Source organism: Mobula birostris, chromosome 14 (assembly GCF_030028105.1).
Source record: "Mobula birostris isolate sMobBir1 chromosome 14, sMobBir1.hap1, whole genome shotgun sequence".
Lineage (NCBI taxonomy): Eukaryota > Metazoa > Chordata > Chondrichthyes > Myliobatiformes > Myliobatidae > Mobula > Mobula birostris.
This window is the reverse complement of record NC_092383.1, coordinates 65062808-65134896: the sequence shown is the minus strand read 5'-3', so window position 1 is coordinate 65134896 and position 72089 is coordinate 65062808. Positions and strand designations below refer to the sequence as shown.

Genomic DNA, 72089 nt, shown 5'->3' with positions numbered 1-72089 from the left:
AAGTGAGATGCTGGAAGGTGATAGGGGGAGGGAGACGGGTTGGGGAGGAGCTGAAGTGTGACACTGGAAGGTGATAGGGGGAGGGAGAGGGGTGGGGGAGGAGGTGAAGTGAGTCGCTGGAAGGTGATGGGCGAGGGAGACGGGTGGTGGAGGAGGTGAAGTGAGACGCTGGAAGGTGATGGGGGAGGGAGACGGGTGGAGGAGGAGGTGAAGTGAGACACTGGAAGGTGATGGGTGATGGAGACGGGTGAGGGAGGAGGTGAAGTGAGACGCTGGAAGGTGATAGGGGAAGGGAGACGGGTGAGGGAGGAGGTGAAGTGAGACGCTGGAAGGTGATAGGGGAAGGGAGACGGGTGAGGGAGGAGGTGAAGTGAGACGCTGGAATGTGATGTGGGAAGGGAGACGGGTGGGGGAGGATGTGAAGTGAGACGCTGGAAGGTGATAGGGGGAGGGAGACAGGTGGGGGAGGAGGTGAAGTGAGACACTGGAAGGTGATAGGGGGAGTGAAACGGGTGGGGGAGGAGGTGAAGTGAGATGCTGGAAGGTGATAGGTGGAGGGAGACGGGTGGGGGAGGAGGTGAAGTGAGACGCTGGAAGGTGATAGGGGGAGGGAGACGGGTGAGGGAGGAGGTGAAGTGAGACGCTGGAAGTTCATAGGGGGAGGGAGACAGCTGGGGGAGGAGGTGAAATGAGACGCTGGAAGGTGATAGGAGGAGGGAGACAGGTGGGGGAGGAGGTGGAGTGAGACGCTGGAAGGTGATAGGAGGAGGGAGACGGGTGGGGGAGGAGGTGAAGTGAGACGCTGGAAAGTGTTAGGGGGAGGGAGACGGGTGGGGGAGGAGGTGATGTGAGACGCTGGAAGGTGTTAGGCGGAGGGAGACGGGTGGGGGCGGAGGTGAAGTGAGAGGCTGGAAGGTGATAGGGGAAGGGTGACAGGTGGGGGAGGAGGTGAAGTGAGATGCTGGAAAGTGATAGGGGAAGGGAGACGGGTGGGGGAGGAGGTGAAGTGAGACGCCTGAAGGTGATGGGGCAGGGAGACATGTGGGGGTGAAGGTGAAGTGAGACGCTGAAAGGGTTTAGTTGGAAAAAATAAAGAGGTGAAGAAGAAGGAATCTGATAAGAGAAGAGGAGAGTGAACTATGAGAGAGAGGGATGGATGGGAGGGGGCAGCTGAGGGAGGTAACTGGCAGGTGCAGATGAATAGGTAGATAGAAGGTAATAGTAGTTGTTCAGCTTTAAAAATTGTATTTTGGACATCATAAGTTAATGGCAGCTTGTTTTTTTGTGTGTAGAAAGCAAGTCTGTCTCTGTAGAAGAAAGCTGTACTTTCCTGATATTGGGTTGAGTTACGCTGTGTTTTCTCACCTGATATCTATGGTTGCCAGTACCTTTCTTGTCCATACAACTCTCAACGTATGGCCAGCATCACTGGCCCAAATCCAGGCCCTTGTCAGCGGTTAAAATCCCCCTGATAAATTCTGTGGTGATGTGATGCTGTAAGGCGTTGATCATCCGTGTGAGGCGTTGTGGTGCAGCAGTCAGAGCTGCTGATCCATAGCTGCAGGAAACCAGATTTGATCCTGATCTTGGGTGCTGTCTATGTGGAGGTCACACATTCTCTCAGTGACCGAGTGTGATTTCTCCAGGTGCTCCAGTTCCTCCCACGTCTCAAAGATGTGCCCATAGGTTAAAAGGCCATTGTAACTAACCCCTTAATGTAGGGTATAGAGGCTTAGAGCACTACAGCACATAAATAGATCCTCCAGCCCATCTAGTCCATACCAAAATGTTATTCTGCCTATTCCCATTGGCCCGCACCTGCACCACACACTGTGTATAATGTAACCACCCTTTGTCTGGCCAGGTTAGTAGCAAAGGAAATCACTGGAGAGTTATTAGGTGGGGGAGAGTGTATACCTTGCAGTAACACAAAGAACTGGACAGGCAGTGCCTTTTTCCCCAGGGCAAAAATGCCCAATACAAAAGTGGGGGAAATTTTAAGGGAAATGTCAGAGGTAGTTCTTTTACACAGAGAGTGGCAGGAGCCAGAGTTGCTGGTAGAGGTTTCTACAATAGGCACACTTATGAGACACTTAAATAGGCACAGGGATGTAAGAAAAATGGTCTGTATGGGAGGAAAGTTTATATGGGTCAGCATATCGGTTTATATGAGTCAGCATAGCATTGTGGGCCAAGCACCTGTACTCTGCTGTGTGTTCTATACTCTATGAAATCTGGAGACAAGAATGCCATCCTGGAAACTGGCACGAATTAAATAGGCTGAGATGACCAATTTAGAACAACAATACATATTAAATGGTTCATGATGCGCTCACCATTATCTTCTCAAGGACAAGAAGAATGGTCAATAAGTGTTGTCACAGCAGTGTTGCCAATAGGACATTACTGAATAAAACAATAGTTTGGACTGACAGTGGAACTCCTGCAAGATGAGAGTGTCAGGGAACATCATGGTCTCCCTGAAGACTGCACCTGTAGGACGTGCACCCAGACACAGTTCCTGACAGACTAGGCACCCAGACTAGGTCAAGGAATTGAAGCCGGATCTGGAGGCAGTCAGGATCCTCTGGGAAACTGAGGGCTTTATAGATGAGACTTTTTCTGAGGTGGCCACATCCAAGGTACAGCCTTCAGATAGATGGGTGACCACTAGGAGGAGTGAGGGGAGCAGGCAGTCAGTGCAGGGCTCCCCCCCTGGCTATTCCTCTCACTAACAGGTATGCCTCTTTGGATACTGATGAAGGGGCTGTAAGGAACTAGTAGCAGTCAGGCCTCTGGCACTGTGACCGGTCCTGAGGCTCAGGCGGAAAAGGTGTAGTCAGATTGCACGACAGTGATAGGGGACTCTATAGTGAGGTGGACGTTGTGGGTCAAAGACACAAGAAAACCTGCAGATGCTGGAAATCCAAAGCAACACAGACAAAATGCTGGAGGAACTCAGCAGGTCAGGCAGCATCTATGGAAAAGAGTAGACAATCGATGTTTCAGATCGAGATCATTCTTCAGGACTGACTTGCTGAGTTCCTTCAGCATTTTGTGTATTATGGGTCAAAGGGTTTGTTCTTGTGTTGTACTGTTCTATGGTGTATGTTTTATGTAAAAGTGTTGCTTTCACTGGTTATTTTAGACAGAAACAGTTTATTTTACAATTCCTATGTCACTTGCTATGGGCATTTAAAGTTACCTTCTACTTTTACTCTGAGTTCCAGCATCTGTGTTCCTTTTCTTTTTCGTTATTACACTCTCTCGGCTTTAATTTATTCCTGGTGTCACTGATTGAGTTCAATTCAAGTTTAATTGTCATTCAACCATACTTTAATACTCATGAATACAGCCAAATGAAACAGTGTTACTCTGGAGTCAAGGTGCTAAACACAGTACCAACAGTCATACATGGTACAAAGCACACACAAGATAGCAAGAACACGTAGTATCGCAATCACACAATGAAAGAGACCAAGAGATGTGCCATCGGTCCACAGTTGATCACAATGGAGCCTGTGTCCTGCTCAACTGGAGGGGGTGGGGGGGCACCATCGACTCCAGGCTGGAGGCTGTGCCACACCACCTCTGGCGGAGTGCACCAGCCCAAAGGTGACACTGTGGATTGAGGTCCAGCCCGGGTGCTTCACCACGCTGCCCCCGGTAGAGCGCACCTGCTCAGATGCCTCCCCCCCACCCCCCGGTGGCTATAAAACAGGCGACCCCACGGCCTGAGGACCTCAGTCCATTGAGTGCCGCCACAATCTACAGTCTTCCACAACAGAGCTTGCCTTCTGCCGAGCGAAATACTGGGAGGGCGGCACTGACTTCGTCCTGGACACCACGGCACACCATCCCCGGTGGAGCGCACCAGCTTTGACGCCTCCCTCCCGGCGGTTGCAAGCAGGCGACACTGTGACTTGAGGCCTAGACCTCTCCTTGGCCAAGGCCATGCAACTCCCCCACCATTTGCCCCTGCTCTCAGCCAATAAATCAGCAAATCAAATGTCCGGCATACCAGATTAACGATGTCCAAAAGGGTCTTGCGATGACAAGGAAAGTAACCATGATGGGCACTGACTATTAGACTGTAAGCCCCATCATCTCAGGCAGCAAGCATGTTGCACAACTCCTTCATTTTGCCAGAAGCAAGCAACTCACTGATGGAGTACTTTAAGTTCTTAATGTATAGCAGGATCTTGCAATCACTAGAAACACATCTAAATAGGACAGTAGCAGCTTTTGTTGACGCCATAGAAGCCACTGCAACTGCACATGCCACCATTTTACCAGAAATCACATGCACTGCCTGGGTAACTTTTAATCCACGACTTGAGGAGATTTCATGGTGCTAAGAAGATGGGACACGCAAACAGGATGGGCGAGTAGGTTTTTACAAGCTGCTACGTAACTTGCATTAAGAAGGGTCTGAGGAAACATAACAAGTCACAATTAAACATTCATAACAACTTTTGGAGGTGTCATGTTTATCTCTTAAAACACTCATTAATATTTACTCTGTATCAATCAAAATGTTTTTGTATATCGTAAATGTTTCAAATCTTCTGAATGTTTGAAATGCAAAAACCATGCAAAAATAGGTTGAAACTAAATTGGATTGATCGTAACCAGTTCTCTAATAAATAATGCAAAAACTTTGATTAAAGGCAAAGGATGAGGCAATGCTTTTACAGAATTGTAGCTTGCTTCCTGTCTTCATATAATATACAATACAATAGTATCCCAGAACTGAAATTCACAGAAGTCGTTCAGAGGATACCAATTAAATGTCTGGTACAAGTTAGTTGAGTCAAAGATATCTAAGTCTCTTTCTTTACAGTGTATGCTTATGCATCATTTATCCAGAGAAGTAACTTGTCATCTTATTAGACAAGTTATTGTTCTTATATTAGCTGCCTTAGATCGAACTAGTTTTCCTCAGCTACAAAGCTTGCTTTTTTGTAAAACAGCCTTTTTTCCAGGGAGGGTTTGAAGGTCAATCGGTAAACAACAGAGGAGGGTATTCAGTAATTGCTCCTTCCAGGAATATGACTTCTTGGAAAGTGCTAGCTGCAGGAACTAAATCCAGGCTGTCTCAAAGGCCCATTCCTTGCTCTGACTGAATTCTTGCTAATGTGCTGAAAATTTCTGACTTCTTATTCTCGTGCCAATTAGGCTCCCTCACCATATTCAGTAAGGTAATTAAAATCCAAGCTTTATTGGGGTGGAGAAAAATCATATAAAGATACATGAATCATTAATAATTGTGATAAAGCAGTACAAACATAAATAAAAATCACCTCAAAGCCCTCTCATGAATGACTGCTGCTTTTGATAACGTTCTTTAGCATCAGAACCACTGCCATTTGGAAAAGTTTTAAATGTGGGCAATTGCATTGCTTGTAGATACAAGGGGTTTCTTTATTTTAATGATGGAATTTCCCTTTCTTAGTGGTCTACAAACGTTTCACAATTTCTGGTTCAACATATAGAAACATAGAAATATAGAAACATAGAAAATAGGCGCAGGAGTAGGCCATTCGGCCCTTCGAGCCTGCACCGCCATTTATTATGATCATGGCTGATCATCCAACTCAGAACCCCACCCCAGCCTTCCCTCCATACCCCCTGACCCCTGTAGCCACAAGGGCCATATCTAACTCCCTCTTAAATATAGCCAATAAACTGGCCTCAACTGTTTCCTGTGGCAGAGAATTCCACAGATTCACCACTCTCTGTGTGAAGAAGTATTTCCTAATCTCGGTCCTAAAAGGCTTCCCCTCTATCCTCAAACTGTGGCCCCTCGTTCTGGAATTATGAAATTTAAGGAAGAAAACAACTATTGTTTTCAGGCTGTCTGCAAAGCACAGCGATGGTTCTAGAGAAACCAGTCAAACATTAGGTGTTTTATATCAAACAACATTCATGTGCTCAATATTATAATGATGATACAGAATATAGGGGCACAAGAGAGAATGAAGGTGAAAGGGCAGGTCAGCAAAGTCGTGGTTCCAGGAACTTTCAGCCATTTTCAAGAGGATCATTTCATAAATCAATAATCCAAAAGCCTTTCTGATACTGCCGATTTCATGTGGTTTCTCTCCCTGCTTTAACCCTGCATTAGTAAAGGAGATTTGGGAATTAGGCTACCTTTGCTTCTGTTGCTGACAGAGTCTGTGGCACTGACTGAAACAAATCTACACTCAGTGGCCACTTTATTAGGTACACCTGTATACCTGCTTGTTAATGCAACCATCTAGTCAGCCAATCATGTGACAGTAACTCAATGCGTAAAAGCATGCAAACATGGTCAACAGGTTCAGATATTGTTCAGACCAAATACCAAAATGGGGAAGCAATGTGAGCTAAGTGATTTTGACCGTGGAATGATTGTTGGTGCCAGAGGGGGTGGTTTGAGTATCACAGAAACTACTGATCTCCTGGGATTTTCGCGTGCACCAATCACTAGAGTTTTTCAGAGAATGATGCGAGAAGTGAGAAAACAGCCAGTGGGCGGTAGTTCAGTGGGCAAAGTGCCTTGTTAATGAGCAAGGTCAAAGGAGAATGGCCAGACTGGTTCAAGCTGTCAGGAAGGCGACAGTAGCTCAGCTGACAATACACTACAACAGAGGAGTACAGAAGAGCATCTCTGAATGGACAACATGTTGAATCTTGAACTGGATGGCCTACAGTATCAAAAGACCACGAACAATCACTTAGTGGCAATTTTATTAGGTACAGGAGGGAATGAATAAAGTGGCCTCTGATCGTATTTTCATTAACTTTAAAACATTGCCGCTGAGTAAGAATCAGGACCAACTCATTTTGAACAAACAGTCCACGACTGCAGCCCAATGTATTTTGCTTTATTTTTTATTTAGAGATACAGCACGGTAAAAGGCCCTTCTGGCCCAATGAGTTCCACACTGCCCAGTTACACCCATGTGACCAATTAAACTATAAACCGACACATCTTTGGAATGTGGGAGGAAACGGGATCACCCGGAGTACACCCACATGGTCACAGGGAGTTCGTGCAAACAGTGGCGGAATTGAATCTAAGATCGCCAACACCATAGTAGTGTTATGCTAACTATTACACTACTGAGCTGCCCCATTTCAATTACGAGGAATCTGCAGTGACAGGAATATTAGCCTTAAACCTATGCAGTGTGGGGCTCCTGTCTGGCAATCTTAATGAAGGTCCTGGTGGAGGCTATGAATACAAATCCTAGGGAGGCCTCACTGAGTCCATTGCCTGATTTTCAGCTTACAATATAGCGGTATGGAAAGAGATGGGCCTCAGGCTGATTGGCTGCACTTTTCATAGGCTCTGGAACAACAATCACTTAAAACTCGTTGGAAACCATTTCTCAGAGTTGATGGAGCTGAAAAGAAGAGGCACCATGAGGGGTTTTATTTGACAAGTATTTGGGAAAGTGACATGGTGCATTCCAAAGAGAAAGAAGAGATCTTTATGCTTCATGTTCAGGCATAATATTTTATCACTGGTATTCTCCTTGATGTTTTATTTTTGGCCAACTGTTTCTGTATTCCATTAACTTTATATGTCTGACTCCAGTTGAATCCAAACAAATCTTACCGATTTACCAAACCAATTGGTGGTAAAAGAATGCTATCTTTATATTTCATTCTTTGCTTCCAACAAAATTCAATAAAAGTTATTGGTAATGGTTTTTTGATTTATTATTGTCACATGTACCAAAATATGGAGAAAAGATTGTCTTGCATACTGTTCATATAGATCAATTCATGACACAGTGCATTGATCTAGAATATGGTAATACACTAACAATGTAGAATGAAGTGTAAAAGCTATCAGAAGAGTGCAGTGGAGGTAAATGATAAAGAACAAGATCATAATGAGGTAGTTTGTGAGGCAAAGAATCTATTTTGTCATACAAGAGTTCCTTTCAGGAGTCTGATAACAATGGGATAGAAGCTGTCGTTGAGCATGGTGGTACGTGCTTTCAAGCTTTCGTATCTTTTACCCAATGGAAGTGAGGAGAAAAATGTCCAGGGTGTGTGGGGTCTTTGATTACGCTGGCTGTTTTACTGAAGCAGTGAGAAATATACACAGAGCCCATTGAGGGAAGGCTAGTTTCTGTGATGTGTTGAGCTGTGTCCACATCTCTCTGTAGTTCATTGTGGACACTTTCAAAGCAATCGCCATACCAAGCTGTTATGCATCAAGACAGAATGTTTTCTATGGTGCATTGCTAGAAATTGGTAAACGTCAATGGGGACATGTTGAATTTCTTTAGCCTTCTGAGGAAGTAGAGGATTTGGTGAGCTTCCTTAGCTATGGTATCAACATAGTTGGACCAGGACAAATATTGGTGATGTTCGCACCAAGGAACTTGAAACCCTCAACCCCATCAACCTCAACATCATTATTATGGTCAGGAGCTCCCTTTCTGAAATCCATGACAAGTTTTTTTGTTTTGTTGACATTAAGGGAAATGTTAACAAAAATGTCACTAAGCTCTCTAATTCTGTCCTTTACTCTGACTAATTTCCATTTGTGATGTGGCCCGCTACAGTGGTATCATCTACAAACTTGAAGATGGAGTTAGAGCAGAACCTGGCTACGCAGTCATGAGTGTACTGTACAGGGAGTAGAGCAGGGGACAGAGGACGTTATCTTGTGGTGCACCAGTGTTTCAAATTAGCTTACTGATGGCGGTCTGGTGGTCAGAAAGTCAAGGATCCAGTTGCAGAGGGATGAATTAACTCCCAGGGACTGGAGTTGGCTGATGAATTTTTTTGGAATAATAGTATGGAGGCAGGGTGTGGGTTTTACTAACACGACAGGCATTTATTCTCCATCCCTTGAAGTCCTTAAGAAAGTGGTGACGTGTTTTCTTCAAATGTATCCAGGAGGCTCTTGTTTGCTGAAGTTCTAGGAAGATAAACATTTTTACTTGCAGCAACCTATCTTCCTAAAGTCTGCCTTAACCTGTCCCACGTTCCCACTGTAACCCAGGTGAAACAGATTGACTTCTGTCTCCCTAAAACAGAGACCATCTGCAGCTTACGACCCACCCTCTTGTTGGCCCATTCAGATATTTGCTCATTTTACCCCTGTCAGGCTCAGAGTTTTCATCCTTCTCTAGTTCTGCCCCTCTCTCCGTTATAGCCTCTTCAATCTCACCTCGTCAATGAGCCCCACCTGCTATCTCCTTAATTCTATTTCCATTAACTACCGACCACCAACTCTCTCTCCCTGGCTTCTTGTAATCTGATATTTTCAATGGTTTTCTTTTCTCAGGGACTGTTGACAAAGCTGTTGCCATTAAACATTTCTAAAAAAAAGACCTTAACGGTCCCATTTCCAAGCTGTCTTTCACTCCATACAGTAAGTAGTGCCACCACATCCCGGGCCTTAGCTAGAATTCCTCCAAATTGCCTTCATTAGGTGCTGAAATGTCTTTCAGATTATTTCATTAGCCATGATAAATGTAATCTACTCTTTCTCATCTTTCTCATCATCTAAGGATGATTAACTATTCCATCAATGTTCCTATGAGAGATAATTAATGAGAGAAAGAAACTTTAGCTGTTTTCTCCACAGATGCTGCCTGATGGGCTGAGCATTTTTAATAGGGTGGAATAATGCTAAAGCTTGTAGGGCTGCTGCCTCTTGGCGCCAGGGATCCAGTTTCAATCCTTACCTTAAGTACAGTTTGTGCAAAGCCATGCTGAGACCTGTCTGGATTCCTCCAACACCCCAATTTCACCTAGGCTGGTTAGGCTACTGGGACAGTGGCACAGTAGTTAGCACAGTGCTTTACAGTGCAGGCGACCAGGGTTCAATTCCCACCAGTGCGTGTTAGGAGTTCGTACATTCTCCCCGTGACCATGTGGGTTTTCTCTGGGTGCTCCAGACTCCTTCCACGGTCCAAAGACATACCGGTTGGTAGGCTAATTGGCCATTATAAATTGTCCCGTGTTTAGGCTAGGATTGCACTGGCGAATTGCTGAGCAGCGAGGCTCGCAGGGCCAAATAAATAAATGAATGAATGAATGAATGAATGGCCATTATGAATTGCTCAATGTACAAGTGATTGATAAAACCTAGAGACAGTTAATGCCGAAGTGGGGAATCAAAGCAACATCTTAATGTAATTCACGTTGAAGTTCAAGTTCAAGGTAAATTGTTATTCAATCATACACATAAATACAGCCAAGCAAAACAGTGTTCCAAGGTGTAGGACACAGTACCAACAGTCACTCACAGCACATATACTTACAACAGCAGAAAAGCATACAGTCAGAAAAAATATATAGCCCAGGTCCCTGAGTGTCATGGTCTGTAGATTGATGGTGCATGGCATATCGTCCATAGAGCCACATTTCTGTAAGAACAAGTACCAGCTGCAGCAGCAGACGAAGTATTCCAGCTTTTCTTCCACCAAGCAAACACTGGAGGGGTCAAGTCATGTCTAGTCAAGTTTATTGTCATTTCGACCATAAGCTGCTGGTACAGTACACAGTAAAAACGAAACAACGTTCCTCCTGGACCCTGGTGCTACATGAAACAACACAAAACTACACTAGACTATGTGAGACAGCACAAGGCTACACTAGACTACGTAAAACAACGTAAAAACTGCACTAGACTACAGACCTGCACAGGACTACATAAGGTGCAGGGCAGTACAATAGTTAATAAACCAGCATGGACTCCAGCTCCCTCCCACTGCGGCATCTCCTCCCCTGAGAAGCTGCAACAGGGGACCCCATGGGATGAGGGACTAGACTACACAACAACCAAGGCAACACGGCTCCCCTGCCATCAGTCTTACTGATGAACCAGTGAACAGTGCTTGCAGAACCAATGTCCCACAGGCTCTTGTAATCACAAGAAAAGACAATCATTTGCTCCGGTTGTTGGACCGTGCACCGCCTCTGATGCCTTTCCTCTTGGGAGGCTGTAAGAGGCGGTAACATGATATGCAACAAGTCCAGCTCCACCACCAGTGAGCAATTCATCAGTGGGACTGACCTGCACCACTTGATTTTCAAAATGTCCATCACTGTCTTGTGATCATAAACAAGGACACAAAGAACAAACAATTACGCCTTTGTCTGGACGTAGATAGGCCACTGCAACCAAGCACACCGTCGTCTTACTGGAGGTTACTGTAACCTGATGGTTGTACGTTGAATCAGTTGGCAGAACGGCTTAATTCTGTGCTGGGTCTCTATGACTACTATTGGGTTTCAAAATTCACTGTTGTATCAGATATTACTGCGAATGGGCTCTAAAGTGGGGAGTCCTGTCCTCGAATGGACACCTGCTCATTATATTAAACACAGATATAAAGAAGGATTTCTTCATGACCTAATTGCCCTTCCTTCACTCTTGAGGTTGGAGAGGTTCACTGTTCAAAGTCAAAGTAAATTTACTCATTGTGGCTATCCCTCTGAGGTCGAGGATAATGGTCTTCATTCCGTTGATCTATTTATGGGCTCTCAAGTGGATTATGAGTCTAATCTTGGCTTTGAAAGTTCTTCCACATTCAGGACAGGTAGTTCCAGATGGCAGATCGGGCTTTGGTTGTTGCTGCCTCTCTTTCCATTTTCTTCTCTTTTCTTCTAATTCTGTACATCTGTTGGCTTTGAAAGTTGCTGTTCCTTCTCGGATGTTGGCTTGCCAGAGTTTCCTGTCCTTGGCATTGGTTTCCCAATTGTTGATGTTGATGTTACATTTCTTCATGTTGGCTCTTAAAACGTCTTTGAATCTCTTCTGTTGTCCGCCTCTTTTACTTTTACCTTCTTTAAGTTGGGAGTAGAAGATTTGTTTCGGCAGACGTTCGTCTTTCATCTGAACAACATGACCGCTCCATCTTAGTTGGTTCTTGATGACATAGGCTTCAATGCTTGTTGTTTTTGCTTCATTTAGCACGCTGACGTTGGTTCTTCTATCTTCCCAGCTGATATTTAAGATGTTTCGAAAACAGTGTTGATGGAACTTTTCAAGTGCCTTCAGATGTCGTTGTCCAGGTTTCTGATGCATAGAGGAGCATTGGGATTACCACTGCTTTGTACACTAACATTTTGGTGTCTGTTCGGCTGTCACGATCATGAAATACTCTTGTTCAGAGACATCCAAAAGCTGTTCCAGCACATTTAAGACGATGTTAGATCTCATCATCCAGGTCAACATTGGAGAAGAGGTGACTTCCAAGATACAGAAAGTGGTCCATGTTTTCCAGGGTTGTTTCTCCAAGTTGAATTGATGGTTCCATCTGATTTGTCTCAGTTGGTGACGGTTGGTAGATGATCTGAGTCTTCTTGGAATTGATGGTAAGTCCAAGTTTCGTGTGTGCATGGTTGAAGGCAGTCAGAATCTATTGTTTTTTGTCGGTTTTCTGAGAGAGCTGCAACACTGTTGTCATCTGCATATTGGAACTCGATGAGGGAACTCATGGATGTCTTGTTTTTGGACTGATCTCTGTTCTGTAGACAATTTTGATTCCTGGGGGTAGATCGTCCTTGATGATGTATCAAAGTAGATATACAACTCTGAGATTTGTTTTCTTGCAGGCATACACAGGAAATCCAAGAAGTGCTACAGAATCAATGAAAAACCACAGTCAACAGGACAGACAAACTACCAATGTGCTGGACAACCAACTGTGTAAATACAAAAGGAAAAATAATGATAATAAATAAATCACCAATAAATATTGAGCACATGAGATGAAGAGCCTTGAAAGTGAGTCCATAAGTTGTGGGAACATTTCAGTGATGGGGTGAGTGAAGTTGAGTGAAGTTATCCACTCTGGTTCAGGAGCCTGATGGTTGAGGGGTAATAACTGTTCGTAAACCTGGTGGTGTGAGTCCTGAGGCTCCTGAACCCTCTTCCTGATGGTAATGTGAGAAGGGAGCATGATCTGGGTGGTGGGTGTGCCTGATGATGGACGTTGCTCTCCTGCAACAGCACTCCATGTGGACATACTCAGTGGTGGCAAGGGCTTTACCTGTGTTGGACTGGGCCGCCTGTAACCACTACTATTTGTAGGAATTTCCATTCAAGGGCATTGGTGTTTCCATACCTGGCCATGATATACCAATCACTATATTCTCTACCACACATCTAGAGAAGTTTGCCAAAGTTTCAGAAGTCATGCTGAAGCTTCACAGACTTCTAAGGAAGTAGAGGTGCTGCCATGCCTTCTTTGTAACGGCACTTACTTGCTAGGCCCAGGACAAGTTCTCTGAAATGATGGCACTGAAGAATTTAAAGTTGCTATCCCACTAGTGGAATTCTAAATTGACTGCAATGATCCTGGTTTTGTGACAGGTTTGCTTGTCTCTGTGCTGGACGGAGGCTGTGATTGCACTTATGGACTTCTGGATCAACTGCAGTGATGCCTGGTGTTGTGAACTTCAGTTCTGAATGCTTTTTCCTGTTGCTTGCTTTCATTGTTTGCACCGTTTTTGTTCCTCCCTCTGCACACTGGATGTTTGACCGTCTGCTTTTGTTTTCAGTGGGTTCTAGTGGGTTTCTTTGTTTCGTGGCTGTCGGTAAGGAGACGAATCTCAAGGTCATACAAAGCATACCTACTTTGATGATAAATGCACTTTGAACTTTGAACTCTCCAACTCTAATCCCCCAATGAGAACTGGTTCATGTCCCTTCGGTTTCTTCCCCCTGAAGTTAATACTCAGCTCCTTGGTCTTGTCGGCATTGAGTGGGAAATTGTTGTGGCACCACTCGGCCAGATTTTCATTCTCCCTCCTGTAAGCTGATTCATCACCACCTTTGATTTGGTTGACAACAGTGGTGTCTTCAGCAAACTTAATATGACTCTGGAGCAGGACATAGCCTCACAGTTGTAAGTATAAAGGGAGAAGAGCAGGAGGCTGAGCACACTGCCTTATGGTGCACCTGTGCTGATGGAGATTGTGGAGGAGATGCTTTTGACAATCTGAACTGACTGGAGCCTGCAAGTGAGGGAACCCAGGGTCCAATTGCATAAGGAAGTATTGAGGTCAAGGTCTTGAAGCTTATTGATTAGTTCTGAGGGGATGATTGTATTGAATGCCGAGCTGTAATTGGTAAAGAGCATCCTGATGTATGCATCTTTGCAGTCCGGAGCATCTGTTGTAGACCTGTTGTGATGGTAGGCATATGTGAGTGGAACCAAGTCACTCCTCAGGCAGAAGTTGATATGTTTCACCATCAACCTCTCAAAGCACTTATTCATAGTGGATTTAAGTGTCACTGGACGATAGTCATTGAGGAAGATTAGCATGTTTTTCTTAGGCACCGGTATAATTGAAGCCTACTTGAAGCAGGTGGGTATCTCAGACTGCCAAAGTAAGAGATTAAATATATTGGTGAGCACTTCAGCCAGATATTCATCACAGACCTTTAGTGTTTGTCCAGGTACCCCATCTGTGCCAGATGGTTTCCATGGGTCCACCCTCCTGAAAGATGCTCTCACGTCGGCTTCAGAGATTAAAAATCATAGGGTCACCAGGGCCTGTGGAAGCATGTGAAGGTTCCTCTATGTTTTGACAGTTAAAGTGAGCAAAGAAAGCATTCAACTCATCTGGGAGCGAAGCCTTGTTATCACCCATGAGGCTTGGTTTCAGTTTAAGAAGTAATTGCATTCAAGAGCTGCCACAGCTGTTGAGCATCCTTCAGTGCTTCAAGATTGGTCTGGAATTGACATTTCACACACGAGATAGCTTTCTGGGGGTCATACCTGGATCCCTTGTATCTTACCTGTCCGGTTCCAGAGGCTGTCATCTGATACCCCACTCGATTATATATAATTTATATCCATTTGGTACTTCACAAACTAGTCTATTTGTTCTTGTGGGATCCACAGCCTATTAAGATGAATTATACTTATAAACCTGGGCTCTTCCTATGCCTTAAGGTTCAATTCCATACTGAATGACCAGCTTATCAGAATGAATTCCTATATAGGTTTTTTTTTTGCTATTAAGCTGTTTGTGCATCTCTTTGCACTGAGTAAGAATTTCCTTGAAGCGTTTCCAGCAGTTGTGTCAAACATACTTCTATCAAACTAATGGAAATTTTTCAGTTGTAATACAGGGATATTCTGAAGACCTCCTAAGCTACTGTATTATACTATTTAAGAGGACTTATAGGTTGAATAACATGAAGTGGGCGTAAGTAGAATATTAATGTGGAAGGGTGTGATGTTTTTCTATTGCAAGATAATCTGACAAACTAAACACAAGCAATGTTCAGACTTGGCTCAGAGATAGTTTCTCCAATGAGTCAGAAGGCTGGTGGTTATGAATATGCAAAATTGAAGGGCAAGAAAATTCAGCTGTTCTTCACAGCCAAAAAAATTCATTCCACATATCCCCACCCTACCACTTCCCACACACACACAGCGCCATTTAATCCCTTAAGAAAAGCCAATGAAGGAAATGAGATTCTGAAAAATTCTTTTTCAACAACTTCCATGGACCAATCAATCTAGGAGACCACATGGCCTTACTAAGTCCACTTAAGGTGAAGTGGTTTGTGATCACATAATCAATGTTCATATTTTTTAGCATATTAAGGAAGTGCTACTATTGGCCAGTCTAATGTACTTTAAATAGAGACACTATCTGCTCTCAGAGTCATGTACATCTCAAACCACTTTACATTAAGGAGCAAAGAAATTCTCCCATTGACATTGGGGATTATTAACCTCAACTATCTTTACTTGAACAAATTATATGGGAATTAACACTTTGCTCTTCGTAGGCCCGTGTTATCTGCATATTAGCTGGCATCTGATGCATGAGTTCAAAGTTTAAAGTAATTTATTTTCAAATTTATATATTATAGTCACCATATACTGCCCTGAGATACATTTTCTTGTGGGCATTCACAAAAAGGCACAATAGAATCAATGAAAAACTACACACAAAGATGGACAAACAGCCAAAGTGCAAAAGACAACAAGTTGTTAGAATATAAAAAGAAAAACTAAATAATAATAATGATAGATAAATAATTAATAAATAACATTGAGACCATGAGTTGTAGAGTCTTTGAAAGCAGTACTTGAAAATAGGTTGTGAAAATTGTTCGGAGTTGAGGTGGGTGAAATTATCTACTCGGGTTCAGAAGCCTGGTGGTTAAAAGGTAATACGTAACTATTCCTGAACCTGGTGGTGTAGGACCTAAGACTCCTTTACCTTTTTCTTAATGGCAAATGCTTGAAGAGAGCATGGCTCGGATGGTAGGGGTCCTCGGTGACAGATGCTGCCTTCCTGCAATAGCACTCCTTGTAGATGTGCTTGATAGTGGGGAGGGCTTTATCTCTAATGGACTGGGCTGTATCGACTACTTTTTGTAGGCTTTCTATAGAAATTCATCAAAGTTTTAGATGACATGCTGAATCTTCGCAAATTTCTAAGAAAGTAGAGGTGTTGCCGTACCTTCTTTGTAATGGCATTTACGTGCTGGTCTCAGTTCAGATCCATTGAAATGATAATGCAGAGGAATTTAAAGTTACTGACCCTCTCTACCTCTGATTGCCTGATGAGGATTGGCTCATGAACCTCTAGTTTCCTCCTCCAGTAGTCAATAAATAGCTCTTTGGCTTGGCTGTCATTGAGTGAGAGGGTGTTGTGGCACCACAGTCTGCCTCCTATTATGCTGATTCATCACCACCTTTGACTTGGTCAATGACAGTGGTACCATCAGCAAACTTAAATACAGTATTGGAGCCATACTTAGCTTTGACGTCATAAGTATAAAGGGAGTAGAGCAGGGTGCTAAGCACACAGCCTTGTGGTGCATCTGTACTGATGGAGATTGTTGAGGAGATGTTGCTGCCAATTCGAATACACTGGGGTCTGTAAGTGAGGAAATCGAGGATACTGTCGCTCAAGGAGGTATTGAGGCCAAGATCTTGGAGCATATTGATTAGCTTTGAGGGAATGATAGCATTGAATGCAGAGCTATAATAAGGGGCATTCTGATGCATGCACCTTCACTGTCCAGATGTTCTGCTGTCACACAGCTGCAGTGATCTGGCTTTGATCCTGACCTCAGATGCTATCTGTGTGAAATTTGCAAGTTTTCAATGTAATCTACTTTCTTCCCAAGTACACACATAAGTGAATTGACTACTTACCCTGCTGCAATGGTATGTGGCTGGCTGGAGGATCAAGAGGAAGGTGGAGAGAACAGGTTACAAGTGAGGGGAAATGAGACTGATAGGAATGCTCCAAGAACTATCATGGATTGAATGGGCTGAGTGGCCTCCTGTGTTATGAGATAATCTGAGTAAGAATATTATTTCTTTATATTTCACTGCTGTTAAATTTCGTTTCAAGTAGGGACATCTGAGGTTGTGAAATACCTGACGTAAATGTAAACTAATTCATTCCTTTTTATTATAGCTCCAGTGAAGCACAGCTGGGCCATCGCATTCTGTAAAAGTGTCAGTGGTATATATATCATAGCTAGAGGTGATAATTTCATATCCATCCACCTTTCTACACAGAAAACCTGCAGTGCAAGATCTTGAAATTTAACAAGCACAATGATGAACGCAGAACAAAAACACAAGAAAATTTGCAGATGCTGGAAGTCCAAAGCAATACGCACAAGATGCCGGTGGAACTCAGAAGGTCAGGCGGCATCCATGGAAAAGAGGAAACTGACAACGTGTTGGGCCAAGACCCTACTTCAGGACTGAGAGGGAAGGGGAGAGATGCCTGAATTAAAAAGGTGAGGGGTGGGTGAGGAGGAAGAGGCTGGCTGGAAGGTGATAGGTGAAGCCAGTGGGTGGGAAGTATCAAGGGTTGGAGAGGAAAGAATCTGATAAGAGAAGAGAGTGGACAATAGGAGAAAGGGAAGAAGGAGAACACCTAGGAGGAAGTGATAGGCATGTAAGAAAAAATAAAAAGTCAGGGAGGGGAGTAGAGAAAGGAGGAGAGGGAGAAATTTGTTCACCGAAAGGAAAAATTGATATTTCTATCATCAGGTTGAAGGGTACCTGGACAGAATATAGGGTGTTGCTCCCCACCTTGAGGGTGGCTTCATCTTGGCAGAGGAGGAGGCCATGGATCAACACATTGGAATTAAAATACTTGGCCAGTGAGAGGTTCTGCTTGTGGCAGATGAAGCGGAGGTGCTCGATGAAGCAGTCCCCCAATTCACAGCGGTCCCCCCAACGTAGAGGTGGCTGCATCAGGAGCACTGGACACAGTAGACAACCCCACCAATCCGCAGGTGAGGTGTTGCCCCACCTGGAAGGACTGTTGGGGGGCCCTGAATTGAGGCGAGGGAGGAGGTGTGTGGGCAGGTGTAGCACTTAGACCACTTGCAGGGATAAGGGCCTGAAGGGCAATTAGCGGGGAGGAACGAATGGACAAGGGAGTCATGGAGAGAGTGATCCTTGTGGAAAGCAGTTGGAGGGGGGTGGAGAGCTAAAGGTATGTGTGGTGGTAGGGTCCCAGTGGAGATGACGGAAGCTACAGAGGATAATGTGTTGGATGTGGGGTAGTAGGTAAGGACAAGAGGGACTCTATAACTATTACGACGGCAGAAAGATAGGGTGACCGCAAATGTATAGGAAATGGAGGAGATGTGGGTGAGGACAGCATCAATAGTGGAGGGAGGGATGCCCTGGAATGGAAAGCCATGTCCATGTCCTCAGAACAGATGCAGTGGAGGTGAAGAACCTCAGAAAAGGGAATAGCATTTTTGCAGAAGACAGGGTGGGAAGAGGTACAATTGAGATAACCGTGGGAATCAGTAGGTTTATAAAAGATGTCAATTGACATTTTGTCTCCAGAGATGGATCAAGATCAAGAAAGATCAAGAAAGGGGCGGGAGCTGTCAGAGATGGCCCAAGTGAATTTAAGGGCAAGGTGGTGGTTGCAGGCAAAATTGATAAAATTGACAAGCTCAGCGTAAGTGCATGAAGCAGCATCAATGTAGAGGATGAAGTGTTGGGGAGTATAACTGGGGAAGGCTTTGAGCATGGACTGATTTACATAGCCGATGAAGAGGCGTGCATACTTTGGGGCCTTTGGAGTGCCCATGGCTACCCCCCATGTTTAGAGAAAGTGGGAGTTCTGTCAGACGGAGGATTGGTGGGTTTTTCTGTCAAGAAAAAAGCAGAGGCCTTTGAGGCCTTCCTGATGAGGGATAAAAGTGTATAGGGTCTGAACGTCAATGGTGAAGATGAGGTGGGCAGGGCCAGAAAGTTGAAAGTTATTGAGAAGATCGCGGGCATGAGAAATGTCGCAAATGTAGGTGGGAAGGGGCTGATCCAAGGGGGATAAAATGGAATTGAGATATGAGGACATGAGTTCAGTAGGCAGGAGCAGGCAGAGACAATAGGTCAACCTGGAAAGTCTGGTTTGTGGATCTTGGATAGGTAGAAGCAAGCAGTGTGGGTTAAGGGAACTATAAGTTTGGTGGCAGTGGCTGGGTGTTCTCCAGGGTGGATGAGGTGAGTGATGGTGTCAGAGAGAGTTTTCTGAAGGTGTAGAGTGGGGTCCTCCTTGAGGAGTAGGTATGAGGAGGTGTCTGGGAGTTGTCGCCTGACTTCAGCAAGGTAGAGGTCAGTGCACCACACTACAACAGCACCCACTTTGTCTGTAGATTTGATGGTAAGGTTGGGAAGGCAGTGTGTTTGGAAGGGATCAGGTTGGAGGAGGAGACAGGAGTGATGAAATCAAGATCACTGATATAAAATGCAGAAGGTTAGGTATTGTCTTTCCCCAGAAAATAAGACCTTTCAAAATAGTTATAGTAATCTGGCACTTCTAAGGTATGAAACCTTTCCATTTCTGGCACCAATTATCAGTTTCAAGCAATATCAGGACAGGTGTAGTGCACTTAGATACTGAGTAAAACTCCTGTAATCTGGCCTAACAATGGTTCTATTTGTCATCTGATTGTCCTTAAATTATGATGGCATTTTAGAATTCCTCATTGAGGCTAATCTGTACCTTCTGGTTGAAGTGGCAGTTATCTACTGAGATATGATGTAGATAAGCTATCCTTTACAAAACACTGACAGAATTGCAGCTGATTCAAGGAATTATTTCTAGTAAAATCAATTTGTTATAAGGGCAATGGCACATAACTTGTTTCAATAATGGGTAGTCCATATAGTACAGAAACTACTCTAACTATACTGTGCACATGCTCAGCTACATCTACCTGTCATACAGTAACATACACCAAAAAAAACCTTTATCCGGCTGACACCGTAAATTACATTTAATTTAAAAATCACTACTTAGCAATGAAGGTGTAGATTAGAAGCTATTTGCATGTTTGACATTTGCAGTAAACCTGTGCATCTGATGAACTGATGACTTAAGCATTTTATATTTTGCTATGTCAGCCCTTTTGAAGAACTAACAATAACAATGCAAATATAAGTGGCTTAGATGTGCATTGGGTAAGTTAAGTAAGATAGCTGTCTGTTTTGGGTGGCGGGGTGGAGATACATCTCTACTAAAGGAAGTGTGAGGTGCTCATTCTCTTCGCTAGCCTGCTGGTCACCCTTGGGCAAGGTGTAGCACCTGCTTAGCCTCCCAGTCAGGGTCACCTGCAGTCATGGGAGCAAGTGGTCATTGAGCAGATGATGCATATCACAAGTCCTGATTATGCGACCACTGACTCCAGGCAGACAATCTCTAAAGGGTATTGATAATGGCTGGGGTCACCATCTTGTAAGGACATTGCCCAGAAGAAGGCAATGGCAAGGAGGCCCATGATTGTCCATGTCATACGACACGGCATATAATCATAATGATGACTTGTCTGGAGTGGAAAAGTAGCTTCTAGCATTTCAATATTTTCATTTAACTTCTTTATCACTTACTGTGTGGAAATTAATGCAGGCATTTTAGAGAAACATTGTACAGGCAAGAGTTAATTGGAATCTTATAGCAAAAGTGTAAAGCACATCTTCTGCTAATCTAGGTCTCTCCCATTAGCCCAAATCAGCTCACACAGCCGACCATCTCTACAGTCCCTTTTATAATCCTCCTCTAGCCTTGACACTGTGATCTTTCACATTATTCATGTCATTATTTAGTACATACATAAGTTGATAATCAAAATAAGAAATTAACCAGCATTTTATTATTAAAAATACCTGGGAATGCAACACAAGTTGTTTTTTTCTTCTGCGTTGGAAATTTTTAAAGAAGATCTTAAGGTTAGGACCTACAGCTTCTATCCCATGGTTTCAAGACTATTGAATGGCTCCCTTGTATGATAGGACGGGCTCTTGAGCTTGCAATCTAATTCATCATGCCCTTGTACACTATTGTCTTCCTGCACGGCACTCTCTCTATAGCTGTTCTATTTTACTCTGCATTCTGTTATTGTTTTGCCATGATACTTCAATACACTGCGTAATGAATTGGCCTGTATTATAGCATGCAAAACAAGCATTTCACTGTACCTCAATGCATATGTCAATTATAAACCAATGCTGAGGCCACACTTAGGTTGCAGGAACAAAACCCTACATTCCGCAAACACGAGGAAATCTGCAGGTGCTAGAAATTCAAGCAACACACGCAAAATGCTGGTGGAACGCAGCAGGCCAGGCAACACCTATAGGAAGAGGTACAGTCGACGTTTCAGGCCAAGACCCTTCGTCAGGACTAACTGAAAGAAAAGATAGTTAGTTCTGACGAAGGGTCTCGGCCTGAAACATCGACTGTACTTCTTCCTATAGATGCTGACTGGCCTGCTGCGTTCCACCAGCATTTTGTGTGTGTTACCTTATATTCCATTTGGGTAGCCTCCAACCTGATGGCATGAACACTGATTTCTCGAATTTCCAGCAATGCCCCCCTCCTTCACCTTTCCCCATCCCTTTTCCCTCTCTCACCTTATCTCCTTGCCCACTCATCACCTGCCTCTGGTGATCCTCTCCCCTCTTCTTTCTTTCATGGCCTTCTGTCCTCTTCTGTCAAACTGTATCTCTTTCACCAATCAACTTCCCAGCTCTTTATTTCATTCCTCCCCCTTCAGGTTTCATCTATCCCCTTATGCTTCTCTCTCCCCTACCCCCCGCCCCACCCTTAAATCTACTTATCCAGTCCTGCCAATAGGTCTAGGCCCAAAACGTCAACTGTACTTTTTTTCCATAGATGCTGCAAGGCCTGCAGAGTTCCTCCAGCATTTTGTGTGTGCTGCTTCCATACATCCTTGTTTGATTCAGTTCAATAATCAGTATAAAAGCAGGAAATGCTGGAGATACTCATTAGGGCTAAGATACGCAGCTGAGTTGCAGAGAGCCACAGACTATCTTCAGCACTTTTTGTTTTTATGTCAGTATCTGAGTTTTTATTAATATTCCACTTCCAGGACTATTAAGTATACTTACAGTCAGGTGAGAGTGACATTAGGACTCCTCACCCATCGAACACTTGCCATGAAACTTTGTTATTTTCCATCCAAAATGGTCACTCAGTCAAAGAATTAATATATTACATGTTAAAAACCATTTGCAGGAACAACCAAGCAAGTTAAAACAATGTTCTGAGTCTTAATGTCCATCACTAATAGCTCAATGGAAACAAGAGGGCATATACGAGTGAGATATACCAGCTAGTTGAGAGATGTTGCAGCAATAACCTTACACTTAATGTCAGTAAGATCAAAGAGCTGATTCAGAAAGGGTAAAGGGTAAAATAAAATAAGGGTAAATTAATCATAGAAGGGTGAAAAATGGAGAGAGTGAACAACAGGCTCCTGGGTGTCAATATCTCTGAGGATCTAACCTGGTCCCAATATATCAATGCAGCTATAAAGAAGGCAGGGGATTGGCTATATTCCATTAGGAGTTTGAGGAAATTTGGTTTGTCACCTAAGACACTCAAAGAGTTCTACAGATGTAGTGTGGAGAGCTTTCTGACTGCCTGCATGACCTCCTGGTATGGGGGTGGGGGTTGCTACTGCTCTGGATTGAAGGAAGCTACAGAAAACTGTAAGATGAGCCAGCTCTATCATGGGTCCTAGCCTCCACAGCATACAAGACATCTTCAAGGTGCAGTGCCTCAGAAAGGTGGCGTCCATTATTAAGGACCCCCATCATCCAGGACGTGCCCTCTTCTCATTGCTACCATCAGGAAGGAGGTACAGAAGCCGGAAGGCACACAATTAGTGATTCAGGAACAGCCTCTTCCCCTCTGCTATCTAATTTCTAAATGGACATTGAAACCATGAACACTACCTCACTACTTTCTTCATTTCTGTTTTTGCACTGCTTATTTTAATTTAACTATTTGATATTCACAGCGGACCGCACGACTCCATTTACATCGGTGGTGCGCAAGTGGAACAGGTCAAAAGCTTTAAGTTCCTCGGGTGAATATCACAAATGACCTGACTTGGTCCAACCAAGCAGAGGCCACCACCAAGAAGGCCCACCAGCGCCTTTACTTCCTGAGAAAACTAAAGAAATTTGGCCTGCCCCTTAAAACCCTCACTAATTTTTATAGATGCACTGTAGAAAGCATTTTTCTAGGGTGCATCACAACCTGGTATGGAAGTTGTCCTGTCCAAGACCGAAAGAAGCTGCAGAAGATCATGAACACAGCGCAGCACATCACACAAACCTATCTTCCACCCGTGTACTCACTTTACACCGCATGCTGTCAGAGCAGTGCTGCCAGGATAATCAAGGACACAACCCACCCAGCCAACACACATTTCGTCCCTCTTCCCTCCGGGAGAAGGCTCAGGAGCTTGAAGACTCATATGGCCAGATCTGGGAACAGCTTCTTTCCAACTGTGATAAGACTGCTGAACGGATCCTGACCCGGATCTGGGCCGTACCCTCCAAATATACTGACCTGCATCTCAGTTTTTTTACACTACCTTACTTTCCCTTTTCTATTTTCTATTTATGATTTATAATTTAAATTTTTAATATTTACTATCGATTTGTACTCCAGGGAGAGCAAAGCGCAGAATCAAATATCACTGTGATGATCGTACATTCTAGTATCAATTGTTTGGTGACAATAAAGTATAAAGTATAAAAGTACATAACAAATTTCACAACATTGGCCGATGATATTAAACCTGATTCTGATTCTGACTGAAATGTCTAATTTCTGAAGGGCATAGCCATCAAAATGGTTTGGAGCAGAAAAGTAGAAGATATGGCAATAACCTCCTTATCCGATGTTGCAAATTCACCTGTCCTCAATAATATTGGCAGTGGAGATCCAAGTCTTTAATTGATGCTACTCACTCACTCCAAGATATATTGCAATCCGTCATACCAGACTAAAACTCTCTAGTTATTTTTGGGCAAGTCTATGTTTGCTCTGGTTTACACAACTGATTTCTTTACAAAGATGACATTGTCCATCCTACCAACTGGGTCATTTCTAACCACACATAAATTATGCTCTCCTCATGTCATGTGGCTCTTCCCCAGCCAATGTCTAGTTCCTGTAACGTCTGACTACTTAGAGAACATTTGCATCACCAGCCATTGCTTATCATCATCAGCTGAATGGAAACCAATACAGAGGTCTCAAAGCATTCATTTGTCAGATAACTGCCTTGAGTTCATGAAAAAAATTCAGCCTGTCATTGAAGTAGAGAGAGTAAATAATGCTTAGAGATTTCAAGGAATTCAGAGAAGTTGCTTCATTCCCACAGCCAAAATTACAGAGTGTAGCACTTACAATATTACATTATGTTTGCCAAAGCAAGATAAACAACATTCTTTATGCTTCTCGTTGTGCCAATCACATTCTTGCTTAATTTACTCATGCTTTCCTGCATTATTTATTGGAATAGACATTCCAATTGAGGTGTAAATCAGAAGCCCTGAATCTATTGGTTAACATTTGTTTGTGTGGAAATTGGATGCAAATTCTTGGTCCTTACACTTAGTGACCACTTCATTAGGTACACCTGTACAGCTGCTTGTTAATGCAAATATCTAATCAGCCAATCACGTGCAGCAACTCAATGCATAAAAGCATGCAGACATGGTCAAGTGGTTCAGTTGTTGTTCAGACCAACCATCAGAATAGGGGAAGAAATGTGATCTAAGTGACTTTGACAATGGAATGATTGTTGGTGCCAGATGGGGTGGTTTGAATATCTCAAAAACTGCTGATCTCCTGGAATTTTCATATACAACAGCCTCTATAGGGTTTACAGAGAATGGTGCAAAAAGCAAGAAAACTCCAGTGAATGGCAGTTCTGTGGGCGAAAATGCTTTGCTAATGAGAGAAGTCAGAGGAGAATGGCCAGATGGGTTCGAGCTGACAGGAAGGCAACAGTAATTCAAATAACCTTGCTTCGCAAGGGTGCCGTGCAGAACAACATCTCTGAATGGACAATATGTCAAACCCTTTGGAAGTGGATGGCTACAGCAGCAGAAGAACGCACCATGACTCACTGCTGTATCTAATAAAGTGGCCTCTGAGCATCTTTGTCAGGCAGCAACTTCTAGCCCTTATGAATTGGTTAGAGTGCTTGTTTTCATCACATTAAATATTACTGCCCTTTAATCTCACTGCCAACAAAAATCAAGATTATTTTAAAGCAATCATAGCACCCATTGCCATTTCTATACGTGTTAGGTTAACACTGGAATACTCCTGTTCAGAGAGAGTAAAATCTTCCCCTGAATTGACAATGGTCAAATATTTTCCTTTCCATGCCCCACCATAGTTCTAAAGGAACACTAGGAGAGCTTCACAGCACACACACTACTGTTTTATTCAGCTGAAAATTAAATATTTGCATTCAGCATCAAACGTTGTAGTTAAAAAAGAAACTCCATTGCTTCTGAAACTGCATAGGTGGTTATTTAAACTTTAGGTTGATAAGGTCTGCAGTCTGTAAATGTATGATACTTATGTTGAACGTAGGCTTTGAAATAAATCTTTGTGAGTTTATGGGACCTAAGTAAATAAACTCAAGCCAACAGGGAGATATGTTTAACAGTTTGGAAGCCAGTCCTGGAATAATAAACGTCAACACCACTAGGTCGCAGGTACCATTTTTTTAATGCTGAACTGACAAGGTTAAGGAACAGATTTAAAATGAAAAAGAGTGATTGCTTTTATTTAAATGGTGGGTGGAATTGCTGCACTGCTGAATATTAATTTTAATCAGCTTGGTCAACTGCATGAAGTGGAAGTGAGGTGCTTCTCACTCTCACCCTGATACATGTGTTGTGGAACTCTGAATGCTACATGGCACAAAGAATCTTTCAAAACTTTTCTTTCCTCATATCCCCCATAAGGAAAACAAACCACAGCCTAGTATCTGATCCCGGAGAAAGCATACATCCTTATTGTCTTCAATAATCTGTTTCATAGAAAACACTTACGTCATCGAGGATGTGTATCAAATTCCTGGCAAGCTGCCAGTACTTGTAGAGTAATTACATAACAAATGGCCTTTCTGGGAACCTCCAAGGTAAGTCTTCATTTTGATTCAATGTTTTTTAGAACTTTTTTTTTCCATTCCTGTTCCTCATCTCTGTTTTCCCCAACTCTCTCTACTCTCCACATCGTGACCACCACCACCTCTCACTTGCTGTACTCTCCCAGCTTGGTTTTCTCAATGTGTGCCATCTTTTTAAAATTTTACATTTTAAATTATATTCATAGTAAGTGCATCAGAGTTAATATTTGTCAATATGAATGTAGTTTTCAGCATTATAGATCATCATTCTGATCTGTTAGTCTGGAAATCTTTATACAGCTACTGCACTAGCACTGCCAAATTTACCTCACAGTTACTCTAGTTCAAAAGAATACTTAAGAAATCCTGAGTGAGATAGATAATTAGATGATTGAGGGCAAATATGCCAAACCATTGCACATTCTGCTCATTTGGCAACACTAACTTGATGCATAATGTCTTCACTTCCTGCTTTTATATCGATGGTTCCTTTATTTACGTTGGTTGACTTTAAGAATACGTTTTCATGCATGTATGATTTTATGGGAAAAGTGTTTCTCTAATCAAATTCATGCTTGAACTGGTTAATTTTATCTTGTGTTGACAGTCCAAGTTGAAATATGAATCCGTAGCAAAAACCAAGTTGCTGAAGGAACTCAGCAGGTCAGGCAGCATCTGTAGAGGAAAATGGACAGTTGATGTATCAGGATGGGACACTTCAGCTGGACTGAAACGTAGTGGGGGATAGCTGGTATAAGGAGGTGAGGGGTGCAGATGGAACCAGAGCTGGTATATGATGAGTGGATCCAAAGGATTTGAGACGATAGATGAATGTAGGCTGGAAATAGTAACAGAGCAGGGATTCCCAGTCTGGGGTCCATGGGCCTCACCCCCAGTTAAAGATAGGAATCCATGGCATAAAAAAGATTAGGAATCCCTGTAATAGAGGCTAGGGGTGGGGGGTGGATAAGTGTCAAGTGAGAGCACAGAGAGATTCTGATGGAAAAAGAGAGTGGAGCATGGAAGCAAATAAAAGAGGTGGGAAGGGCATTTGGAAACAGCCAGAGAGGGGCTCAGCGGGAGGAATATGTGGGCAATAATGAGATGGAGTAGGTGGGAGGAAGGGAAAGAAACTGGATAATGGGGGGTGGGGTGCTAGGAGGGGGCAGGGTTTGAATGTGTAAGAGGAACTGGGTAGGCCAGAAGGAGAGAGAAAGGAATAGATGAGAAACAGGTTGCCTGAAACAGGAGAATTCAACATTCATTCAGTCGCTGTGTAATTCTGATAAATGGATGTAGGGCAAGGTTGTGTAATAGAACAGCCTGCATTTCATTAGAAATCTATCCCAAGGAGCCAGGTCAGGTCACTTGTCTGAGTGCTACTTGGTACCATGTAACCCAGCACTACCTGTCGCGGGGTCGGGTGGTCGGCAACTAAACCGGCTCCCCCACCAGGCTTACCTGGTGAGGAGGGTGGCTAGACACCCTGCAGGATGAAAAACAAGACCTGTCAAAGGGCAGATGAACCCTCTTGTAGGGTCAGCGGCCATCTAGCAAACACGTGCAGTGAAGCGCAGAAAGGGCATCCCTTGCATCGAAGCTTGGTCTAGCCATTCACTGCAACAGAACTTCCCCCAGCCGTCTTGGACCCCACCATGCCACTGGATCCGGGAGGGGATGTCGAGAGGGAGGATCTGGACCTGTGCAACCCCCTACTCACCTAAAATCCACTCACGCACACGCTGTTCCTTTCTGAGGAGTGGGGTATAAACCCCACTAACTGACTGAAATGAACCATCATCATCCTATGGGATGGATAGCCAGAGAGAGAGAGAGATCCCAAGGAGCCTCACAGAGACATTATCAAAATGCAAATAAAAATAAAAGTAGCTAAAGAATGCTTTCAAGGAGAGCTGAAAGGACAGAAGAATTTGATGGAAGCGTATTGAAATTGGAGTTTAAAGTGACATGGGATGTTATTTTACCAGGATGGAAGGGACAGCATTCAAAAAGATTAAAGAGCTCTGGATGGAAAGGATAAAATGCATTTGTCAAAAGTGAGTATGACATATATGTATTTTGATAATAAATCTACTTTGAACTTTGAACCCTGAAAGGGAGCAGCACATAGCAACTTCCCATCTGAAGTTCCATGGGGATTTGAATGAAAAACTTGAAGGTGATGTGTGACTGTGTATCCTACTCTACAAATAGAAAATACAAATCAAAAGATGAGGAAAAAGCATCAAAATTATATCACGAACAAGAGCGTAACCTCGGAAAGAGTGGGTCTTCTTAGGACCAAAGGGGTAATCTATGTTTGGAACCAAGAAAAGTGAGCAAGGTCCTGAAGGGATACTTCTTATTCCAAATTAGAAGAAATTTTCAAAGGGAAAAAGGACACGACCATGGCTGACAAGGAAGCCAGAGCTAGTGGAAAGATAGAGGATTGGGTAGCTTTTAAAAACTTGCAGAAGGAAAGTAAGAAGGTCATTCGGAAGGAAAAGATGAATTATGAGAGGAAGCTGGTAACTAATATCAAAGAAGATATTAAAAGCTTTTTTAAGTATATAAAGGGTAAAAGAAAGTCGAGAGTAGATATAGGACCAATACAAAATGATGCTGGAGATATTATAATGAGAGATGCAGAGATGGCAGAGGAACCGAATGCATTACTTGCATCAGTCTTCACAGTGGAAGATAACTGCAGTATACCAGACATTCAAAAGTGTCAGGAAAGTGAAGTTTGTGCAGTGAAAATTATGACTGAGAGGGTGTTCAGGAAGCTTAATGGTCTGAGGGTGGATAAATCTCCTGGACCTGATGGAATGCACCCTTGGGTTCTGAAGGAAGTAGCTGGAGAGATTGTGGAGGCATTTATGATAATCTTTCAAGAATCGATAGACTCTGGCATTGCACCGGATGACTGCAAAATTGCAAATACAATAGACGTGGTGTACTTGGATTTTCAGAAGGCCTTTGACAAGGTGCAGCACATGAGGCTGCTTAGCAAGGTAAGAGCCCATGGAATTACAGGGAAGTTACTAGCATGGGTGGAGCATTGGCTGGTCGGCAGAAAACAGAGAGTGGGAATAAAGGGATCCTATTCTGGCTGGCTGCCGGTTACCAGTGGAGTTCCACAGGGGTCAGTGTTGGGACCGTTGCTTTTTACGATGTATGTCAATGATTTGGACTACGGTATTAATGGATTTGTGGCTAAATTTGCCAATGGTACAAAGATAGGTGGAGGAGCAGGTAGTGTTGAGGAAACAGAGATCCAACAGAGAGACTTAGATAGTTTAGGGGAATGGGCAAGGAAGTGGCAAATGAAATATAATGTTGGAAAGTGCATGATCATGCACTTTGGTTGAAGAAATAAACGAGCAGACTGTTGTTCAGATGGAGAGAGAATTCAAAACGCAGAGATGCAAAGGGACCTGGGAGTCCTTGTGCAAGATACCCTAAGGTTAACCTCCAGGTTGAGACAGTTGTGAAGAAGGCAAATGCAATGTTGGCATTCATTTCTAGAGGTATAGAATATAAAAACAGGGATGTGATGTTGAGGCACTCGTGAGACCACACTTGGAGTACTGTGGGCAGTTTTGGGCTCCTTATTTCAGAAAGAATATACTAACATTGGAGAGGGTTCAGAGAAGATTCACATGAATGATTCCAGGAATGAAAGGGTTACCATATGAGGAATGTCTGGCAGCTCTTGGGCTGTATTCCCTGGAGTACAGGAGAATGAGAAGAAACATTCTGAATGTTAAAAGGCATGAACAGATTAGATATGGCAAAGGTAGGGGAATCCCATGGTAGGGGATTCTAGGACAAGAGGGCAAGACTTCAGGATTGAAGGACATCCTTTTAGAACTGAGAGGCGGAGAAATTACTTTAGTCAGAGGGTGGTAAATCTGTGGAATTTGTTGCCAGGAGCGGCTGTAGATGCCAAGTAATTGGGTGTATTTAAGGCAGAGAAAGATAGGTTCTTGATTAGCTAGGGCATCAAAGGGGTATGGGGTGAAAGCAGGGGAGTGGGGATGACTGGAAGAATTGGATCAGCCCATGATTGAATGGCAGAGCAGGCTCAATGGGCCAAATGGCCTACTTTAGCTCCTATACTTTATGGGTAGATATAGGACCCATAATCTTATTCACCAAAAACAAGGCCATGGAAGATAATACGTTCAGAAAGGAGTGCATTGATAGTTTGGAGCTTGTCAGTATTAAGGGGGAGCTGTTAGATGTCATGGCCAGCTCGGTGATAGACCAGGTAGAGAGCTCTCTGCAACTGAGAGACATCATTGGCACCCATGCCTGGGACAGCAAGACCTCAGCTCTGCACGCTTCCAATGATGGGGGAGTTCAAGTGCAAGGGGAAGCATGACACGGTCCAGGCAGAGAGATGGAACCGCAAGAACGAAAGGTGTTATCGAAGGCAGTGGAGTTGGGGTTCACAAGGAGCCTAGACAAAATGGGATCTTCCCAAGCGCAAGATAACTTGGGCAGAGTTTTGGAGACTAGAGTCCTTCCTCATTTTTTCCTCCTACGTTCTGTGTATGACACTCTTCCTACACCACCACAGCTCCACACATGGGGGCTGGGAGAGGACCCTAACTGCAAACTTTGTGGTCAGCAGGGTTCACTGGCACACATACTGTCAGGATGCAAAACAGCTTTAACACAAGAGCAGTGTAGGTGGTGCCACGACAAGGTCCTGCTGCCCCTTGCTGACACACTGGAGCAGGAGAGGTGTGAAAAGAGACCAGCTGGCAGAGAGGCAAACAGAGGGCCACACTAGTGATATCAAAGAGGCCTAAATCTACTCAGTTGCAATTATGGGAGATGAGGGTTGATGTGAGGAGGAAGCTGCAGTTCCTGGAAGTGGTGCAAACCACACTTTGACCAGACATTCCACCGAAGACAAGAAAATCATCCTGGTAGAGCTCACAGTACCATGGGAGGAAGGATGTGAGGAGACTCATGAGAGGAAGGCCCTGAAGATTAGTCCAGGAACGCAAAGACAAAGGATGGCAGATGTTGCTATGCCGCATGGAGATTGGCTGTAAGACCATAGGACCATAAGACATAGGAACAGAATTAGGCCATTCAGCCCATCAAGTCTGCTCCACCATTCCATCATGGCTGATCCCAGATCCTGCTCAACACCACACACCTGCATTCTCACCATATCCTTTGATGCTCTGAGTGATCAGGAAACGATTGACTCCCACCATAAAACATGCTCGGACGACTGCCACTGCAGTCTGTGGCAAAGCAGTCCCAGATTTCCTACTCTCTGGCTAAACCAAAGCATGGAGGTTTTGTCTGCTCTGGGGCTTGATGAAAAAAAAAACAAGCAGCTCACAGGATGGGGACGGAAGCAGAAACAGCCTTGTGCTGGATATGGAGCAGTTGAGCTGGAAGTCAGGAGCAGATGGGCAGAGACTTGGCCACCACTGCTGACCCACCAAATGAAGAGTGAGAGGTTAAGGTCAAAACACCCTGTGAAGGTTGGGGATCACCTAACGACATCTCCCATCCTGGCCAAAGGCAATGGTTACCTCATCAGAGGAGAGCACCCCAGTGTATGACGCAAGAGTGAATATATCCTCTGGACCAGAGCATATCTATCTCTGGAAGCTATGAAATGTGAAGGAGTGGGTAGCTGGGGCTCAGAGGGAGAGTTTTACCATTTGTTAACCATAGGTGAGGTACCAAAAGACTGAGTGATACCTAATGTTCCATTTTTAAAATAGGGCAGTGGGGATTAACTAGGTAACAACAAATTAGTGGCAAGGAAGTATTTGAGGAAAATTAAAGGGATAGAATTTATATTGGTTTGGAAAGGTACAGCTGATCAGGTAGTGTCAGCGTGCCTTTGTGTCTCACTAATTTGAATGAGTTTTTCTGAGGAGGTAACTAAAATGATTTATGAAGACATGACAGTATGGACCTTAGTAAAACAGTTGACAAGATCCCATGTGGTTGGCACATGAGATACAAGGCAAACTGGCCAGTTGCTTCTACAGTTGGCTTGGTGCAAGAGGCAGCAGGTGGCGGAGTAAATTGCTTTCCTTTTATTTTTAAGTCTGTGGCCGGTGATGCACCTGAGGGGCTGGTGCTGAAACGTCTGTTTGTGATGTACAGTATATTGATGATTTGAATGTGAAGGTAGCAGGAATGTTTAGAGATGGCATGAAAATTGATGATGTTGTGGAGAACAAGGAAGATTCTCTCTGCCTGCAGCAGAATATAGATCATATGGAAAGTTGGGTGAAGAACTGGCAGGTGGAATTTAATCTTAATATTGCATTTTGAAGGATCAAATACAGATAGTATATTTACAATAAATGAAGCAAAGCAATACTGATGAACAGAGGGTTCAAGTTGATCATTGTCTGTAAGTGGAATAGGGTGGTGAAGAACCCATCTGGAATGATTGCCTTCAAAGGTCATGGCAGAGAATAGAAAATATTGGATACCATTGAGTCATAAAGTTGTATAGCAAAGAAACAGGACTGGTGGCCCGCCATTGCCTATGCTGAGTATCATGCATATTTATGCTAATTCCACTTGCCTGCATTAAAAGACCCACAGAGTTAAGGTGAGAGGAAGGAGTTTTAGAGGGAACTTTACAGAGAGTGATTGATAGCTGGAATTTGCTGCCACATGAGGGAGTGATATCAGATAAATCAATGAGTTTAAGGACCACAAACAGCAATGCATAGAAGGACTGGTGACTGGGATTACTGTCAATGCACAGCGAGGTCAGGTCAGACATGTTGAGCCGAAAGCTCCATCTCTGTGACTACAGAAACATTTCTAAAATGTTCATGTCTGGGTTGTAAACCCACTGTCATTTTGATCTGTAATTTGCTTCAAGTTAAAAATGTTGTACAAGAATTTACTTACAAATAGGAACATTAGTAGAAAATTGAAATGATTGCACAGTATTTTCTCATTCTCTTCCACACATTCTCCTACTTCAGTCCACAGCACCCTTTTGAATCAAGTGGCCTTTCTTATCCCATTGAATCAATCACTGTTGTGACCATTTTAGATCACTAATTTACTCTCAATGCATAACCTCCTGACCGAGGGACAAGCAAAATTTTCTTCTTTCTTTCACCCCTGCTAAAGCCAGTCAATTTACTCACAAAATGAACTTTAGCCTTTATTTGCTTCAATGTTTTTACAGTTACCGTCTGTTCAATGGCATTTCAATGCCACCGTTAAAGGCATCATTCACTTATGCCTGTGAACCAGTATGTATACCTCTCCTCATCGGTCCATCAGTGCAGGGATCCAGACTTGACCTGATAGGGCAAACAAATGGGTTAGGTGTCATCGGATCTGGCTGGAAGGCATAAAGTACCATTTGTCCGAGTTCCTCTGTCAAGAATGCTCATCAATCAGGACTCATATTAAAATGCTAAGATAAGTACTTCTCTCAATTGAAAGAAAAATTTCTTCTCTTTGTGCTTTGCCCATCAGCTCCGGCTATATGCTCATGGATTTTTTAGTCAGATCATCTATGTCCAACCCTTTCTTTCCTCCCAGTAGCCAGCTGTGAAATATCTCCTAAGATTCTCTGGACATGAACTTGCATCTTCTAATTGCCAATTTACATCTCATTCTGCTCATTCTCAGCTCTTAAATCTCAGTTCCAATTCCTATGATTCTATTCCTGCCAACCACCAACAGAATTTCTTACTAGATGCAATGGTTAAGGGTTTTCTCTTCTTGAGTGTGACAGCCCTCCATTAAATCTTCAATTACCTTAATTAAGACTTGTCTCCGTGTGTGTAAGTGCATGGGTGGGAGGGAGGAGAACGGTGCTTGTTTTGCTGTTGTTGTCTTGTTTTCTTCTTGCTGCTTGTAATGTTCTGTAAACACTTTGGGCATATTTTGTTGGCACCAGCAACACTTGTGGGAGCACTCCAGCGCATCCTTGGGTGTGATGGTTGTTCATGCCATTGATTCATTTCACTGTATGTTTTGATGTATATGTGATAATAGAATAGATTAGAACTTTATTTGTCATTGCTCAAGACAACGACATTGCAGTGCTACTCTAGTCTGTGCAAAACAAATATTTACAATGGATGGCATGGCTTAATTAAAGATAAATAATTTACATGCAACGAACTAAATCTGTCTGTCCGACAAACTGCAATCCTGTTTCCAAATTCCCTTTATTGGGTTGTAATACCTCACCAAATCAGTATACATTTGTCTCAAAATTCAGCTTCTGAAGCTCTTCAGTTATATTTCCACTCTGTTGTAATTCCAAAATGGTTCTTATCTGAGATAAAATATTGTTACTAGAATTCTTGGCTTGTTGTAACCTTTAACAAGGCTCAACTGCTTTCGAGATAGAAGAGATTGCAACTACCAAGTTCCGTTCTTATTCAATAGCCAGAGAAATATCAATAATGACTACTCCTTCTATTCATACATCATTTCTCTGGTGGCACCCAAGAATTGATCCCTGTCATTGCTCAACCGCATCAACACAATCTCAAAATGCATCAGCATCCAATCATAGTTTACTCTGATAAAGTCCATCTCAACCTATCACCTTGATGAAGTAAAGCTTTCTCCAACAAAATACTGAACATTCCAAAGCTGTTGTCTGAGATCCCTGTGAAAGAATTCATTCCCTGACCTTTGAATACATGTCGTCTCCAGTCTGCAGCAGGATTCCATTCCAGTGAATTCTTTGTCACCTGAACAGTTTGCAGGATGGAGTTCCCAGACGGCAGAAGGTGCCTGCAGCCCTACAGCAGCCAACAAATCCATCCTGCCAGTCTCCAAACTCCCATTTGTACACTACTACTTCATCGACTCAGGCCTAGGGGAGATTTGTACATTTGTACATACAGCCTATAAATAAGGCTAACAATGGTAACCTGAGGAGCTGTACTTTTTTCTAGAAACTATCTGAAAGTGAAGTAGACTTTTCACAACCTAATCATATCTGACTTCAGGATATTTTACAATGATATGACCCACTCTATCAACCGAGTATATTTATTTTCCCTAGAGTAACATTATCTTTCTCTGGGATCTGATTAAGTGTCCCAACCCTGAAACATTAATTGTTTCTCTATATTATAGATGTTCCCTGATCTGCTGAGTGTTCCCATCCTTTCTGGAGTTTATTTTAGATTTCCATCATCTGCAGTTTTCTTTTTGGATTTGCAATGACAGTATTATGCCTTATGCCCTCATCTCTGACTTGCTTCTGATAGACTTTTGGCTAGCTTCTCATATTCCTCATTCCATGAACAAAAGGTCAGCCAAAACTCTTGCCAGTGTCCTAACTTCCATGGTTCTGGTCATGCAACACCCACACTTGTGAACCTACACCAACCTGTAGCTAAGAAGCAATTCAGTTTTAACATTTTCATCCTTATTTATGTCCCTTCCATCAGAATATAAGTAATCTCCTCTGTATCTACAACTCCCCTCCAGTTTTGGTCTCTTGAGATCCCTAATTTTAATTGGAACTCCCTCTCTTGCATTTCTCTAACTTCCCAGGTCTTAATATCTTGCAATGTTTCTCCAGATTCCTTTGCCTGCCATCTTCTTTTAAGATGCCCCTTAATGCTTTAATCCACTGCCATTTCCTGCCTTCATGTCAGATATTGTTTGTTACCTTCTCTGTACGATTGCTTTGGACTTTCAAACCTTAAATACAATGTACTTGAAGATGATATTAGGTAAGAGTTACATTGTTGATTCTGTATACCTAGTCCCGTGCTGATTAAGCTCCTTACAGTTATGAGGATGTCAGGAAACGTTGAGGAGGCTTGATCCATAAGCGAAGCAATGTAGACAACTTAACTGAGAACAATAGACCTCAAAATAACAAGCCATGTGGGGCAACGAAGCAAGAGGGAACAAAAACTGGCAACAAGCTAAACTTTAGCCATGGACAGTAAAAGCTAGGAGCAGCTGCTTGAGGCCGGCTGGTTCAATGAGAGAACAAGGACTGTGGATGAGAACCGGGGTTAAGTAAGCCACAAGTGTTAAATCTGAAACAAGAGGGAGATGAATCCTGTTAGCTGGGTGGAGACTTGGAGGTGCCTGCTTGTGCAGCCTGGCAGGTGTCAGTAGAAGCAGGTCCCTCCACAGCCAGTCCCCAATGGCCCAGGACAATTCACATGGATCTGGTGGAACTCAACAGTAAGCAGTGGATCGGAGATGTAGCCGGACGGCACCCAAGACCTCTCCTCTGAGCCATAGCCTTCCCAGTTGACCAGGAACTGCACACCCTGTCCATGACAACATGAACCAAGCAACCAGTGGACCATGCACACTGGATCACCTAGCATCCTGCTAGGCTCTGGAGGTAGATTGTGTGGTCCATAGAAAACGGACGAGGCAGGACATGTGGAAGGTAGGTGTGATCCTAGCAGTGGCATCTGGTGATGGTAAGTGACTGGATTAATGTAACAGGTGATCTTGAAAGAACCAATGAACTAAGGCGAGGGTTTGCAGGAGTTGGTGTGCAGGGGGCACATCACGCATGGACAGCCAGGCAAGGTTCTCAAGCCAGCTGGGCACTGATGGCAGTTGGCCTGGTTGCAGGGGACATGGTTGGCAGCTAAGGTGGCCCTCCATGCCCTCCTCCAAGCATTTTGGCAGTGGCAAACCAGGGTCTGGGCAGGTGGGACCTCCACTGTGGACTCCTCCATGAGAAACAACGGAGGTTGGTAGCCAGGAAGGGTGACATGCTTGTGGCAGAGGTGGTGTGTAGATTGTGGGCCAGCTTGACCCAGAGCAGGTAGGTCTTCCGTGTGGAAGGGTTGGAGGTAGCAAAGCATTACAGAAACTTCTCCACTTGCTGATTGGCTCTTTCTGATTGACCATTGGTCTGTGGATGTCAGCCGGAGGACAAAGTCACTGAGGTGCAGAGGAGTGAGCAGAAAGCTTTCCAGAAGTGGGAGATTACTTGTGGGCTTTGGTCTGACACAATGTCCTGACAGAAGCCGTGGAGGTGAACTACACATTGGGTGAACCAAGCCTGCTGCCTCAGCAGCTGATGGACGTTTGGGGAGGGCAATGAAGTGAGCCGCCTTTGGAGAATCGGTCCATCACTGTCATGATCAGTGTCGCCCATCAGAAGGTGGCAAATCCAAGGCACTGTGGGATCATGGGAGTCATAGGACCAGTAAATGGCACAAGAGCCCAGAGGCCTGCTTGTTGGAAGAATTGGACTGAGGGCAGGTAGCAACGACCTGACATACATCCGTGATCATGGTGGGTCACCAGAACTGGTATTGCAGAAAATACAGAACCCATTGTGTGCCTGGATGGCTGAGGGGAAGTGGGGTAAGGAGTGGACCCACTGGAAAGCACCAATGGCTGTCCACGTTGCACACACGGAGTCCAGTCCCAAATCCATCAGAGCCCCATGTTGGTATTGAACCGACACAGTGCGGAGGGGGACAGAGGGAGCGAGTTGGCCTATGATGCTGCAACAAGGGGCTGGAAAGATCTTTCCGGATAGGAGCAACCTCGTCTCTACCTGGAGGCACGGTGAGCATTTGATGCCCTGGTGGTCAGCTGCTCCGCGGCAGGCGCATGAGTTGTTTCTCCACTGACGCTTGCACTCTTGGTGGGGGAGATAGGGGAGCTCTCCGTCACTGCATGGGTTCTGGATGCATTGGCAATGGGTGATCTGAAGCCTGAAATGATTCTGGGAACAGAAATGGTGGTCTGCGTGATGATCTGGAATGTTGTTTCTGGTCAGTATGGAGAGCCAGAGTAATGAGGCTTTCGAGGTCAGTGGACATCTCCTGGGTAGACAGCACCCTGAGAGGCCATGGTGGTAATGGGCTAGCAACACTTCTGAATTCCAACCACACTACACTGCGAGGGTCCCAAATTCATGGTGTAATCCAGCAAAGAGCATGAGGCTTGGTGCTGACAAAGTATCAGATCCGCTGCCTGCATTCCACTTCCCGGATGGTCGAACAACTGGTGCATCTCAGTGGTGAAGTTCTCATATTTGATGCAAATGGTGGTTTCATTGTCCTAGTTAGTGCTGGCCTGGGTCAGAGCTCGCCAGCCAAGAAAGAGGCACGTAAGGTGATCTTTGCTCAGTCCATAGAATACAGAGAAGGCTAGAGCTTGAAGTGTAAGACGCAGTGGGAAAGGAAGTTGCAGCACCTGGTTGGAGATCCATCGAAGAACTGGGGCACAAGAATCTGGGGCATAGAGGGAGGAGGTGGCCTGGCGTGGAGTTGCTGCACTAAGGCAGAGAGTTGGAAGGCAGTGGTGAGCAGACGGTTAATGGTTTCCTGCTGCTTGTGGATTGTGTGCTCATGTCGATAGATAACTTCCTTTCGGTGAGCATCCTGTGCAGGGTCAATCGAGGGCTCACTCATCCTGTCAGGAAACGTTGAGGAAGCTTGAAGCAAAATTGGAGTAGCGGAGATAATCCAGCAGTGAACAATAACTTTAACAATAGACCACAAAGCAAGAGAGAACAGAAACTAAACACAACAGACAACAAGGTAAACTTTAGGCACAGAGGGTGAAAGCTGGGAGGAACTGGTTGAAGCTGACTGGTTCGATGAATGAACAAGGACTCTGGTTGAGAACTGGTTGATGAGTCTGGAACAAGCAGTAGATGAATCCTATCAACTGGGTGGAGACTGGGAGGTGCCTGCACGTCCATGCTGGGAGGTGTCAGCAGGAGCAGGCCTGACAGAGGAGTAATTTCTTTGTCAGAGAATGGTGAATCTGTGAAATGCATTGTCATGGATGACTGTGGAAGCCAAGCCATTGAGTATATTAAAGTGGTTGAAAGGTTCTTGATTAGTAATGGTGTCAAAGGTTAGGGGAAGAAGACAGAAGAATGGGGTTGAGAAGGTAGTAAGTCAGCCATGATAGAATGGCAGAACTCTCTCAATGGCTGAAGGGCCAATCCTGCTCCTATTTCTTAAGGTCTTATGGTCTTTTGAATACTTATCCATTGTGCAACCAAAATATCATCCTCGTGTCCACATAGAACTATTCCTGCAACCACCACTGGAATTCAACCACAGAAGTCGGCACAACTTATAAGACTGTTTCATGCTTCAAGGTAAAATGGCAGGAAAACAGGGTTCTATTCTACATATTGGTACAAGAAATGTATCCTGCAGTTATGAGAAACTGGAAAAACTGAGAGTATGATTCTATCAATTTCTGTGGTAGTTACAGTATAGCTCCTGAAACAGGCAGGTTAATGGTGTTCCAGAACACTGATGAGAGACAACTGAGTCTTATTCACATATTGCGGTGGACCCATCATAGGGAACCAGGATCTTTTCCATTTGACTTCATACAACCAAGCTTACCAGGTAGGTTGTGCTAATTTGATTGAATGTTCATAGTTATTTTTGGAGTAGTGGAAGCCTTAAGACTTGGCTTTACCAACTCCAGTGTGAGCTGTGTAAAATCCAATATGATAGATATGTCCTTTTCGAGGAGATGACGTACTTAATAACAGGAATGCTGCTGGTAGCTTGTAGACTTTTATATTCTTTTTTTGCTTTGTGGCTATCTGGAAAAGACATATTTCAGTGTTGTATATGAATACATACTTTGATAATAAATGAACCATAGAAACTTTCAACCTTTTAGATGCAATTTTTATTTGTAAAATTGTATATATAAAAAATCAATTTCTATACATAGACTGATTGTATGTACATAAAGTGGGATATAGTGGGGTATGGTGGGGTTGGTTAATGGTCAATCTGATGGATTAGGGGAAGTAACTGTTTTTGAGTCTGGTGATCCTGGATGCTTGAACTAAGAGGATAGAGAATTTCAGTAGATTACTGTGAGTACGTTACTATGTTATTTTATGATGATATTCTAATTAATCTCATCTTATTTGTGGTGAATAACAATTTACAGTATATTCATATATTCTCATTAATTCTTAAAGTTATGCTAAATCTTTACAAGTCACTAGTTGGTTGCCAGTGGAGCAAGATGCACAATTTTGGACACCAAACTTTGGGAGCAATGTCAAGACCCTAGAGATACTGTAGTTCTCTGGAAAGATTATAGAAGGCAGCATTGTTTACCTTAGAGACGGGAAGGCTACGAAGAGATAATTAACTAAAGTACTTAAAAGTTTGTGAAGTGTTGATCAGGCAAGTTGGTTGAAACTATTTCTCCTACCAAATGGGTCAATAACACAAGTTTAGAATAATTATCAAACAAGTAAGACGTATAATCTAAACATACAGGCTGCTATTTCATTGATAGGTTGACTGACTACTATGAAATTGTGTACATGAATGGTACAATATGGGGAGAATAAATTAAATGCAAACTAATGCGATAGTGGGATTCTGTGTGAGACAGCACAGAACTGATGGCCCAAAATGATGTAAGGACATGTGGTGAATATGTGGGAAAATGAAACATGCTTCCTGAACAGATGGTGAGAACAGATTCCAAAGGAACATTAAAAATCAATTAGATGCGTACTTGAAGAAGACCAAATAACAGGCTAATGGATAAAAAAAACCTGAGATTTGGGAGCAGATTGTACAGTATCTTTGGCACAGGTGTAGCAGTTTGACTGGCTGCAGTGTGAGATTTCAGGATTCTATTTATTATTTCTTGTCTACTCCCCTCCTTCTGCTTGGGATCTGGGAAAGAGAGCCTTAGGATCCTTAAAATACATATTGGTTGGCCAATTTGCACAAATGAATCTGAAATTTGTACCTGATCCAGCTTGAAAACATTTAAGTCACCATAACTGGCCTCTGTTTAAAGATGAATAACTATTGAAGCCAAGCTGGTCAGAAGGTGAGTTGTAGCGAGGTGAACAGGCCTGAAATGAACTGATTGTTAGTGCCTGGTGGGATCTCAAATATTATGATTGACAGTTCAAATAACCTGTCTCATGTGCAGGCACAGATGAAACTATTAATTTCAATCACTGCACTGAAAGATCTTTCTGTAGTTATAAATGCATGGTAATGATGAGTGACTTTGAATGTGCATAGTTTAGTTTGAAGCTAAATCATGCACCTGCTTGGCTCCACATTGCAGAGTTGGAAACAATCCTTGATATGAATGAATTATTAAAGACAACAAAGGCTGGATTTTGACCTCCATTAGGGTCTCTACCAACTGCTTGAGTTTGAATAATATCTGATGTTTACATTATTTTTAGAATATCATGCATAAAAGAGTATATAACAGTATGCAAACAAAGAAAGTAGTACAACGTAATCTTCTTTCACCGGTGCACTATTTATACCAAGCCATTGGCAAAATAAAGTTGGGCTAAAGCTCAAAGCAGCCAGCAATGTCATTTGGAGTGGAGTGGGTCCAAATTCTATTGTTTCATCTCACAAGAAATGTGTTTGAATTGAGCCCAAAAAAACAAAATGAAAATCTCTCCCTGCAGGATACATGGTCACCAATATGAAATAGATTCCAAAAAGTAGCTAACATCCATCACACAAAACCATCTATGATTACACTGGTAGCTTCAATAAAAGCCAAAAGGTTACTTTTTTTACTTGAGTGAAAAATCAGCAGACCCTGACAGATCAAATATTACAGAAAGGCATCAATTGTTGTCTCGTCAAAGTGAAAAGGTTACTGTCTTGAAATAAAGAGGTGACACAAATTTAGGAATTATCACACTCCCACCTTAGAGCTGAACAGGAACTGTTTAATAATAGTCGCTCATTGAAAAGCAATGGGATAATTGAGTGGTGACCTTCACCATTTTAAAATATGGTTCACTGGAAAATTGAAGCTGGCAGTTAAGAAATTGACTGGAATGAAGTGAAGCACAAAATCGGCTATATGCCTCTTAAACTGAAGTATAATGTAATACAGATTTTTAATTTCAATTTGTCTAATATCACATATTAAAGAGTTAGTAGAGGTCAGCATAGTGGTTCAGGAATTAATGCTTCTGTTTGACCCTGACTTTGGGTGCTGTCTATGCAAAGTTTGCACATTCCCACCAGAACTGCATTGGTTTCTATTTTGCCCTCAGGTTTCTACCCAAAGACATGCAGGTACATCACCTGACTCCTATAGATTATCCCTTTGAGCAGGTTGATAGGAAAAGGAATCAAAGGAGAATTGATGGGTATGTGTGGAAATTACAGGACTACAGAGAAATAAGGAGAAGGGGAATGGGACTGGTGGAACGTTTCTACTAGGAGCAATATAGACCCAATGATCTTCCATGGAAGATATCACATGGAAGGATTTGGTGTGTTCATATAATAGTAGTTCCTTTCCTCCAGAGTATTTTGCTGAAAATTATTACCTTTATTGACTATATTTTTGAAATTCTGGGCATTTTTGTGGAAGTCAATATTTATTGTCCATCCATATCTAATTTCCCCAATGAAGGTGGTTGTGAGCCACCATCTAGAACTGCTACAACTCTCCTGGTGAAGGTACTTCCTTTCTTCTTTCTTTATTAATCTTTTTATTGATTTAGAAGGAATATAAATACAAACAAGAGGAGAATTATCTCAAATATATTTATCAATAACAATACAAACAGAGATTAAAATAGACATTATCAAAATCAAACATAGTGTTAAGCCAGTACGTAATATATAATAAAAAAGAAAACAACTAATTCTCCTCTTACCAGTTCATGAAGAGGAATGAAAAAACTTTGAATTTTAAATGAAGAAAAAAAAACTCACTCCACTATACAAAAGGAAAGGGACTGGGCAGTCCATTCTGAGGATACGACCAAAAAAAAGGAAAGACTTTCTGATCAAATCTAAAACTTTGAAAAAAAAATTGGAAGAGTAATAAATCAAATCCAAGTGAAAATATTGAATAAAAGGTCGCCAGATTTGCACAAATTTAAAGGATGTATCAAATGTCCAACTTCTGATTTTCTCTAAACTTAAACAGGACATAATGGAGGAGAGCCAATAAAAGACAGTAGGTGGATTAGGATCCTTCCACTTCAGTAAAATGGCTCTCCTAGCCAATAAAGTTGAAAAGGCTATCATATGTTGAGCAGAAACAGGAATATTTCCTGGTTTTGATGGGTAATCCCAAATATTGCCGTAAGTGAATTAGATTGTAGGTCCAGATCCAAGACCTTTGATAATGTTTTAAAAACATCTCTCCAAAAATTGTCTAACTTTATACAAGACCAAAACATATCAGTTAAGGTGGCCACCTCAGTATTACATCTGTCACAAACAGGATTGATGTTGGAAAAAATACGTGCTAGTTTATCCTTTGACATATGGGCTCGAAGCACAACCTTGAACTGTGTCAAGGAATGATGGGCACAAGGAGATGAGTTATTAACCAAATGAAGAATTTTACTCCATTGATTATCTGAAAATGACTCTTGAACTTCCAATTCCCAAGCACGTTTAATTTTATCGTTAGATATCATTCATAAATTTAATATCCTTTTATAAATTATAGCTATCAACCCCTTTTTGAAGTGGTTTAAGCTGAAAAAGAGCCTGTCATATTAGTCATAGTCATAATCATTATTGATCCCTGGGGAAATTGGGTTTTGTTACAGTTGCACCATAAATAATTAAATAGTAATAAAACCATAAATAATTAAATAGTAATAAAACCATAAACAATTAAATAGTAATATGTAAATTATGCCAGGAAATAAGTCCAAGACCAGCCTATTGGCTCAGTGTGTCTGACCACCCAAGGGATGAGTTATAATGTTTGATGGCCACAGGCAGGAATGACTTCCTGTGACGCTCTGTGCTGCATCTCGGTGGAATGAGTCTCTGGCTGAATATACTCCTGTGCCCAACCAGTACATTATGTAGTGGATGGGAGACATTGTCCAAGATGGCATGCAACTTAGATAGCATCCTCTTTTCAGACACCACCGTCAGAGAGTCCAGTTCCATCCCCACAACATCACTGGCCTTACGAATGAGTTTGTTGATTCTGTTGGTGTCTCCTACCCTCAGCCTGCTGCCCCAGCACACAACAGCAAACATGATAGCACTGGCCACCACAGACTCGTAGAACATCCTCAGCATTGTCCGGCAGATGTTAAAGGACCTCAGTCTCCTCAGGAAATAGAGACGGCTCTGACCCTTCTTGTAGACAGCCTCAGTGTTCTTTGACCAGTCCAGTTTATTGTCAATTCGTATCCCCAGGTATTTGTAATCCTCCACCATGTCCACACTGACCCCCTGGATGGAAACAGGGGTCTCCGGTACCTTAGCTCTGCTCAGGTCTACCACCAGCTCCTTAGTCTTTTTCACATTAAGTTGCAAATAATTCTGCTCACACCATGTGACAAAGTTTCCTACCGTAGCCCTGCACTCAGCCTCATCACCCCTGCTGATGCATCCAACTATGGCAGAGTCATCAGAAAACTTCTGAAGATGACAAGACTCTGTGCAGTAGTTGAAGTCTGAGGTGTAAATGGTGAAGCGAAAGGGAGACAAGACAGTCCCCTGTGGAGCCCCAGTGCTGCTGATCACTCTGTTGGACACACAGTGTTGCAAGCACATGTACTGTGGTCTGCCAGTCAGGTAATCAAGAATCCATGACACCAGGAAAGCATCCACCTGCATCGCTGTCAGCTTCTCCCCCAGCAGAGCAGGGCGGATGGTATTGAACGCACTAGAGAAGTCAAAAAACATGACCCTCACAGTGTTCGCTGACTTGTCCAGGTGGGCGTAGACACGGTTCAGCAGGTAGACGATGGCATCCTCAATTCCTAGTCAGGGCTGGTAAGCGAACTGGAGGGGATCTAAGTGTGGCTTGACCATAGGCCAGAGCAGCTCCAGAACAAGTCTCTCCAGGGTCTTGACGATGTGGGAGGTCAATGCCACCAGTCTGTAGTCATTGAGGCCGCTGGGGCACGGCGTCTTCGGCACAGGGACGAGGCAGGACGTCTTCCACAGCACAGGAACCCTCCGGAGCCTCAGGCTCGGGTTGAAGACATGGCGAAGTACTCCACATAGCTGAGGGGCACAGGCTTTGAGCACCCTGGTACTGACACCATCCGGTCCTGCAACCTTGCTTGGGTTGAGACGTTTCAGCTGTCTTCTCACCTGTTCAGCTGTGAAGCCCACCGTGGTGGTTTCGTATGGGGAAGGGGTACAGTCATGAGAGCAGGGTGGGGGACTGTGAGGAGGGGTAGGAGGGGAGAGTGGAATATGTGTTGGTTGGAGGCCGACAACAGATGACTCATGTGGGTGAAGGTACTCTCATGGCACTCTTGGTTCCAGGATTCAAATCTGGGAAAAGTGAATGAAATTTCTGAGGCAGAGCAGAGCATAATTTGCAGCAACACTTGTGGATAATGGTGCACCACCGATAAACAAATGCGCAGGGTGGAGAATGGCATACCAAACTACTGTGTTGCTTTGCGCTAGAATGTGTAAGCATTAATGGAGGGTATCCTTTGACACTCATCATTGTCTAGTAAATGGTGAAAAGGTCGAGAGTCTCATTCTACGGTATCGAGCAATGTACAAGGTTTGATTTCAGCATTAGATTGTTGTGCCTTTCATACTTTATTTTTCCCAAGACCTCTGGATTCCACCCATGGTCATATGTTGCCTTGATGACAAGAGCTCACTTTCTCAGCACCTCTGGAATTCAGCCATTTGGACAAATGCTGTGATGAAGTCTGAAGCTGAGTGATCTTGACAAAACTCAAAATGAGTCGTGTGAAGATTATTTTGCAAATAAGTACTGTTTTAATAGCACTGCCAATGACAACTTCTATCATCTTGCTGGAGACTGACAGTGGTTTGATTGGAAAGTAATTAGCCAGATTGGATCTTTTCAGATTTTTGTGAACAGAACATATTTAGTCAACTTCCCGATTGTTGAGTAGATGGAAATGTTGTGATTGCACTAGAACAGCTTGGCTGGAGACACAGCTAAATTTAGAGCATAGATTGTCAGTATAATTGGTGTATTGTCTGGTCTCACAACATATGCTGTATCCAGAGCTCTCAACCTTTTCTTAAAATCATGTGGAGTGTATCAATTTGGCTGCAAGTTGCAAATATTCCCATTAGAATATTTCACCAGTGGAGTTTCCCAGACATTTTACGTTTAACAATTTTATGGGCTTAAGCAGGGTTACGATACTTCAGCTTGACCTAAGTTTTGTTGATAGGCACCTAAGGAGGAAGTCAAAATGGATGACTTCTGTGACATGCTTAAATCTTCATTTTAGTGTTTTCATGCTGCAACCTACCACCATTGAGACTGAGGGTGTTCTTGGACCATCCTCCTTCTGTTAGTTGCCCATCACCATTCAGAACTGGATGTAAGTAGGACTGCAAAGGTTCCATTGGATTTGTTGTCTGTGAGGTTACTTAGCTTTGTCAGTGGTAGACATAAACAGAAAATATTGGAAAAAAACTCAACTGGCCAGGCAGCATCTGTAGAGAGAGAAGCAATCAATGTTTTGAGTCTGTGACCCTCCATTCTGTTTTTGCAGTGTGCCTTTTTCCTGCACGAGGCTTAACCAAATTGGCACATCATTTTAACCCTGGTGCTGCTCCCAGCATGCTCTCCTACATGCACGAGAAGAGCAGGGTGAGATACCTCAATGACCATCACACAGTGGAACTCACACCTACTGTGATAAAGTGCTTTGAGAGGTTGGTCATGGCTAGAATTAACTCCTGCCCAAGCAAGGACCTGGACCCACTACAAGTTTCCTATCACCACAACAGGTCTATGTGGACGCAGTCTCACCGGTTCTCCTCTCGGCCTTGGATTACATGGACATTGGTAATTCCTATGTCAGGCTACTGGTTATTGACTACAGCTCAGAGTTCAACACTAGCATACCCTCAGTTCTAATCAACAAGCTCCAAAACCTGGTCCTCTGTACCCCACTTTCAAACTGGATCCTTGACTTCCTCACCGGGAGACCACAGCCTGTGTGGATCGGAAATAGCATCTCACCACTGATGATCAACACTGGCATACCTCAAGAATGCATACTTAGCCCACTGCTCTACGCTCTCTACACCGATGACTGTGTGCTGGGCACAGCTAAAACACCATGCAACTTTTGTTGGCTGAATAATTTCAGATGGTGACGAGGAGGCATACAAGAGCGAGATGGTTGAGTGGTGTCACAGCAAGAGTGTCAACATCTGTGAGACCAAGGAATTGATCGTGGACTTCACAAAGGGGTAGTCTAGGGAAGACACACCAGTCCTCCTCGAGGGGTCAGTAGTAGAAAGGGTGAGCAGTATCAAGTTCCTGGTTGTCAACATCTCTGAGGATCTCTTGTGTACCCAATACATTGATGTAATTACAAAGAAGGAACAACAGTGGCTGCATTTCATTAGGAGTTTGAGGAGAATTGGTATGTCACCAAAGACACTCACAAATTTCTAGGCATGTACCCTGGACAGCCTTCTAACTGGTTGCTTCACTGTCTGGTATGGGAGGGGCCAGTGCACAGGCTTGGAAAAAGCTGCAGAGAGTGAACTTAGCCAGCCCCATCATGGGCAGCTTCCAGTACATATTCAAAAGGTGATAACTCACAGAGGTGCCATCCATCACCGAGTACATGCCCTCGTCTCATTGCTACCATCAAGGAGGAGGTACAGGATCCTGAAGACACACACTCACTATTTCAGGGCAGCTTGTTACCTTCCACCATCAGATTTCTGAATGGACAATGAACTCATAAACTCTACTTCAGTATTTATTTTCCCCTCTCCTTTTGGGCTACTTATTTAACTTAATGTTATTGTAATTTATAGTTTTTATTATTTTGCATTGTACTATACTGCTGCTGCAAAAGAAAAACAAATTTCACGATCTATGCCAGTGATATTAAACCTGATTCTAATTCTGATTCCACATTCAGCTCAGACATGATAGTAATGGTGGAGGAAGTTGTTATTGTGCTGTGGTATGTGACATGTTTGGCCATAAGGCCACAGTTTGTGTGGTTTACTTTTCTGCTGTTGTTGGGGTTTCACATTGCCTAATCAATGCTCAATTTTGAGCTGTTCTGATTCCATCACAGTTAGTACAATTGTAGCGTCACACAACAAAATGGAGGGTGTTCTCAGTATGATGGTGGAAATTGGTCTGCAGAGTATCTGTGGTAGTCACTACTATCAAATGCTATAACCATTAGATGCATCAGCCATGAACAGTTTGTCTGATCCTCAATAGTATGGCCCATGACAGACACCCAATTTAGCAGCTTGTCCTTCAGGGCTTGACTAGCTTACTCATTTGTGGTGCTACTAAACTATCCTAGAAGGCCCCCTTGTGTCCTTGCCACTTTCAGTGTTTCTTCCAAGTATTGTTTAGCATGGGGAAGCTCTAACTCATTAGCTGAGGAAGGTCAGAAGGTGGTAACCAGGAGAACCTTTCTTTGCCCGCGTTTGAAGTCAATGTTGAGTGCTCCAAGTGCTATTCATTTCCCTGTCTACCACTATACCACCACCTCTGATTGTTACTTTCAGTGGGATAGGACATACCACTGTAATGGAGATGTATGATGCATTACCTCTGAGATATGATTCTATGTATATATCTGTAGGTGGGACAGTTCTCAAAAATTTAATCCTCAAGTGTTTCTGAGGACAACTTTGCAAGATTCACCAGATTGGTAGCAACTGAGCCTTTTCCAAGTTCTGTACCCAAATCAATGCCAGATGATGCTGAAGGTTTAAAAGAAACAAAAATATTTTCCTATTATATCTTTTAGCTCATTTGCCCACTCCTTCTTGAATGTTATTTCACATTGTGTGGCTGATTTGACGGCTAAATCTGATGAATATTTTCTGGTTCAGCCATCACACGTTAGAGTCCTTTCATCAGTTTGGTTGAAGAGACCCACAGTTGCCTGTCATATAACAAATCCACACGCAATGGTGGAAAGGATTTCTAATTCACCCCTTTCCTGCAAAAAAACTTGTGAGTCCAGATGCTATTTTGATAAACTCCAAGGAAACTCTCTTCACAACTCATCACTCATCTCAAAATTGAAATAAGAGAGAATATTAAAATGCAACTGAGCCTTAAAACAACATTATACGAATTTGAAAAAAAAACATTTTCTATCTTAATAACTGAGTTGGGCTGGAAATTTCAATTATGGACCACAATAAGCAAAATATCTGGTTTCAATGAACTCAAAACAAAGCAATGAATCAGTTTGTAATGGCAACATGATTTCCCACCATCTCAAATCCTCTGAAGTTTTCAAAACCTAAGCTCCTCTATCCAAGTAGTGCGTAACTATTTCAAATACTGGCAGATATTTTCCAGCGCTTGGTCTGGGGTCAAATCTGTCCCCATCCAAAACAGTTTAACAATGTCAGGCCAAAGGAAACTAAAAGAACATTTATAGAAGTTATAAGAAAAAGATGTAGCAATGCTGCATTTTCTAGGAAGCATTTATGGTTACATAGAAAATAATGAGTATTTATGTTACTGTTATTGATTAAGTATGACCTTATAAAAATTACAAACAGTGAATTGACTCTACATCAGAATATTTTCAATCTTGCCTCAAGCAGTTGTTTTTTTCCCTCCAGTAGCTTGCCTTTGTTGCAATCATGGAACTCTTTAGAATATTCCAGTACTTTCTTTAGGGGTATTTGCAATTTTGTTACACTTATTCAAATCTATTTTCACTTTTATACCTTAATCCTTTAAAGAAACAAGTACAGGTGACCCCTGCATTAGAGGAAGTCTGTGCTCCTAGAAAACAGGCCACATGATTTTCCAATACATCATGGGATTATCTGCATATCCACAAAAAAACACAGATTGTAAAAAAAATTGTTAACAGGTGAGATTCTTGTCCTGATGTAGGGTCTTGGCCTGAAACATTGACTCTTCATAGATGCTGCCTAAGCTGCTAAGCTCCTCGGGCATTTTGTATTTATTACTCTGAAAAAAATTGTCTTGATTCATTTACATTTTTCACATAAATTTCGCGAGGGTGAATTTCATTCCATATCACAAATTTTTAGATAATAATTTGGAAATTCTGTAAGGGTGAAATTCTGTAACACAAATGAGTACAGTGTAGAGGTGGCTGTAACATATTCTGTTGTGTCTCCTTGTGACTCAAAACTAGAGAAGTCATTTGGAGTTATTTCAAGTAACACATTTCTGCATAATTTCAATCTAGTTTTAGGGCATTTCTTCTGTGATATGATTTGATTGTTTTAACTAGAATATGTAGGAAAGTTTAAAAATATATTGAGACACCGATAAATAAAATAAATGGATTTCAGCAGACTTGGTAGTAGTTCTGAAATACATCATAATATTGGTGTTTCTACTCTCATGGCCTATATTCCTGACTCAGGAAATTTGGAAATATGTCCCTCTTCCAAAAATGGAAGTCTGATATGCAATGAGGTTATAAGGCAGAAAGAGTTGCTGGGTTGTATTATGCAGATTGATGAATTGGTGGTCCTGAATGGAATTGACACCAGTTCACCACCAGCACCAAAAGAACTCTCAAACTTCTGTGCATGCATGGTCAAGCACATAAGTCTGTGATTGGTTGCATATGCTGGGACATCTGATAGTCCATACCAACACTGTACCCACCACAGAGTTGTTGAGAAATGGAGCAACAACTCACTGGGGACTGAATCGAGATGCTTTTCACCTCTGGCCCCCCAGATCTGCTAGCAAAGATTAGCAACCCCTTCGAATCAATGGGGTTACTGGCTCAGTGGAAGAAGTCAGTGTTTGACTTATTCTAATCCATTTCAATGTGTTTAATTATTGATTAGATCTTTATCATGCTTCAATTGAATTTACTTTCAATATGTAAATAATATGTCAAATCATTTAAATCTACTTGAATTTTCAACGTGTTTCCGCCTAAGAAAATGCCTCTAGCAGCTGAGGAGTAGTTAAAGCCTATCAGTGCATTCTTCCAGGAGCCAATATGTGAGACCTGCTGTTTGCTCTTAATTCTGCTCTGCCTCACCAGGTGCCTGGAAAATAGGAAGGCTCAGCACATTCTTACCTCCCCATCTGAAAAAGTAGATCCAGATGGATAGGTAGTCCAGGACACAGTCCACTGCGCAATCTTGCTGATAATTGTCTCTTAGCTATTTTTTGTGTCAGTTTTTGAAATACAATTTACCAATCTGATAATCAATCTGTGCCAGATAAATCCATCCCTTCACAGAATAACCAAGTGCTGAGAGGCATCACAGTGCTTTCAAAAGACTCCATTGCATTCAGTCAACCAACTAAACTGAAAGTACTGCACATCTATTGATTCTGTGGGTTCATTCTTAACAGCAAACGTCTGCAGTTCAGATATAATACTAGTTAGTCCAGACAAAAGTTTCCTGTAACTCTATTTTTAGTAGAAGTTAATATTCTACACTAGTCAGAGTACATTTTTTCTCAGTAGCCACATCTGTAGCAATTTGGAACAAGGTAGTTGATTTATTGTTTCCACAAAATCATTTTGGTGTAAGGAGTCAAGTCCAAAGTGGAGCTTACATCTCTCCATGGACAGATTTTCATCCCTTTAATCAGGGCTGGTTTCAAAGCTCCATCATAGTTTTGCAATGCTGCCTATTTCACTAGTCTAGCAATATGAAGTGATTACAAAAATTTCTTAGACCATAAGACATGGACGTAGAAGAGGGATTAGGGAATTTGGCCCATCAGATCTGCTCCACAAATAAATTCTTTAAATAAATTATTCTATATATGTGTTTCAGTATCAGTTTTTTAACTGCATTGTTACTGAATAAACAATGATAGGGACTTAGCATGCAAGTATGGCTGCATTGCAAATGACTTACTAAAGGCAGCAGTCCAACATGTGCCTTACACTATCTTCATTTTTACTGTTGCACAAAGCATTAACTGATATAATTCCTTTGCAAACTGCCCAGCTTTCTTGGAGATATCTGGTTTTATCTATACTGAGAAAATACGATCCACAGTTTAATCAGTGAAACTAATAGCTATTTTGGCTTTGCAACCTGGGAAATATAGGAATGTAATGGATAAAGAGTTTACAAGATCTATATAAATGTGCATAGGCAAAAGTATGACAACAATATAATTTGTTTGATTATGTACCCAATTTGGCATTATTATATAAAATATGCCAGTTAATTTTTAAAATGAAACTAAATGCATTTGTATGGATGGATTTCCCATGAGTGTAGAAGGGGTAGCTATAATTAATGTTTTTAAAACCATAGGGGCTCAGCTGGTTAGAGAAGGGTAATTTTTTCTCTGATGCCAAAATTCAGAACAGATGGAATGTAATGGGGAAAATGTGATGGCGTCCACCTTGTAAGAAATAAATATAGAAAAGCAAAGTATTTTTAATGTGAAAAACTGAATGAAGATCCTTCATCACAATAAAGCTATGGGAGTTAACATACTGGTAGAGCACATAATTTAGGAAGGTAAATTACATGTTGGTCTTTACTGCAAGAATAAACAATCTTGCTGTAATTACATCGTGTTCTGGTGAGATCCTACCTAGAATAAATTCCAAAGGCTTCGTCTCTCTTCTGATGAAGAATATTCTTGTGAATTGGGCAGCACAGCAAAGGTTCACCAAACTGAATCCTGGAATGTCAGGTTTAACCATGAAAGAGATTAAAGATACTGATTGAGAAATGATTTCATTGCAAGACATAACATTCTTAACCAACGTGATATGGATGACATTTCTCCTGGTTGGAGTATCTACAAATGAGGCTCACAGTCTTAAAATAGGCAATTGGCTGTTTGGGACTGAGATAAACAAAGGGTAGTGAATCTTCTAAAATCTACCTAAATGGGCTCTGAAGACTAGCTACTGAATAGAGTCAAGAGAATACAATAGATTTTTGGATATTATGGGAGTCAAGGTTTATGGAAAGAAAAACAGAAGTCAAAGATCATCCATGGTCTTATTCAATGACAAAACTAGCACAAGAGGAAAAAATTTACTTCTGCTTGCATTTCTCTCATTCAAATATTCATAATGAGAAACAATTACAAAAACAGAACAATGCCATCTAAGATCTATATCAGCAGCATGTTGTCACATAAGAGACAGCTGAAATCTAGCATTAAGATAGAAAATACTGGAAAGCTCAGCGACATTTGGAGAAAGAACAAAATAGCCAAATAAATCTTATTGCAGAAATGTTATAGACAAAGCAAGCTTTAAGATGCAGGGAAGAGATTAATAGTTAAAAACCAAAAGGATTGATATTGATAGGTTAGGGGTCAAGAGAAATAAAATGCATATTTTTTCCTTGAAAGATTATTGATATTTTCATGACTGAAATTGAAAACATTCTTTCAAGGCTATTATTAATAGAGAGCAAAGGTGAAGAAAGGATTTTGAAGGATATATTAGAAATATTGAATTGACTTGTGAGACTGATTCCACGTTCATAAAATCACACTTCAGAAAAATTGGCATTAAGCCTAAATACTGTAGTAGCAGTAAATTATTCTAAAAAGTGCTGCTATAATATGATTTTGTTTAGTAAAATAGGTAGTCTGATAAAAACCAATTTGTTACTAACTGGTTACCAAAATGAAAATTGAATTAAGCCTGGATTTCTTCTCAATAAGAAATGCATACAGCTTCCTATCACACCCGTACATTAGTTAGGTTTAAGTGGGATGTTTGTTACAATGGTGCCCCATATGGCCCAAAGATAAGTTGCCAAGTCTACATGCTCTCCGTCAAAATGATTATTACCTCTTGCCTCCATTCTTATTCAGTTCATCCACTGCTGGACCCCTTGTCATTGTATTTGTCACTTACAGACATGTCTTCTCCCGTGTGATCTCCTGCCAACATGCAATTTTTCATGTCATTGGTTCACAACATATTGTTCGTAAGCCACACACGGCCTGCAAGATCTTTCCTTCTGGTGTGCTCTAGCTAACTACCTAAAATGTTTTTCTTTTTAAAGATTGATTTTATTTGTCACATGTATATATGAGGTTTAAAAAGGCGCTGGTGAAGCACAGTGATGACTTCCTGGCAGCAAAAACAACCATTAACTACTTTATTAATCACACTTTTACTGATAAACGATCACTGCAATCAATAGTCTGTAATTTCCCTTTCGGAGTCGAGCTTATGAACCATCTGTGTGTCCTAACATTTTTGCAATGTGAACCAAAGTCTCAAAGGTGCAGAACAGTTGCGGTGTGGCCGAATCGAGGCAGTGGGGCCCAGGCCCGAGAGCGGTGAATGAGCCAGTGTTTGGCTGCTGGAGCAGACTTGGAAACAATTCATAGGAGAACCTAAATGAAGCAAAGTCCAGGCAGTGGGGCCCGGGCTCGATTGTGAAGGAGAAGCCAAAGATTGATCGATTTAAGTACCAGGCCAAATTAGAAAGGTGGGGTAATGACTGAATTGTGGCAGCAGGTCCTGGGTCCAAAAGTGTATTGAAGCTGCAGGGTCCAAAAGTCAAAGTGAGAAATAATCCATTATTTGGCCAAATCAAGTGCCGGGCCAGATTGAAAAGGTCAGGGTGTCGGGGCAGGAGGCGAGAAAGACGTGGAGTTCAGCTCGCTAATCTGTGACATTTATTGGTCTCTGTGCTGAACTGAGGCTCTGGCCTGCAACTAACGGGCTCTTGGATTGGTTGTCACTGTCTTCATGGCTGTGGACTCACCTTCGTGAACTTCAGTTCCAAATGTTATTTTGTTTGTTTTTATTGTTTGCACAATTCGATTTTTTTTCTGCATGTCGAGTGTTTGATGGTCTTCTTTTTCTTAATGGTATCTGTTGGGTTTCTTTGCTTTGTGGCTGCCTGTAAGGAGATGAATATCAAGGCTGAGTATAGTACACGTACTTTGACATTAAGGGTACTTTGAACTTTGAAACATGAAGTATCAAATCAATCAGCAAGGATTGTGCTGGGCAGCCCGCAATTGTTGCCATACTTTCAGTGCCAACATAGCATGCCCGCACCTCCCTGAAACGTGGGAGGGAACTGGAGCACTCAGAGTAAACCCACTCAGTCGTGGGGAGAATGTATAAACTCCTAACAGGCCGTAGCAGAAATTGAAACCTCGCCAGCGAAGGCAGGAGCAATAAAGCAATGTGTTAATCTATTACACTAACGTGCTACTCTTTTTAGTTCTAGTTCATCGTCAATGCTTTGCAACATAAACATTCGACAAATCTCAAATAAATCTGTCAACCACTAGTTTGCTCTAACTGAAAGCACTTGACAAATAGAGCTACTTGTGGTGAATGAGAAGAGCTCCTCCATTCCTGTAATGTGCTAATTTGGTTTTGCTTTTCCGTAATAATCATTCAATAGCTGAAACACAGAAAGACGGCATTATCTTAATGTAATGTGAGCAAAACAGAAATAACAAACGTGAAGGCCACTTATTCCAACTTCTGTTATCAGGAAAGACTGAAATCCATTATTAAGGATATCAGTAAGACATTTAGAAAGTTGTAAGCTAATTACTGGGTAGCACAATAGCATAGTGGCTAGCACAATGCTTCACAGTAGAGGAAACCAGGGTTCAATTCCCTCCACTGCCTGTAAGGAGTTTGTACATTCTCCCTGTGACCACATGGGTTTCCTCCGGGTGCTCTGGCTTCCACCCACACTCCAAAAGTTGGTAGGTTAATTGGTCATTGTAAATTGTCCCGTGATGAGGGTAGGATATCGGGGTTGCTGGGTTGTATGGCTCAAAGGGCCAGAAGGGCCTGTTCCATATTGTATCTCAATGAATTCAAAAAGACACAGAATCAATTTCAGCTTTATGAAAGGAAATTCATGTTTGACACGTTTCCCAGCATTCTTTAAGGATGTAACAAAAGAGTGGATAAAGAAGAACCAGTAGATATAGGGTATTTGATTTTCCAGAAGGCAATTGGGAGATCACACCTGGAGTACTATGTAATGTTCACCATATTTAAGAAGCATCATATTGAAGACAATGTAAAGAAAATTCACTGGTTGATTCCTGGAAGGAAGGAGTTCATGAATCATGAGAGGTTCTGGGAGTGATTCTGCATTCATTGACATTTAGAAGAATGAGAGGGGAACCTATTGAAATAAATTAGATTTTGTGTTTTATGTTGAGAGGGCATTGGGGGCTAACATGAGCCAGAGAGGGGCATACGTACAGAACAAAGGGTCATCCACTGAAGACACAGTTCAGGAGAAATTGCTTTTGCCATGGTGCAGTGACTCTTTGGTATCCTCTGCTCTTGAGAGCCATGAAGGCACATTTATTAAACCTGCTTCAGAGGTAAAGTGGGGTTGAGGCCAAGATCAGACCAGTCATGACCTTATGGAATGGTGAAGCAGGTTTGAAAATCAAATCAGGCTCCTCCCACTCCTGTTTCTAAGTTCCCAAATCAAACAATTGAAGTATCTAAACTGCCACAATTTTTTCACCAGTTCTGTTGTGACATTATTCTTCTCTCTCACTCTCTTTCCTGCTCCAGTGCCATAAATATGGTAATTAGCATGCAATATATCCAAGCAGGAATTTCATGATATTTTTAGGAAAATTACATTCATATATTCCAAAATTAAATGCTCTATCCCTCATTTTGGTTCAGTACTATGCTGTGGATCAAACGTTTGATTTTCAGTCTGTAAAACATGGGTAGGAGTCCTATGCATATTTGGTAGTGCCTAACTCCTTATTTGTAAGCTTACTGGTTTATATGCAGGATATATGACCTGTATGTTGACAGCTGTATGGTGCAGACTGTAATAGTAACCATAAGCCAGTAGCATGTCATGAAAAAGTAAAACTTATAAAACTAAAGAAGCAAAAACCTGAACAATCCCTTGACTACTTGCAATTAATTAAAGAAGAAAACTTAAGACAATTATTTACAATTGAAGTAAGGAATAGATTTCAAAGTCTAGAAATAGAATCTGTTGAAGATGATAGCAATCATGTAGAAATGATGCTTAACTCTCTAAAGGATGCCTTGGTAGAATCAGCAAAGTCAGTGATTCCTAACAAAGAAAAAAAGCACAAAGAATAAATGGATGACAGATGAAATCAAAAATCTAATGGAAGAAAGGAGACGGAAGAAAGCAAATCCTGTAGAATATAAGTCCTTAGATAAAAAAGTTAAAAGCTTATGTCAAAAAGCCAAAGGAGAATGGTTAAACCAGGAATGTGAGCAAATAGAAAGAATCCCTATTACTGATCCAAAAAGGCCACATCAACAAATCAAGAATATCACTGGTAAAAAGCTCCTCTGTTCTTCAGTTGGATGTTTAAAAGTAAAGCATGGTACCATTATCATGGAAAAAGATGAGATTATGAACAGACTGAGTATATTCAGGAATTGTTTGAAGACGATCAAGGAGAAAAACCAGAAATTAAGAAAAACATTGAAGGTCCAAGTATTTTAAAACCTGAAGTTCATAATTCAATAAATAAGATGAAGAAAGGAAAGGCAGCAGGTCCTGATGAATCAGTAATAGAGCAAATTATCACCCTTGAAGATTATGGAATTGAAAAACTTACTGATTTAATCAATGACACTTATGAGACTGGAATAATACCAGAAGAGATAAAAAATCAGTATTTATCACTCTTCCTAAGAAACCTGGAGCAATAGAATGTGAATTACATAGGACCATAAGTTTAATATCACCAAGATACTTCTAAGAATTTTGATGACGAGAGCTAAAAGTAAGATACAAGCTGAAATAGGTAAAGAACAATGTGGTTTTGTGAAAGACAAAGGTACAAGAAACACAATATTGATGTTGATACAATCAGAACGAGCTATTCAAGTGCAAAAAGATTTGTTTGTTTTATTGACTACACAAAAGCATTTGATAAAGTGAAGCACAATAAGTTATTTGAAATATTACAGAAAACTCTAGATCTAGATTCGAAAGACCTCCGCCTGAACAGAAATCTGTACTGGGAGCAAACTGCCGCTGTAAGAATAGATGGAGAAGTGAGTCAGTTTATGAAAATCAAGAGAGGCGTTAGACAAGAGTGTGTTTTCTCCCCTGATTTATTTAATGTGTACAGTGAAACAATATTACAAAAAATAAGAGACATCTGGGAATCAAAGTTGGTGTGAAAACATCAATATTTTCATATATGCAGATGACACTGTGTTAATTGCAAGAACGGAGGAAGAACTACAAAATATAATTGATATAATTGTTGAAGAAAGTGCAACAATGGGTCTATCTATCAATTGCAAAAAGTCAGAATGTATGGTGATATCCAAAAAGAAGGAGAATCCTATCTGTAGGCTGAGAATAAATGGAGAAGGCATAAAACAAGTACAGAAATTTTGCTACTTAGGAAGCCGGGTGACATCAGATGGCGATGTGAGATGGACATCAAAAGAAGAATAGGGATGGCAAAAGACACCTTTACGAGAATGAAGAGTATACTGACCAACACTAAAGTAGGCATCACAACCCACCTCAGAGTACTGAAATGTTACGTTTATCCAGTTATGTTATATGGCTCAGAATGTTGGACAATATCTAGTAACATGAGGAAACAAATTGTAGCAGTAGAGATGTGTTTTTTGAGAAGGATGCAAAGAATATCATGGATGAAACGAATATCTAATGAGGATGTCATGAACAGAGCAAACACAAAAAGAGAAATAATGTATGAGATCATGAAAAGGCAACATAACTTCATTGGACATGTGATTAGGAAAGAGGAGTTAGAATGCACGGTAATTATGGAAAAGATTGAAGGGAAGAAAGCAAGAGGAAGACAAAGACAAATGATGATGGAGACAGCAGCCAGAGAACTGGAAATGAATACCAATAAATTGATCCACTTGACCCGAAACAGGAGTATGTGGGCCATGGCAGTCAAAGCATAAACTGGGCACTACACCTGATGATGATGATGATGATGATGTTGTTGACAGCACAAGACTTTACCAAAGCACAGTGGCATGCAAAAGTTTGGGCACCCCTGGTCAAAATTTCTGTTACTGTTACTGTGAATAGCTAAGTGAGTAAAAGATGAACTGATTTCCAAAAGGCATAAAGTTAAAGATGACAAATTTCTTTAATATTTTAAGCAAGAAAACTTTTTTATTTCCATCTTTTACAGTTTCAAAATAACAGAAAAGGAAAAGGGCTCGAAGCAAAAGTTTGGGCACCCTGCATGGCAGTACTTAGTAACACCCCCTTTGGCAAGTATCACAGTTTGTAAATGCTTTCTGTAGCCAGCTAAGAGTCTTTCAATTCTTGTTTGGGGGATTTTTGCCCATTCTTCCTTGCAAAAGGCTTCTAGTTCTGTGAGATTCTTGGGCCGTCTTGCATACACTGTTCTTTTGAGGTCTATCCACAGATTCTCGATGATGTTTAGGTCAGGGGACTGTGAGAGTCATGGCAGAACCTTCAGCTTGTGCCTCTTGAGGTAGTCCATTGTGGATTTTGAGGTGTGATTAGGTTCATTATCCTGTTGTAGAAGCCATCCTTTTCACATCTTCAGCTTTTTTACAGATGGTGTGATGTTTGTTTCCAGAATTTGCTGGTATTTAATTGAATTCATTCTTCCCTCTACCAGTAAATGTTCCCCATGCCACTGGCTGCAACACAAGCCCAAAGCATGATCGATCCACTCCCAGCACATTTGATAACAGCACATTTGGAAAGCGGTGAAATGATCGGACAAAGTCAGCATGGATTTGTGAAAGGAAAATCATGTCTGACGAATCTCATAGAAATTTTTGAGGATGTAATTAGTAGAGTGGATAGGGGAGAACCAGTGGATGTGGTATATTTGGATTTTCAGAAGGCTTTTGACAAGGTCCCACACAGGAGATTAGTGTGCAAACTTAAAGCACACAGTATTGGGGGTAAGGTATTGGTGTGGGTGGAGAGTTGGTTAGCAGACAGGAAGCAAAGAGTGGGAATAAACGGGACCTTTTCAGAATGGCAGGCGGTGACTAGTGGGGTACCGCAAGGCTCAGTGCTGGGACCTCAGTTGTTTACAATATATATTAATGACTTGGATGAGGGAATTAAATGCAGCATCTCCAAGTTTGCGGATGACACGAAGCTGGGTGGCAGTGTTAGCTGTGAGGAGGATGCTAAGAGGATGCAGGGTGACTTGGATAGGTTGGGTGAGTGGGCAAATTCATGGCAGATGCAATTTAATGTGGATAAATGTGAAGTTATCCACTTTGGTGGCAAAAATAGGAAAACAGATTATTATCTGAATGGTGGCCGATTAGGAAAAGGGGAGGTGCAACGAGACCTGGATGTCATTATACACCAGTCATTGAAAGTGGGCATGCAGGTACAGCAGGTGGTGAAAAAGGCGAATGGTATGCTGGCATTTATAGCGAGAGGATTCGAGTACAGGAGCAGGGAGGTACTACTGCAGTTGTACAAGGCCTTGGTGAGACCACACCTGGAGTATTGTGTGCAGTTTTGGTCCCCTAATCTGAGGAAAGACATCCTTGCCATAGAGGGAGTACAAAGAAGGTTCACCAGATTGATTCCTGGGATGGCAGGACTTTCATATGAAGAAAGACTGGATGAACTGGGCTTGTACTCGTTGGAATTTAGAAGATTGAGGGGGGATCTGATTGAAACGTATAAGATCCTAAAGGGATTGGACAGGCTAGATGCAGGAAGATTGTTCCCGATGTTGGGGAAGTCCAGAACGAGGGGTCACAGTTTGAGGATAGAGGGGAAGCCTTTTAGGACCGAGATTAGGAAAAACTTCTTCACACAGAGAGTGGTGAATCTGTGGAATTCTCTGCCACAGGAAACAGTTGAGGCCGGTTCATTGGCTATATTTAAGAGGGAGTTAGATATGGCCCTTGTGGCTAGGGGGGTCAGGGGGTATGGAGGGAAGGCTGGGGCGGGGTTCTGAGTTGGATGATCAGCCATGATCATAATAAATGGCGGTGCAGGCTCGAAGGGCCGAATGGCCTACTCCTGCACGTATTTTCTATGTTTCTATAACGGTTGGAGAGGGGTTCTTTTCATGAAATTCTGCACCTTTTTTCCTCCAAACATACCTTTGCTCATTGCAGCCAAGAAGTTTGATTTTAACTTCATCAGTCCACAGGACTTGTTTCCAAAATGAATCAGGCTTGTTTAAATGTTCCTTTGAACCTTTTGAATAGAACTTTTTGGCTGCAATAAGCAAAGGCATGCTTGACTCACAGTGCATTCTTTGGACTCTTGACAAAGCATTCCACCAAGCCATTTGCGGCTGGGTGGTATGATGTAGATGTAATCTGCCATATTACATTCATTTTCAGGAATGACTGAAACTGTTCTGCAACAAACTGTGGTCCATTGTCACTGACTAAGTGTTCTGGAACACCAGTCCTTGAGAAGAGGCTTCTGAACATGTCACCAGTGTGCAAGGCTGTAGTGGAGGCTATTGGAAACACTTCTGGCCACTTTGTACCTGCATCCACTACTACGAAGAAATTTATGCCCATCTACAAAATCTGCATGAATCCTCTGCTAAGGCAATGCAGGCTATTCTCAGGGATGGAGGGGCACTGCTCTGATATGGAACCTGTATGGACTCGATAGGCCTAATGGCTTTCACAATGGGGTGAGTATTCTATGATTCTGATTTGGTATCCAAATCCTTTTATGGCTTTGTGGTACCTAACCTTCACAGGCAGCATAACAACTCTTACATTCCTTCAATTTCTTTCATACTCTTCCCCTCATTATTGGCAGCCATGTCTTCAACTATGTGGGAAGTATGTTCTGAAACTAAACATCAAAGAACAAAAAAAAAAATCAGGAAATTCCTTGAGGCTGCTCTGGCTTCAGAAGTGAGGCAGAATTCTTTATTCACACATCAATTCTCAATTGCAATGAAGCTTCCCTTTTTTTTTGGCTAAAGCCTAGTCTGCACTGAGCTGTTCCTCTTGTTTTCTTCACATCCTTAGGTATGTACGTCATAATTTCTGCATGTCCTAAAATGTAGATCTATTCAAAGATTCAAGTGAACTTGGTTCATATCATAAGTCCCATCAGTGCAATGATGCAGTTAATGGTGCTTTCTACTCAGCTTGCTGATTGGTTCCTGTGGAGCTTGTTGAGGATTGATATATTATTTCAGTGTAACTACCAGTACAATTAAGATGAATCTTAATGATCATGAAACAAATCAAGTGGATCTTTGCTGCACTTCATTTATTACAAGCACATTTTTTCTTAAGTAGATTAAAACTGTGCAGGACACTCCAAGTGCATTCTCACAAAGGCCTTACACAATTGCAGTAATACTTCCATTAGCCTGTATTCAAATCGTCTCATAATAATGGGTAACATACCGTTTGCTCTCTAAACACTGTACCTACATAACAGCCCCCAGTAACTTATCTACGTGCACACCCTAATCCTCTTTGAACAGCAACATCTTATAATCTCTCCCTATTTAGCAAATACCCTGACTTTTGGTTACGTGCACTGAAGTGGATAGCCTCAGCTTTTCCCATAAACTATTCCATCTTCCAGTTTCTTGCTCACTTGTTCATGTCCCTCTGATGCCTCTTTACATCCTCCTCCCTACTCACAATCCCATTTAGTCTTCTATCCACAGCAAACTTAAACAGATGACATTTAGTTCTTTCAGCCAAATCAATGTTGTAGATTGTGAAAATCTGAAGTCTGTGCACCAATCTCTATAGTATGCTTCCAATCACAGCATGGCAGAAGGAGAATAAACAGTTTATGTCCACTCTGGTTTATGTTCACTAATTAGTCTTTAATACTTTAATCCTCGCCAATGTATTACCCAAATCCTAGCTGTTTTAATACTATTGCTCTGCTTCCCATGCAGGACCTAATAGAAAGCCTTTCACAAATCCAAACAAACGACATTTACTGATTTCCCCTTATCTATCCCTCTGGTCAAATCTTTAAAGAACTCAAAACAAGAGTCTGAATCTCAGCCTGACTTAAGAAATATGAAAAGCCCAAAGGAGGAAGCAAAAATGCGTATTATAAACTGGATTTTGCAATGTACAGGGGACAATACAGAATATTGAGAAATATAACTAAAGCGCTGAGGCAGAGAAGTTAGAGATAGAAAAACTGATACAGTCAAACTCTATTTCTTTTGTTGTGAGGATGAGATTCCATGGGTGTAAGATTATTATCTTCAAAGATGGTTATTCAGTGATAGCTATAATTCATAATACTGAGATTTGGAGCAAGTGTTGATGGACAACAAAATTGGGCTTGATAGTACCCGAGGCATGGATATTACTAAAATGTGTATCCCCTTAATATACCAAAACAATTTCTGAAGTGTGCATATGAATACATATACACACATCAGTGATGTGAAGTGCAGTGTGCATCAACTTAGTAAAAAAAAGATGTATTTAATATTCAACAGAATTATATAGAGTAAACAGATCATGGCATCATCAGTAGGCAAAAATGAGTTGGTATCAAATCCACTCTTCACCAACTGGCTTCTGTTAGCCACATGATATTAAAAATGTAAGCAAAAGATTTTCTCTTTAATAAGATGTTCTGGAAGTGGAGCACAGTAAATGCTTTTAATGCTCTCCATTGCAAAGCCAATTTCAAAAGTCTGTGGGGAGTGGTGCAAAGAGTATCGGAGGATTCTCTGTTAACTTCAAGGCTTTAGACAAATTAAGAAATAGAAGCATTATTGAGCCTTTCTCTTGAATCAAACATGAATAGAAAAATAAGAAGCTTCCCTGAGTAGGATAATGGTATGGAGAGGGAGAAGTAGAAGATTAAGCAAGAAGAGGAGGAAAGGAGACTGGAACCATGCAGTCCCTCAATGCCCAATGTGCTTTGTAAGTGAAGAACAAGTACAATGGCCCTAGTAACCCAGAAACCCAGAATTGCACAAAATTATCATCTTCCGTTTCTAACTGACCATCAATCATCCTCTTAAACAAATGCAAAAAAACCTAACCTAATTAAAAATGTTCAGTCAGAATCAAATATATAATTTAAATCAACACTATACTGTGTATAAGTTTAAACCAATTGAATGGATGCACTATCTCCACTGCTTGCCTTCTGTACATTTTTCATCTTGTTAGTACCGTCAGCCTGAAGACCCACACTCAATGATTCAGAAGCAGCTTCTTCCCTGCCGTCATCAGATTTTCTGAATGATTCATGAACATTATCCCATTATTCCCTCTCTTTGGCACATTTTATTCTGTAATCTATAGTAATTTTATGTCTTTGTAGTATACTACTGCCACAAAAACAGCAAATTTCATGCCATATAAGACTGTGATAATAAACTCAAGTCTGATTCTGTTCTCACAAACTACCAGTCCAGCTGCTGCATTGTGCCTGATGGAGAGCTGACAGCTGTCAGTGGAGAATACTGCCGTGCTGGTATACGACCCCAAGCAGCTAACATGCTCATCTCCACCCAAAGCAAGGAAAAAGGGTGCCATGGTCGTGTAGCATTTAGCATGATGCTGTTACAGCTCGGAGCGATTCAGAATTCAGAGTTTAATTTCAGTGCTGACTGTAAGGCCTTTATATGTTCTCCCGGTGAACCACATTGGGTTTCCTCCAAGTGCTTTGGTTTTCTCCACTGTTCTCTCTATGCTGTGTGGGCCCATGGCCATGCAATACCTGATATGATCCTGCACACATTGCCAGATAGCTGGAATTTTCTTTTATATAATGTTAATATAATTTTGAAATTATGCTAATATGAAGTACCCTGTAATTGTGTTAATGAACATAATCCATAAATTTTCTGAATAATAAACATATCACAACCTTTACTTTGAAACATTTTAGAGGTTCGATGTATTTCTGTTGCTTGTGTTTCAAGTTACAACACTGTTATAAATTGTAACAATAAACACAGAATGAAAGCCAGTAGTTCATTGTTGGATCTGACTGTTTAATTGTTTCTTTCTTTGTAGTTAAACAATTAATGATCTGCTTGTATTTTAAGTATTTCTTATATGCACGTAGCAGTTCAATGTAAGATTCTGGAAACTTTGTTTCTGCATTATTTTATTAAGAGCTACCTCATTGGTTAACTCTTGTCTACAAATTTGAATGCAATTTTTCTTATCTCTGTAGTACAAAAATAACTGACAAGGCAGCACCATCTCTTTTGTCTCACCCTTCACTTATTAGACTTCTATCATTTCAATTTATTTTTGTTCCATCAGCACTTAATAAAACAACTGGGAAGCAATGCATTTTGTGCCTTTTCCTGACTTCTGAATGAACTTTGGATTAAAACATCAGAACCCAACAATGACTAAGTTTCTTTCTCCATGGAGCCACGTCACTCCCCTGGACATTGCAATGTAATAAAGCACGACTTCATTAATCAGCACCATCCCGGTTCAAATGAGGAAGTAGAAACCCCATTCAAATGGTAAGGAAGAGAATAAAAATAAAACAGTAATTAATGGCTGTTTGAACATCGCCATGGAATTTTTGACCTACCACATTTCCTTCACGTTATAAAACTATGTTCAGTCTCCATAATGGTATCTTCTTCTTTTTCTTCATTTGTCCATTGAAATCCGATGACGACGTCCACTCATTTAACGGTGAGATCTTTGATGACTATACACCCCTATCCTGGACCCACAAGCTCTATTGCAGGTGGGACATGTATATGTAGTAGTGGAGGCAACCATGGCTGCATTTCTCCTGGCTCTCTTCTGTTGTCTTCTGGTTGTTCTTTCCATCTCCAGAATATGAACCCCGTCCTTACACAGCTGTCGCCAAGTGGTACGGTCAGCAGCAACCTCCTCCAGGTCCTTGGGTCTGATCATGCACTTCCTTAAAGCATTCTTCATCTGATTCTTATAGCACTTCTTTGGCCTTCCAGCTGAGTGTTGACCATGATGTAGCTGGCCATATAACACTCTGTGGGGTAGCCGACATGGGGGCATCCTTATCACGTGCCCCAGTCACTGCAGCTGACGCTGAGTGATCAAGGCCCCAATACTCCTGCAGTTGGTCTTTACAAGTATTTCAGTGTGAGGCACCCGCTCACGCCAGGTAATTCCCAGGATGCGCTGGAGGCAGCTTATGTGGAAGCGCTCCAAGGACTTGATGTGATGGCTGTAGGTTACCCAAGCTTCACAGCTATAAAGGAGGGTGGTGACACAGACTGCTTGGTATATGGTGACCTTTGTGGAGGGACAAAGGCTCCTGTTCTAAAAGACTTTACACCGAAGTCTCCCAAAGGCAGCTGATGCCTGTTTAATGTGGCTCTGGATGTTGTTGTCAATGCCGTTATCCCCAGAGAGAATGCTTCCCAGATACTTGAAAGATGGCACTACTGACAGCTTTTCATCACCAACAGTGAAGGCAGGTAGAGTGGGTGGGACACTGGTACTCCATTGGCAAACCACTTCTGTCTTGGTGGTATTGACAGTCAGCCCCATACTGCTGTACGCTCTACTACCACAGCAAGGACAGTCTGAACATCCTCTGGAGGATGGGCCACAAGAGCACAGTCACCTGCATACTGCAGCTCCTGGACCCGCTCTCTACGGAGTTTAGTGGTTGTGTGAAGCCTCCTGATGTCAAAGAGGCTGCCATCTAATCTGATGTCCACTGCCACACCGCTGCTGTCTTCGATTTTGTTGTGGAGAAGCTTGGTAACACACAAGAGGAAGATGTTGAAGAGCACTGGTGCTAGCACAAACCCCTGCCTCACCCCTGTGCATAGAAGGAAGGGCTCGGATTCTTGTCCTCCTATGGTCACCCGAGCAATCATCCCATCGTGGAACTGGTGGAGAATGTTAACAATTTTATTGGGACAGCCAAACCTAAGGAGGACATCCCATAAGAGCTCTCTTTGCACAGTGTCAAATGCTTTGGAGAGGTCGACAAAGGCCATAAACAGGTCCTGATGTTGCTCCTGGCACTTTTCCTGAAGCTGCCGGGCTGTAAGGATCATGTTGATCATGCTTCTGTTCTTCCTAAATCCGTATTGCGATTCAGGCAGCATTGACTCGGTGATGTTGCTGATGAGTCTCTGAAGCATCACCTTAGCCAGGACCATTCCAGCAACAGAAAGGAGTGATATGCCCCTACTATTGTCACAGATGGCCTTGTCACCCTTGTTCTTATAAATGACAACCATGTTTGCATTTCTCCATTGCTGTGGGATGTTTTCATCAGTCCAGGCTCTGGTGATGTACTGGTAGAGGGTGCGCATACACATGTACCCTCCGTTCTTCAGTAACTCAGCAGGGATATTGTCAGTACCAGGGGACTTGTTGTTCTTAAGGGAATGGACAGCTGATAGAACCTCCTGGAAGGTTGGTGGTAGACTGTCGTGGATAGGTGGAATTTCAGGCAGTGCGTCCAGGATGGTGGGGTCTGTGTCAGAGTCCTGATTAAGCAGGGTGTTAAAATGCTCAGCCCACCTCAGCAGAACGGTATTCTGATTCTTCAGAAGTGTTCGACAATCTGCTGCTTTCAGGGGAGTAACACATCAATTTATTGGGCCGTAGGTGGTTTCGACAGCATTGTAAAAATTATGCATGTCATTATTATCAGCAAAGGACTGGATTACATGTGCCTTTTCAGTCCACCACTCATTCTGTACGGCCTGTATTGCCTTTTGCACTTTCCTCCGAGCTGCCTGCCAATGCTGTCTGATGCTGGTGGATGACGGGTTGTCTGAAGTTGCCCAGTGTGCCTTGTGCATGTCCTTAAGCAAGTTGTGGATGGTGTCTGAGTTATTGTCAAACCAGTCTTGGTGGTTACTGCTCTTATGGCCGATGGATTGGGCTGCTGCCTCATAGAATGCAGAGCTGATATAGGTCCATGTAAACACGAGGAATTCTGCAGATGCTGGAAATTCAAGCAACACACACCAAAGTTGCTGGTGAATGCAGCAGGCCAGGCAGCATCTCTAGGAAGAGGTACAGTTGACGTTTCGGGCCGAGACCCTTCGTCAGGACTAACTGAAGGAAGAGCTAGCAAGAGATTTGAAAGTGGGAGGGGGAGGGGGAGATCCAAAATGACAGGAGAAGACAGGAGGGGGAGGGATGGAGCCAAGAGCTGGACAGGTGATAGGCAAAGGGGATATGAGAGGATCATAGGACAGGAGGCCCAGGGAGAAAGAAAGGGTGGAGGGGGGAAAAAAAACCCAGATGATGGGCAAGGGGTATAGTCAGAGGGACAGAGGAAGAAAAAGGAGAGAGAGAAAAAGAATGTGTGTATATAAATAAATAACAGATGGGGTACGAGGGGGAGGGGGGGCATTAGCGGAAGTTAGAGAAGTCAATGTTCATGTCATCAGGTTGGAGGCTACCCAGACGGAATATAAGGTGTTGTTCCTCCAACCTGAGTGTGGCTTCATCTTTACAGTAGGGGAGGCCGTGGATAGACATACCAGAATGGGAATGGGACATGGAATTAAAATGTGTGGCCACTGGGAGACCCTGCTTTCTCTGGCGGACAGAGCGTAGGTGTTCAGCAAAATGATCTCCCAGTCTGCGTCGGGTCTCGACAATATGACAGCGGTATCGTTGGTAGACTGGATGGTGAAAAAGTCAGGGCATAAAGCACAGGAGTTGGCATATTATGTCACAGTTGTATAAGTCTTTGGTGAGGTCACAGCTGGAGGACTGTGTATAGTTCTGGTTGCCCTGTTATAGGAAAGATGTGGATAAAGTGCCCAAAAAGACTGTGAGAGAGATTGGATTTAAAAGGGGCCTGGGAGGAAAACCTTTGGCAAATAGAGGTTGGTGAGGAAGTGGTTGAGTTAGATACAGTAGTATCACTTAAACAGCACTTGGATAGGTTCCTGGAGGGATGGGACTTAGAGGGGGTCACTGGAGTCAGTGCAGTTTCATTCGAATTCATTTAGATGCAAGGGTAGAGGACGTGCAAAGGGAGTAAAGAAGGTCAAAAAAATCGCAGATGTTCCTCCAGAGAACCTCACAATTGCGTAGGGCCAGTTTCAAGATTTGTTGTATTTGTGGCAGCAGCAGAGTGCAATATATAAAATTACTACAGTACTGTGCAAAGGTCTTAGGCACCCTAGCTATATATACTGTATGTGCCTAATAGTTTTGCACAGTACTGTAGTTCAGAAATATGTCTGCAAGTAGAAAGGTTTGTAATAATCTTTCACCCAGGAACAAGTGAAGAAGTCTATTTCCTGGATGCCCTAAAAATGTGGCAATATCATTCCGTAGTCCTGACTGCAGATGTAGCTGACGGACTTTGATCTCTTCTTGGCAGATCTATAATAATTTGAGAAGATGGATACATATTGCTCCTGGGAGGCAGCAACTTTATCCCCATCAGATACAGCCAAATCCAAGATGGTGAGCCCTCCCCTCCATGTATGAGTGATCAGTATGAAAATAGATACCAGGACAACAAAAGGGCTTCCTACCACTTCTCTGTCACATACAAGCCTGAGGAGAGAGCATGTTAAAGAGCAGGACAGTAGGCTGACGACCAAGTGAAACTCCTCTCATAGCAGTTCATTGCTTCCAACACCATATGTCCTGGGCTCCTTTTCACTTGAGCTGCTTTATAAATGCAACGTTACTTGCAAGTAACAACTGCTCAGTTGCCAAGAGCAGTTTCGTGGTCTTTTCAGTACCATTCACCCATAGCCGATGTAGCAATGCCTATCCTATCCATTCATGAAACGCGGTTTATTTTTATTTTGTTTTGAGATACAACACAGTAACAGGCCCTCTGCCCTATGAGACCGCATTCCCCAATGACACCCATGTGACCAATGAACCTACTCGGCCGTACGTCTTTGGAAAGTGGAAGGAAAGTGGAGCACCTGGAAGAAAACCATATGGTTACCAGGAGAACTTACAAACTCCTTACAGTAAACAACAGGACTTCTGCAGATGCTGGAAATTCAAGCAACACACATAAAAGTTGCTGGTGAACGCAGCAGGCCAGGCAGCATCTCTGGGAAGAGGTGCAGTCGACGTTTCAGGCCGAGACCCTTCGTCAGGACTCCTTACAGTGATGGGATTTGAACCAGGGTTGCTGGCACTGTAATAGAACTATTACACCACCGTGACGCACCACCATCTCTTCGTAATCACTGAATTACTCACAGAAACCCCATTTGCTTCTGAGAAATTGGGCCTAAGCTCCCAAAATATTCAATCCAAAAACAATCTTCCACAGGAATTCATCTGTGGGATGGACGGTGGGGGTAGGGGGTTGCGAGGGATTGTTGACACTTCAGGCCAAAACCCTGCTTCGGGACTGAGAGCAGAGAGGGAAGATAGCCAGTGTAAAGAGGAACAGGAAGTGGTGACACAGGTCAGTAGGTGATTGGCAGACCAAGGAGAGGTGAAGGATGATGGATTTTGCCTCCTGGTTCCGTCCTGATACTGCTCTCGCGTTTGATCGCAAGATCAGCCCCTCCCCAGTCAGGTTCCATTTGCCTCTCTCCATTATCATCTTCTCTACCTTTAGTTTCTAGCACTGGTAACCTGCATATTCCTGCTTTAAACCATCCCAGCTGTCTCTACCTTCACCTTCCCCATGGCTCTGTTAAACTTCTCTTTATCTGCCTCGATCTATCATCCACCTCTCTTCTAAGACCAATGCTCTCCCTTCCTTGCTGTTCCTTACCCTTCACCCCCTCCTTGCTCCATTAATTACCTACAGGCCTCTGCCTTCCTCCTTCCTCTCCCATATTGTCCATCTTCCCTCTCAACCCCCAGTCCTGATGTAGGGTCCAACTTAAAACAATCCCTTTCGCCCACAGATATCGCTTGACCCACTGAATTCCTCCAGCAGATTGTTAATGCTCCATATTTTAGCATCTTCAGTCTCTTATGTCCCCAAATATTCAACAGGACGATGTGCTCTCTTTCGGCGACATGGCATCATTGCCAGAAAATTCACAGGAGCAGCATATTTCCATATATAGGCAAGCTTTACTAGGCAATGGGATCATATGACTCGCCTACTTTACACAAGTATCCAGTCACTGTAACAATCAGTGCAAAATAGGAACTTGCAACAATTACACATTATTAAACAAAGTAAACTTGGAAAGAATTGTAAAGTACTATTCTTTGATCATAGGCTACTTGTTAAGAACTGCATGCAGAACACATTACAATGATTATGGAGAATCAACCCCTCTGAAATTTATAGAAGACAAGATCAGCTTTCACCAAAGATGACTCACCAGGGTAACTTATTCTTGAAGTAAATCTGGGTCGATGGCACTTCTTCCAATTTTCCACTAAATGGCACAGACTACCATGGTCAGTGGGGAAAAAAAATCTAATGTCAGGTTATGATTAAATATTCACTGGAAGATAGAAAAATAATTATGTGGTAGGATTGGTTCGAAAGGAAGATTGGAATGGAGAATAAATGGAATAATTCACCACCTAAATCTAATAATAATTGGAGAAGGGCACTTCTTTGAAATCCTCATTTGCTTTGGCAGTTCCTGCGTACCTTGGGCTCATGTAAAATATTAAGTAAAACATAATGTCCTTGGCTATGATATTATGTTTTATTAAAGTCCTGGCACTGAGAGATGGGTGAGAACATCGACTGCCCTATCTGAAGCTAACAACGGGCCCAGTGGAATTGGGATTAATGGAATTTGCCTCACCTTTCAGTTGTTGCTCTGGTATGAGCGGGCACTCGAATGTATCAGCAATGGGAAGGGT

The 72089-nt window shown here is 42.3% G+C and overlaps 1 long non-coding RNA gene across 1 annotated transcript; it reads left to right on the top strand.

The window, feature by feature from the left end:
* Nucleotides 1-59533: 59533 nt before the first annotated feature.
* Nucleotides 59534-65170, top strand: LOC140209941 (uncharacterized). The gene is made up of 3 exons (XR_011889107.1): nucleotides 59534-59612; nucleotides 61701-62005; nucleotides 64737-65170. It is a non-coding gene; the product is annotated as an uncharacterized lncRNA (long non-coding RNA).
* Nucleotides 65171-72089: the final 6919 nt, after the last annotated feature.